At 37.6% G+C, this 72,089-nt stretch overlaps 1 pseudogene; it reads right to left on the bottom strand.

Moving 5' to 3' along the window:
- Positions 1–28,429: 28,429 nt before the first annotated feature.
- On the bottom strand, positions 28,430–50,381 carry LOC148013946 (transcription factor LRL3-like; annotated as a pseudogene).
- Positions 50,382–72,089: the final 21,708 nt, after the last annotated feature.

Below are 72,089 nucleotides of genomic sequence, written 5' to 3'. Positions count from 1 at the left end.
ATTTAGAGGAGTGGACCTCTAAGATGGAGTCCTACTTTGACATATTCCCTAGAACTAATGACATGAAGATTCATTTTGCTTCCTTGTATTTGGAGGGATTTTTCCATACCTGGTGGAGGTATATGAAAAAATAAAATATACTTGTAGAGAATTGGAAAGCTTTGAAGGCACTTATGGCTGAAGTATTTCTCTTCTCTTGAGAAAGAGAAATTAGCACGGAGATGGTATGGTTTGGAAAAAAGGGGCCTAAGTGTAAGAGAGTACACTAACCAGTTCCTCAACCTGACCATGTATATGGAAAGCATCAATGATGAGGCTGAGCTCCATAAGTTTATGTATGGTTTAGAGCCATCTTTATGAGCTGATGTTATGACACAAAATCCTACTTCCCTCTTTAAGGCTATTGAACTTACAGAGCGCTATGAAAGAAATTATAGAAGAGAATCTTCATTTCAGCATGGTTTTGGACAGCTAAGGACTGTTTTTACGCAGGGGCAAGTTGGTAACACTTATGACAGCAATCATGTGCCAAATGGGAGCTTACGGGTACCAACTTATCCTCCATTTAATGCTTCTAGACCTCAAAGTAATTTCAGGACAGCAAACAATCCAAGAGTTGATTTCAAAAAAGGGGACAGCAAGCCTAAATCCATTTTAGCCAATACAAATCCTAAATCTATTCCTGTGGATCTTTATAAACAAAGAAAGGAAAAAGGCTTATGTTTCAAGTGTGGGGAAAAGTATACACCTGATCATGCCTCAAAGTGTGTATACAAAAATGTCAAACCCAAGCTTCAGAGTATATTGGTTTTTAAGGATTTTGAGGATGACATGGATGAAGCTAATGCAATGGTACTTAATGCTGAAAATGAAGGTCTTGAGGAGGAAGTTGGGCAATAGTAATTTTATGATCCAACCAACTCTTTTCCTTTTGATCCAGGTGGAAGTATTCCGTTTGATCCAGGTGGGACTTGTTATGAGCCGCTTGATGCCACTAATTGTTCTATTTCTATGGATGCTTGGACAGGATCTAAGAGTCCTAATACACTCCGTATAAAGGGAAGCATATGTGGAAAGCCAGTGTTCATTCTAATAGACAATGGCAGTACTCATAGTTTTGTGAATAAGTCCATCATGGACAAGCTAAATTGTGTTCCCACGGATTTACAACAGTCCATTAGAGTTCAAGTGGCTAATGGTGAAGAGGAAATCAGTACATAGATATGCCTACAGGTTTTTTTACAGTTGGCTGAAAATTTTGAAGCAAAGATAAACCTGATCACCCTAGAAATGGGGCCTATAGACATTGTACTCGGTTGTGATTGGTTGATGATATTAGGCAGGATCACTATGGATTTCTCACAGTTGTATATGGAGTTTATCTCCAATGGACAGCTTATCCATTTACAGGGAACTCCTAGTAGATCATATTTTCAGCTTATTACCATTCAACAACTCAAAAGAGAGTATAGGAGGTGCTCACAAATATTTGTTTTGCATCTGAATAAAGAAACACAGGATTAACCCAATAATTCAGCAAACCATCTAGCCTTGACAGCTCTCCTTGAGGAGTATAGAGATTTGTTTGAGATACCTACTTCATTGCCTCCTAAGAGAGCAGTAGATCACCCCATTGACTTGGAGCCCAACTCAAATACAATCAATAAGCCACCTTACAGATTATCAAAGTGTGAACGAGAGGAAGTAGCCAAGAAAATCAAGGAACTTCTTGAGATGGGATTCATTGAACCAAGTTCTTCACCTTATCCATCTCCAGTCATGCTAGTAAAAAAGAAAGATGGATCTTTCAAAATGTGCATTGACTATAGGGATCTTAATAAGATCATAGTGAAGAATAGGTATCCGATACCTAGGATTGATGATTTGCTTGATGAGCTTAAGGAGGCTCGATTTTTTACGAAGATTAACTTGAGGTTGGGGTATCATCAGATTCGCATGCGAGAGGGTAATGAAGTCGAGACTGCTTTCTAGACTGATTGTGGGCTCTATCATTTCTTAGTGATGCCATTTGGGCTTACAAATGCTCCAGCGACCTTCCAAAGCTTGATGAATAAGATTTTACAACCTTTTCTCTTTCAGTCTGTCTTGGTGCTATTTGATGACATTCTGATCTACAACAAGACTTTACAGGATCACTTGGCACATATAAGAAGGGTTTTTGATGTATTGAGACATCATAGACTTTTGGCTAAGGAGAAGAAGTGTTCTTTTATGCAGACTGAAGTGGAATACTTGGGACATATTGTTAGTAAAAAAGGAATACAAGCTGATCCCAAGAAGGTGCAATGCATAAAAGATTGGCCAACGCCTACTAGTACTACCTCTCTTAGAGGATTCCTCGGCTTATCTTCATTCTATCGCCCATTTATTAAGCATTATGCGGCCATTGCAGCTCCTTTAACTGATAGTTTGAAGAATGAGACTTTCTTTTGGGATGCTCTTGCAGATAGTAGCTTCAACCAGTTAAAGGAACTCCTTACCTCTGCTCCTATCTTAGTATGCCCGGAATTTTCTGAAGAATTCACTATACAATGTGATGCTAGTGGCCATGGCATTGGGGCTGTTTTGCTTCAGGAGTATGGAGTAATTGCATTTGAGAGCCGTAAGCTTACAAATAAAGAAATGGCCATGAATGTTTATAACCAAGAGATGTTGGCTATCTTGCATGCAATTAAGAAGTGGCACCATTACTTATATGGCAACCAATTCAAAGTACATAGTGATCACAGGGTACTTAAGTATTTCCTTACTCAGTCCAATCTTACTCCAAAGCAACGTCATTGGGTAGCTACATTACAGAATTATGTTTTTGACATCACTCATACAAGGGGAAAAGATAACATAGTGGCTGATTCTCTTTCTCGTATATGGACTTGTAAAGTTTCAGCTATGACAGAATTGCATAATGACTGGATTGAAGAATTACAGGAGGCTTATCTTCTGGATGAAGAATTTAGCCATATTTTTCAAAAACTACAACAAGGTCTTATGGAAGAAAACTCGCATTACCAGCTTAAAAATGGCCTTATTTGGTTGAAAGGCAAGATTGTTATTCCTTCTAATTCTTCTTTTACGCGAAAATTTATGGAGGAGCTACATTCTTCGCCTCTAGCTGGACATTTAGGAGTTTTCAAAACCGATGACAGGATCAATAAAAGTTTCTATTGGAAAGGACTATGGAAAGATTTCAAGGACTTTGTTATGAAGTGTATGCCTTGTCAGCAAAATAAAAACAGGACCCATAAGCCAGGAGCTTTGTTACAGCCATTACCTATTCCTACTGGTAAATGGACTCATATTACAATGGATTTCATTACTGGCTTACCTACTACCAAGAAGGGATGGAATAACATATATGTGGTGGTAGACAGACTGACCAAGGCAACCCATTTTATTCCAACCAAGATTCCGTTTACTGTTTCTCAAGTGGCCAGTCAGTTTATGGAGCAGATTTTTAGACTACATGGATTATCGTAGGTGATTGTCCATGATAGAGACTCAAAGTTTATGATTAACTTTTCGCAGGCGATATTTACATCCATGGGCACTAAATTAGCTCCACCTACGGCTTATCATCCTCAAACTGATGGACAGACAGAAAGAGTTAATAAATGGTTGGAGACTTATCTTCGCCACTTTTGCTATGATGTTCAAACCTCATGGGATTCTGTAATATTTCCGATTCCTAACCGGCATTCTTCATAAGAACCTCCTCTTGGTAGGAGGCAAAAATGATAATTGTTGGAATTATGGTAATTTTTGTTTCAAAATTATCCCCTCTCCCCAGCCGATGGTCATGCTGGAGGAGAGGGAGAGTGGCGTGGATGATTAAGCTCCTCACTAGAGCTCGTGCAAGGGGGATATGCCATGCATTATGGCCGCGTGGCGCCAGGAAGGTCCCCTCCCTTCACCTATAAAAATCCTCGCTATGGGGTGGAGGGGAAGGAGGTGGAAAGGATGACAGTCAGCAGAAAGAAGTACGGGCCGCCATTAACGAGAGAAGCTGAGGAGGTCGTAAGGTTGCGCCGTGAGGAGGAGCTACCATAGATGAGCCGTGCTGCCATCATTTCGCCTTCTGCGGCTAGCTCCATCTAGATCCGCCGCCGCGTGGCCACATTGGCTACCGTCCTTAAAAGCTCATTTTCACGCCACGTGCTACTATAGCCAGAAGCCTTAGAAGCTTCTAAGGCGGGGGGGGGGGGGCTCTCTAAGCCCCCTTTCTCACTACAATTTCCACCCAAGTCCATTTAAGACCCCTTCCCGTGGGGTTCCACCAAAGCCCTATAAAGCTCACCTTACCCTGGGGTTTAAAGCACCCCTTCCCGAGAGATCCTCACTCAACTTCAAATTACTTCCGGGCTTCTTTAAAACCCCTTTTCCATCGGCCCTACGAAGTGTTTTTTTTCGAACTTGGGGTTTAAGCCCCTTTTCCCCCCTTGCATCCCCCATAAAGCTCACACTAGCCGTATTTTTAAGCCCCTTTCCATAGCATTTCCACAAGGCTTTTAACCCTGTAAAGCTTCCCATTGCATTCCTACACAAGCCATATTAGTAGGTTTTAAACCCTCTTTTCCATTGGTTCTCCTTAAGTTCACTCTAACCGCCCAATTCAAATACCATCTTTCCCATTTCATCTCCCACAAGCCATTTTACCTTGGGGTTTTTCTTAATCCCCCTTTCTGTGAAGATCAATTGTATTCCCGAAACTTCTACGAAAAGAAGGGGAGTTCATAAGTTGCCATTTTCAAAGCCCAAATTCCGCAAGAAGGTGCATTGGTCAAGGAAGCCCTATTTCAAAAAGGGAATTGCGCATGCAAGGGAGAGGGGGGCCAAGATTATAAGTCTACGACCAAGGCAAGAAGGTCGAATTCGCAATGGCCCCTAAGAAGGCACAAGGCGCAACTACAGGAGGATCATCTCTTAACATTCATGTGGACATTTCACCGAATCCACAAGTCCAGGTTTTCTTCATTTTTTTGGTTTACGTCATAATATTGCAATTATGCATGGTTAATTCACGGAAGCAAGATGCGCTTTTACGATTGAAAAACATTTGCTATCTTAAGGGAAATAACTCACAACTGAAGAATCAGTCATTTGTATTTCTCAAAGAAACGAACGAAAGAAAAACACAAGACGTCTATACATTCTTAGCAAGTTGTTTTTATGCATTGCAAAGTAACGAATTTAGATCAACTAATGATCATCTTTACAAAGTCAAAATTATTGTTGTACACTTCGATTATGCATGGAAAGATAAAATCGCATCTCTTTCTACGCAATGATTCATTAAAGAAGATTGCTAACAACAGTAGGAATTTGCGAGGCATGGAAATGGTTCTAGGGCTGCATGAAGTAAATTAAACCCTAGTCAATCGGCTTAAATCTCAATCAACTATATAAATAGTTACGAAAGGTTGTGTAATGCTCATTCAACGTAGGAATATCTCATTTAGAAAAGAAGTTGGAAAAAGTTGCATGGTTCACATAAAACCCTTTAGCTTAGTAACATGAATCTTGATTGCATATTATAAAAGGAGTAATAGGAATTATGCCATAACCTAACATACGCTTTGATCTTAAGTAAGAAAAGTAGGGTTTGTAAATCTACTCAAACGTAGACAATGAATCATGTGGTTACGAAAATGGTATCGTAAATATCTTCAAGAATAGACAAGTAAATTGGTTTAACCTAAATACCTAAACCGCGAGGGACTTGTTAGGAATGGTTAAATCGATGCAACATATCCCAAGTGCTAACTGGGATTTAGCATGTTGAGGACATGACCTAATCGCTCTTATTGCCAAAGCTGAAACTCTTATACCCTAAAGACTTGCCCTCATTCACGGAATGTAGGGACAATAGGACGCACTTACAAGAAACGATCTAGGGTTTTTACCCTAAGGATCGCTCGCTAAAAGAATGAAACTCGATTTGGATTTGGACCTTTAGGACCGACAATATCGACCTAGTGCAATCAGGAACGGATTGTTATGAAGATACCCTAATCCTGTTTCCTATCTAATCATGATTTCGTGATTAGACAACGCCATTCGATGGGTAAAATAGTCCCATGATTTTGATATGACACTCGCGCAATAGGTTGCAGAGTCGCATGATCTTGTGATTTGATCAAAAGGGAATGGCCAATTCCTCGGAATGAGATTGGCAAATTCTTACGCAAGTTTATCTTGCAAGAGGAGAAATAATCGTCGTGATATAGTACCTTTCTTGGGTAAAGTAACCAAGATACGAGGATTAGATAATTGCTTGGAAGCAAAAGACCAATTAGTAAATTGGAATAACATATTTACTGCCAATAGAACTTAAGGTATTGGTTAAGTTGGGTTAGTAGGGTACGGCCCTAACCCAAGGATATAGGGTTAACAAACAAACCCTTGGGGATCTTGCCAAGTCGCAATTGATCCTGGATCGAGTGCTGGATGCATTCGGAGAGAAAGATTCACTCCTTAGCAATTGGCCAAATAAACAACCACTGGAATTGATTGTGCTTGTAACAGTTTAGAAAGAACTGTTTGCATGGTTTGCTCAAGGAACTAAAGGATGAAAAGATATCTAATGCTTCAGGTTGAAGGCCTTAAGGAAGAGGCAGCTTCAGTTACCCCCGACTGCCTGCCTGACCCTAACCAAGGGGGTTGTTGACCGCGCCGGGAACGTGGACCGAACCCGTTGCAAGAGGTCTCTTCGTTGAGTTCTACTTGGAGCAGGAGGACGCTTGGGTGCCAGGGGGGCTCTGGCCGTAAATCCCTCACCTTCCGGGTCGTGCACAAGAGGTTAACATGACTCAGGATGGGATCTCGAGGCCCGCATACTAGTTTACGGGCGGAAGCTTGGAATAGTGATCCCTGTGGATTACTTGATAGCCTTCGTGCAGATTATGAACAAGCCTACGGGCGGAACTCCTTGTATTTCAAAGATAACATGATGAAATGTTAATAAAGAACTTGTTTGATATTGTTTTTCTATGTCATGTGATAAGATTACCTGAAGGAACCAGTGCTTAACGGATTAATTAAAGAAGCTGATTGTTATATGTCAAATTAATGTGTTAGATAGTTACATAACTAAAACAAACCGAGGAAAGTGAGGAGGATGGACCATAGGTCCGCCCTGCGGTTGGGTGGTCCCGGTTAGCCGGAAACTTTTCTCAAGGAAAAGCGGGATGATCATCAAAGAAAACGAATAACGAAAGCAATGACCTAGAGTTATGTCTTAACCGATTTACGCTGTTTTAGGGGAATGGAATGGGACTATGCCTTATGGCAGAGAGGTTGAGCTTTGCATCCCTCTCGTTTCCCATTCTCCTTGAACAAAGTGCAGCATGAACCCGCTTCGGACCTGGCGTTTCTGTGTAAAGTAGTTCGCTCGGGTCTGACGCTAGTTGCTGTTAGTTAATGACCAATCATGAAAACCCTAATTTCGGTACATCCTAAGTGGAAACGACCAGGATACTTCCGTTACGTGGCAGACGCGAGAAGACCTAGATCGCAAATCCCGTAACATTCCATGGGAGTGCCGGGCAGAGCTTTCTAGACATCCTTTCCGATGGACTGCTTAGACGTGTCCTAGATGATACTAGTGGACACATTACAGTTGGTATCAGAACGAACCAACAAAGGACTTGTTTTTAAGAAATTTTAATAAGAAGTAAAGCAAATGTTACTATCCCAAACATTTCCTTACTTTCAATGTTGTCTTGCAGAATTATGAAGCATGGAATAGGTTCTGAGCGTTCCGAGTCATGTTTATGACCGCGATGCATTCCACGGATTATCAGAAAAGGGTTGAGATGATGAACATCCTAGACCGCATTTACAATCCATTGCCTGTGTACGTGGAACGGAGATGGATGGGTGTTTGAGGGATCTATTACATAGCTGCCCATCGACCTACGTACCTTCAAATTAACTTGAAGAGAATCAAGTGGATGGAGGATTTGAAGATCGTGAAGTTGTTCGTCTTTGTTAAGGCTCACGCAAACGCGACGCTACAGGTCGGGGGTCGAAGGGTTAACCAGAATAAGTATGTGTATGAGGAAGTGATTCAAAGAATCCCTACCGACCGAATCAAGGTTTTGGGACGTCATGAGAAGAATGGATATCAAAGGAAAAGATACCCTAATCTTCCAATGAACTATTGATTCCTGAAAGTCGATGACCCCAATCCGTACTACTACTCAGTTCCTGTAGCTGAATGCAACATCTTATTCTCCTCAAATTAATGTATCAACTTGTTCCATTGCCCCAAGAAATAATTGTACCTCGAAAGGGCTATGCTGATATGAATGGAATAAAACTTTTTTTAAAATCAACGATTGTCTTGACTGTGAATATTGATAAAGAAGTAAAGTGATTTGGTCACTTGGCTAAAGGAATACGCGGACGTAGTTCCTGAAGAGTTAACAGAACTCCCGCTTCAAAGAGAAGTAGATCATGAGATCAAGCTAGTAATAGGAGCTGCACCAATTGTGAAGAGACCCTATAGAATGTCTATACCGGAAGCAATTGAGCTGAAGGAACAACTCAAGCAACTGCTAGATTAGAACTACATCTGTCCTAGCAGTTCCCCATGGGAAGCACCAGTACGTTCCAGAAAAAGAAAGATGGAACACTTCGACATTGTATTGATTACATAGGGTTGAATCAATCAACAATCAAGAACAAATATCATATTCCTAGAATAGATGAGCTTCTTGATAGTCTTCAGGGTGCCAAGATCTTCTCCAAGATTATCTTAGGTCTGGTTACTATCAAATAAGAATCAAGGAAGAAGATATCACAAAGACGACCTTCAACACTAGATATGGACACTTTGAGTTCTAGTTATGTCATTAGGGCTTACGAATGCGCCTGCCACCTTCAATACGTTAATGCAGGATATCTTTAGACCATATCTTGATAACTTCGTGCTCGTCTTCTTTGATGACACTCTAGTCTATTCCAAACAGGAAGAAGATCATGAACCCCAACTTCGGATTTTCCTTGAGACAAGGAGGTCACACAAGCTGTATGCTAAGATGACGAAATGTGCATTTCTCAAACATTAGATTGGTTATCTGGGATTCATCATATCAACAGAAGGAATCTCAGTAGAGCCGGCCTAAGTTAGAAATGTTCTAAGATGGCAAAATACCAACAATTGTCAAAGAAATATGCAGCTTTCTTGGATTGACAAGATGGTATAGGGCCTTCATCAAAAACTATGCTTTGATTGCAGCACCTTTGACAGACTTACTGAAGAAGCAAACGTCCATTGCATGGTCAACTGCCGAACAAACTAGCTTTGATAGGTTGAAGCAAAGTTTGGTATCAGCACCGATCCTAAAACTTCTAGACCACAGTAAGGAGTTTGAGGTAGTAACTGATACTAGCATGCTTGCCTTAGGATGTGTGCTCATGCAGGAAGGTCATCCTGTAGCATGCTCTTCAAGGAGACTGAAGAGCCATGAGAAGAATTATGCTACCCATGAGCTAGAATTGTTAGTTGTAATCCATGCTCTAAAACTTTGGAGACACTACATGTTGGGTAACAAGTTTACTGTAGTGACTGATCATAAGAGTCTCAAGTGGATCTTTACCTAGAACGAGCTCAACATGAGGCAACGTCGGTGGATTGAAGTGCTGGAGGAGTATGACTTTGAAATCAAATACAAACCGGGAAAGGAGAATGTAGTTGTTGATGCACTCAGTCGCAAGGCATTCCTTAATTCTCTAATATTTCAAAATCCATCAACAGCTAGATCTCTAACCACAAAGGTGTCCATGCCAAACAACCCAATACTTGAGCTAGCTAGAGAAGAAGCATGCCATGATCCAACATATCAAAAGATGCTAAGGGAAATCTCTATCAAGGACCAGGAACAAAAGCTACAGGCTAAGTATCATGAATTCTCTATCAATAGTGGACTTGTCTACTATAGGACGAGAGTATGTATACCAGTAAGCCAGTCTCTTAAGTAGAAGATATTGTGGGAAGCTCATGATTCCCCTTTCTCAGGACATCCTGGCTATGCCAAGACTCTCAATGCAGTTAGGAAGAGCTACCACTGGGAGAGGCTTAATGGTGACATTCTCAAATATGTTACTGAGTGTTTGTCTTGTCAACGTATTAAAGACAAACATGTCAAAATGCCAGGGAAGTTGCAACCACTTGACATTCCCCAAATGAAATGAAAATTCATCAGTATGGACTTTGTTGTTGGCCTATCCCAAGTTCAGGGAGGATACCACTCCATCATGGTTGTGGTTGACATGCTGGCTAAGGTTGCATACCTTATTCTAGTAAAGACAAACTATAAAGCCTCAGACATGGCAAGGTTGTTTATCAGGGAGATATTCAAGCTACATGGGCTACCCAGAAGAATCATTAGTGGTCGTGACTTTCTCTTCACATCACACTTCTGGAGAGCTATCTTCGAAGCCATTGGGACTCAACTCAGTTTTAGCACAGCTTACTATCCCCAAACTAATGGCCAAACAGAGTGAGTCAATCAAATCATTGAGGATAGGCTAAGGGCACACTGCTGTCGTGAGCCAAAAAGGTGGATTCAGTACTTGCCCTTGGTTGAATTTGCCTACAATTCTTTTTTACCAACAAAGCATTCAAATCACCCCTTTTCAAGCATTGTATGGTCATGTCTATCGAAGTTCCCTAAACTTCTCAGATCCAACCTTGAGGGTTGAAGCTTCAAGGGAGATATTGGAGGAGATGGATGACCAAGTAAAGTCAATAAGACAGGACATCGAAGCTGCAAAGGATAGACAGAAGGCATACGCGGATTTGAAGTGTCAAGATAGAATATTTGAGGAAGGAGACATGGTCTTCATTCACGTATGCCCAAAGAAGAGTTCTCTATCCTTAGGAGATTGCAAGAAGCTAAGTCCAAGGTATTGTGGACCATACAAGATCCTCAAGTGCTTAGGACCTAATGCGTATAGACTGCAACTCCCTGAGAACCTAAGGGTTCATAATGTATTCCATATCAGTCTATTGAAGAAGTATATAACTAATCCTAACCATGTACTTGATGACCAACAAGTTGTAATGCCTAGTCAAGGATTCCTTAAACTACGGCATGACAGGATCTTAGATGTTAGGGAGAGACAATTGAGATCCAAAACCTTGAATGAATGCCTCGTCCAGTGGAGAGATTATCTCAAAGAGGATGCCACTTGGGTAGATGAAAGCACTCTCAACCATCAATATCCCCAGTTTATCTCGAGATGAGGACATCTCGATTCCTCCAAGGGGGAGAGAATGTAATATTTTCGATTCCTAACCCGCGTTCTTCATAAGAACCTCCTCTTGGTAGGAGGCCAAAAGGATAATTGTTGGAATTATGGTAATTTTTATTTCAAAATTATCCCCTCTCCCCAGCCGACGGTCATGCTGGAGGAGAGGGAGAGTGGCGTGGATGATTAAGCTCCGCGTTGGAGCTCGTGCAAGGGGGATATGCCATGCACTATGGCCGCGTGGTGCCATGAAGATCCCCTCCCTTCACCTATAAAAACCCTTGCTATGGGGTGGAGGGGAAGGAGGTGGAAAGGCTGACAGTGAACAGAAAGAAGTACGGGCCACCATTGACGAGAGAAGCTGAGGAGGTCGTAAGGTTGCGCTGTGAGGAGGAGCTACCGTAGATGAGCCGTGCTGCCATCATTTCACCTTCTGCCGCTAGCTCCGTCTAGATCCGCCGCCGCATGGCCACATTGGCTACCATCCTCAAAAGCTCATTTTCACGCCACGTGCTACTGTAGCCAGAAGCCTTAAGGGGGGGGCTCTCTAAGCCCCCTTTCTCACTGCAATTTCCACCCAAGTCCATTTAAGACCCCTTCCCGTGGGGTTCCACCAAAGCCCTATAAAGCTCACCTTACCCTAGGGTTTAAAGCACCCCTTCCCGTGGAGATCCTCACTCAAGTTCAAATTACTTCCGGGCTTCTTTAAAACCCCTTTTCCATTGGCCCTACGAAGTGTTTTTTTCAAAACTGGGGTTTAAGCCCCTTTTCCCCCCTTGCATCCCCCATAAAGCTCACACTAGCCATGTTTTTAAGCCCCTTTCCATAGCATTTCCACAAGGCTTTTAACCCCGTTTCCTTTTAAAGCTTCCCATTGCATTCCTACACAAGCCATATTAGTAGGTTTTAAACCCTCTTTTCCATTGGTTCTCCTTAAGTTCACTCTAACCGCCCGATTCAAATACCATATTTCCCATTTCATCTCCCACAAGCCATTTTACCTTGGGGTTTTTCTTAATCCCCCTTTCCGTGAAGATGAATTGTATTCACGAAACTTCTACGAAAAGAAGGGGAGTTCATAAGTTGCCATTTTCAAAGCCCAAATTCCGCAAGAAGGTGCATTGGTCAAGGAAGCCCTATTTCAAAAAGGGAATTGCACGTGCAAGGGAGACGGGCCAAGATCATAAGTCTACGGCCAAGGCAAGAAGGTTGAATTCCCGATGGCCCCTAAGAAGGCACAAGGCGCAACTGCAGGAGGATCATCTCCTAACATTCATGTGGACATTTCACCGAATCCACAAGTCCAGGTTTTCTTTCTTTTTTTGGTTTACGTCGTAATATTGCAATTATGCATGGTTAATTCACGGAAGTAAGATGTGCTTTTACGATTGAAAAACATTTCCTATCTTAAGGGAAATAACTCACAACTGAAGAATCGGTCATTTGTATTTCTCAAAGAAATGAACAAAATAAGAACATAAGACGTCTATACATTCTTAGCAAGTTGTTTTTATGCATTGCAAAGTAACCAATTTAGATCAACTAATGATCATCTTTACAAAGTCGAAATTATTGTTGTACACTTCGATTATGCATGGAAAGATAAAATCGCATCTCTTTCTACGCAATGATTCATTAAAGAAGATTGCTAACAACAGTAGGAATTTGCGAGGCATGGAAATGATTCTAGGGTTGCATGAAGTAAATTAAACCCTAGTCAATTGGCTTAAATCTCAATCAACTATGTAAATAGTTACGAAAGGTTGTGTAATGCTCATTCAGCATACGAATATCTCATTTAGAAAAGAAGTTAGAAAAAGTTGCATGGTTCACATAAAACCCTTTAGCTTAGTTACATGAATCTTGATTGCATATTATAAAAGGAGCAATAGAAATTATGCCATAACCTAACATACGCTTTGATCTTAAGTAAGAAAAGTAGGGTTTGTAAATCTACTCAAATGTAGACAATGGATCATGTGGTTACGAAAATGATATCGTAAATATCTTCAAGAATAGACAAGTAAATTGGTTTAACCTAAACACCTAAACCGCGAGGGACTTGTTAGGAATGGTTAAATCGATGCAACATATCCCAAGTGCTAACTGGGATTTAGCACGTTGAGGACATGACCTAATCGCTCTTATTGACAAAGCTAAAACTCTTATACCCTAAAGACTTGCCCTCATTCACGGAATGTAGGGATAATAGGACACACTTACGAGAAACGATCTAGGGTTTTACCCTAAGGATCGCTCGCTAAAAGAATGAAACTCGATTTGGATTTGGACCTTTAGGACCGATAATATCGACCTAGTGCAATCAGGAACGGATTGTTATGAAGATACCCTAACCCTGTTTCCTATCTAATCATGATTTCGTGATTAGACAACGCCATTCGATGGGTAAAATAGTCCCATGATTTTGATGCAACACTCGCGCAATAGGTTGCAGAGTCGCATGATCTTGTGATTTGATCAAAAGGGAATGGCCAATTCCTCGGAATGAGATTGGCAGATTCTTATGCAAGTTTATCTTGCGAGAGGAGAAATAATCATCGTGATATAGTACCTTTCTTGGGTAAAGTAACCAAGATACGAGGATTAGATAATTGCTTGGAAGCAAAAGACCAATTAGTAAATTGGAATAACATATTTACTGCCAATAGAACTTAAGGTATTGGTTAAGTTGGGTTAGTAGGGTACGGCCCTAACCCAAGGATATAGGGTTAACAAACAAACCCTTGGGAAACTTGCCAAGTCGCAATTGATCCTGGATCGAGTGCTGGATGCATTCGGAGAGAAAGATTCACTCCTTAGCAATTGGCCAAATAAACGACCACTGGAATTGATTGTGCTTGTAACAGTTTAGAAAGCACTGTTTACATTGTTTGCTCAAGGAACTAAAGGATGAAAAGATATCTAATGCTTCAGGTTAAAGGCCTGAAGGGAGAGGCAGCTTCAGTTACCCCCGACTATCTGCCTGACCCTAACCAAGGGGGTTGTTGACCGCGCCGGGAACGTGGACCGAACCCGTTGCAAGAGGTCTCTTCGTTGAGTTCTACTTGGAGCAGGAGGACGCTTGGGTGCCAGGGGGGCTCTGGCCGTAAATCCCTCACCTTTCGGGTCCTGCACAAGAGGTTAACGTGACTCAGGATGGGATCTCGAGGCCCGCATACTAGTTTACGGGCGGAAGCTTGGAATAGTGATCCCTGTGGATTACTTGATAGCCTTCGTGCAGATTATGAACAAGCCTACGGGCGGAACTCCTTGTATTTCAAAGATAACATGATGAAATGTTAATAAAGAACTTGTTTGATATTGTTTTTCTATCTCATGTGATAAGATTACCTAAAGGAACCAGTTCTTAACGGATTAATTAAAGAAGCTGATTGTTATATGTCAATTAATGTGTTAGATAATTACATAACTAAAACAAACCGAGAAAAGTGCGGAGGATGGACCATAGGTCCGTCCTACGGTTGGGTAGTCCCAGCTAGCCGAGAACTTTTCTCAAGGAACAACGGGATGATCGTCAAAGAAAACGAATAACGAAAGCAATGACCTAGAGTTATGTCTTAACGGATTTACGTTGTTTTAGGGAAACGGAATGGAACTATGCCTTATGGCAGAGAGGTTGAGCTTTGCATCCCTCTCGTTTCCCATTCTCCTTGAACCAAGTGCAGCGTGAACCCGCTTCGAACCTGGCGTTTCTGCGTAAAGTAGTTCGCTCGGGTCTGACGCTAGTTGCTGTTAGTTAATGACCAATCATGGAAACCCTAATTCCAATCGATCCTAAGTGGGAATGGCCAGGACACTTCCGCTACGTGGCAGACGCGGAAAGACCTAGATCGTAAATCCCGTAACATTTCATGGGAGTGGCGGGCGGAGCTTTCTAGACATCCTTTCCGATGGACTGCTAAGATGTGTCCTAGATGATACTAGTGGACACGTTACAGATTCTTGGTTACACTAGGCTAAGTTTGCTTATGACAATTCTACTCATGCTAGTATAGGAGTTTCACCCTTTGAGGCTTTGTATAGCTACAAGGTGCCCTTACCCACAATCATCTTTAATGAAAAGATCAATTCTCATGGAAAGGAAGAGTTAGAAAGAATACAAACCCTTCTTCAGCAATGTAAGGTGAATCTGGCATATAGACTAGAGCTTTCCTCTTCCACAAAGCTTCATAATGTCTTCCATGTTAATCAGCTCAAGCCCTTTTATAGTAATCCAGTGGATGTAGTTGATGAGCTGCCACCTATTGATGAAGACGGTCTTATTCAGTACATCCCAAAGGCTGTTATAGGTCAGTGTGAGAAGAAGCTTCGATCTCATTCGATTGTGGAATATTTGATCAAATGGAGAGGTTTACCACCTGAAGAAGCTTCTTGGAGACCTAATTCTATATTGGATGAGCTTCCTTTCTTAAAGGATACATTGGTGGTTGAAGCCTATTGCTTATGAAGCTAGTGATGATACAGACAGGTTTAGGACAGCACGCTGTCTTAGAACAGTTTTTATCGTGCCTAATTTTCAGAATTAAGCTATCTACATGGGCTTAAAGTACTCTTGAAGAGCTTCGTTTTGATATATGGTACGTCTCATTTGGACACTTCTACTAGAAGTTATGGCAAATTTGGTCTAACAAGGTTTGTTTACACATTAAGTTGTCTACTTTGTTTTGAGATTATTTGTTGAAAACTTTATAGCTCCATATAGTTTTGAAGTACTCCAAATCATATATATAGTTGAGGCTTACTTCCATTCTTCAATTTCAATCCATGTAGTTGGTCATACTTCATTCATTCTCCATTTCTAAAGCTATAAAACAGAGTAGTACTCTGTTCTATCCATCTTTTTCTAGTTTTTTCAGGTTTGTTTTTTAGGGCAAAAACTTTTAGGAAGGGATGGATTGTAAGAAGCTGGGAATTAGGATTTAGTGGAAATAATATTGATATTATGCCATGTCACACTGACATTAATACAATTACAATCTTTCTCTCCCATCTTGCTCACAGCTTCTATGGCTTCTCTCTCTTTCCTGTCTTTCTCTCTCTAAATCTAGTCTTTCTCTCTCCTTGTCACTCTTCTTCTCTGTTCCTGTAGTCTTTCTCTCTCTTTTGCAATCTTCTCTCTCCTCTTTCTCTCTCCCTAGTTATCTCTCTAATAAGTTCATTGAATAACTAAAGGGTGACTTAAGATATTAGATTAAGAGATCAAGATCTACTAATTTTCTTGATAGTATTGCAAAGGCAAAGACTTCTAAAAATATGCAAAAATACAACGAAAAAAAAGCAACAACTCTCTAGTCCACGGATTATTTCCACGAGTCATCATCCACAAGGTTTCTATTTTACTACCTTGAAGAAGAAAACAAGCTAGAATTTCAACAATAGAACCCAAAATACTATGCTAAGAGGGCTTATACAAGGTTCTCAAAAAGCACCAGTCAAAAATCACAATATCTTCAATAACAACAATCAAAAGAAGAAATAGCCTCTTTGATGGCAATAAGATCTAGAATTCCTTGATAAATGAGAGAAATAAGACGGTGTTACTCATATGGAGAGCAAGGCCATTGTACTTTCAAATATGCGAATAAGCAACAAACACTTCATAAAAAAGACTAAGATGGACACGACGATCAAAGAAGCAAATTAAGAACATAAGCATCTAAACTCACCTATCATATGCATAATTTTTTCTACTCAACAACTTAAAAGCTTTTGTTATCAAAATTTATGGAGAAATTGATAAACAAAATGCAAATTTTTTTATTGATTCCAAAAGTAAACATTTATTTGTGTCTCTCAAACTTCTTAAAGAATAGAACCTAGAATTTAATAAAACAATAAAGCACCCAATGGAATTGACTAATGAAAGGGAAACACTTTACAAAGGGCTAATTCAAATGGATTGATTAATAACAAAATCCAATCTTGATTGATTGTGAAGGGAGATCTTTGATTTTTCAAGAAAAAGATAACAAATTTTATAAAATTCAAGAAAGAAAAAGAGATTGTAAATCTTTAGTTATTTCAATCATAAAACTTTTAAGGAAAATTAAACAAGGATATGACACCTTTTTAATCATTGCTAGAGAGTTAAAGCCAAAAGAGATGGAGAGAAATCCTAACTATATAGATGGATTGTTAAATAAATAAATATATTGATATTATTCTTGATGATTTGCTAGGTATGGCTCCTCCTAGATCAATTGATCATACTATAGAGTTGTATACAAGAACAAAACGCTACTCTTGGGGGGGGGGGGGGGGGAAGGAATCTTATCGTTTCAATGTAGAAGAGTTCAATGAGCTTAAATTGCAACTTGATGATTTCTTGAAAATGGGATTGATCAAACCCAATGTATCTCTTTGGGGCACTCGTGTATTATTCCAAAAGAAAAAGAATGGGACATATAAAATTTGTATTGATTACATAGGTCTTACTAAGAAAATCATAAAGAATAAATATACCCTTCTACATATTGATGCTTTATTGAGTCAATTGAGTGGTGCATTTTATTTTCAAAAATAGACTTAAAATTGTGCTACCAGTAAATCCATATGAAGTCTGAGCACCATTCCAAAGGTTGCTTTTTGAACTAGATATGGTCATTACGAATTCACAACTCTAGCTTTTGGATTAACTAGTACACTAGCTACATTCACGTGTTTGATAACTAATAGTTTTCATCCACATCTTGATGAATTCATTCTTGCATTCTCGAATGATATATTTATATATTCTAAAGATCATTAGAAACATGAGATACATCTTAGAGAAATTCTTCAATATTTAAGGGAAGTAAACATTATGCTAAATGGATTTAATGTTTCTTTACAAAAGATAATGTATTTTTTCTAAGAAGAGTTGTTTCTAAAGAGGGAGTTCATATAGATCGAGAGAAGACGAAGACTATCATTTGATTGGCATGTACCTAGCTCTGTGAGAAATGTTACAAGATTATTAAAATCAACTCAATATGAGAGAATCCACACTTGAGATTTTTCTAAGCTACCTAGTCCTTTGACTGAATTGACCCCAAAAACTAAACCTTTGTTTGATCACATACATGTCAAGAAAGCCTTTGAAACATTGAAAGAAAAAGCGGCTGAAAATTACACATTAAAATTTCTTGAGATGGAAGAACCTTTTGTATTGTCTTATGATACTAGTGTGAAGCAATTAGGATGTGTGCTGACACAAGCAGGGAGAGTAGTGACTTATGAATCTCGAAAATTAAGGAGACATGAGATAAACTATCTTGTACATGACTTGGCACTTGCGATTGTAGTTCATGCTTCAAAACATTGGAAACATTTGTTGTTACTTAGTGTAAATTTTGAATTGAGAACTCATCATCAAAGTTTAAAATATATTTTTACTTAACCTTTCTTAAATAATCAACAAAAGAGATGGTTAAAACTGCCATGTAAATATGACTTTCATATTAAACACGTATCCAAAAAGGAAAATAAAGTTACCGATGCTATAAGTCATAGACCTATGTGCAATAGTTTATTTACTATACAAACTAACCTAATTGATGATGTGCGACTTTAAGTATACGATAATCCCATTAACTCTAAAATTTTAGAGTTCTTAAATAAAAATTTGAAAGAAATATATGGTGAAAATTTTCATATGCTTAAGGAAAGTATTTATTATTAAAATCATTTGTGTATTTCTATTGCCTCAAAATTCAACAAAAAAATTCTTAAGAAATGCCATAGGTTATCTTTCTCTGCTCACCTTGGATTTTAAAAGGCTTACAACAAAGTCAAGAAATCTTTTGGCCAAGAATAAAGGACATTAAAATATATGTGAAGAATGTTTCAAGTACCAACAAGAAAAAATTTAACAAAAGCACATACTTAGTGAAATGCATCCATTGAATATACTTGATGAAAAGTGAGAATCCATATCTATGGATTTTATATCTAAGCTACATATAGCTAGGGGAGACTATCTTTATTATAGGGGATAGGACCGACATAACTTTGAATATAGCTAATAGTTTGTGAAATAAATCTTTCATTTACATGATATGCCCAAAAGTATTATATTTGATAATGATTTAAGATTTACATATAACTTTTAAAAAGCCCTTTTAAAGCCATTGAAATTGAATAAAGAACGAGTACTACATTTTTTCTATAGACTAATGGAAACAAAGAGAGTGAACCTAGTTTTAAAAGACATACTTAGAATAAATGTAAATAAAAAACGAAGCAACTAGATTGAATATTTGGTCTCAATTGAATTTGCATACAACAATTCATGGCATGCATCCATTAAAATGACTTCATTTAAAGGAATGTATGGTTATAACTATATAACCCCTGCTTCATGTTCCAATGCTTCGAATCGAGTAGAAATTTTGAAACAAGTGCTTGAAACAATGGATGAGGAATCTAAAAATTTTAAAAAATGCATTAAAGAGACAAGTAAGGTAAAATAAATATTATGAGAAGATTGAAAGAAGATCACTAGAATTCAATGAGGATAATATGGTTTTCTTGTGAGTTAAACCTCATCAAACTAACTTATTTATTGGGAAAGTAGAAGGTTTTCTCCATGTTTTATAGGCCTATTAAAAATTCTAAAGAAGATTGGTTAATTTGTACATAAACTCAAATTTTCATCTCATATCAAGGTTCATCCTATTTTTAGATCATTTTAAGTGTTTTGAAAAATTTTGATGTGGTAAAATTTATGTCAAAATTTTTGTAACTTTTAAGCGTAAGACATGTGTTGAAAGTTGCTTTGTGATCAAATCGAGTAGAATTTACTCAAAGTTCTTCTCATAAAGTTCAAAGAGGAGATTGAGAAGAATATTTTGTCATCTCATAGGCTCGGTCTAATTCTTCACCATGTTGGAGATATGAGTCTTCAAAAAAAAAAAATTAAAAAAAAAACTTTTTTTTTGCGATTTCTTTTTGTTTTTGAGTGGTTGCATGATGCAAATGATGGTTTAGAGAATCACATCAATTTTCCCATGCTTTTCTTGGAAAATGCACGATTCTTGAAAAAAAGCCTATTCTAAACACATAAAGCTGATTTGGCAAAAATGTTGAACCAACAGTTATCTTCATCATTCTCTTCTTTTTAAAATCCAAGATTGAGACTACGAATGTAACTACATTTGTGATTGTGATTGAGATTGTGAGTTAGAGTGAGATTGAGAGTAAGCTTGCAATTCTATCATATACATGAAGTTAGCTTGAGGGTGTTCAAGAGATTCCAGCTCCGCATTGGAGTGCAATTTTTTATTGTGCTATTTATCACTCCTCTATGTCCTTCAAAATCTAATGCATATTTCTCTTTGTATCTTCCTACTACCGTCTCTTTATGAGAATTGCGTTGCTATTTTTATCAAATTGTCCCTAGTTATATTGCAATATGGTAGAGTACAAGACTAATAGAAGCTTACAAAAGTATAAATCCAAATTAGTTGCATAATATTTTTCACATGTTGATGGTTTTGATTTTCAAAAATCATTTGTCCCAATTACTAAAATGACAACTATTTGCACAGTACTTGCAATGGCTGCTCATAAGAAGTGACCAATTTACCAAATGGATATTAAATCAACGTTCTTGAATGGTAATCTCAAGGAGGAGATGTTTGTGGCTCGACGATCGAAGTTTGAGGACTCCCATTATAAAAATAAAGTCTATAAGCTACAAAAAGGCATTGTATGGACTGAAACAAGCCCCTAGAGCATGGTACCAATGGATAGACAAACTCCTTTTAGACATGAACTTTAAAAACATGTACCTCCAATGCTAACTTGTATATCTACAAGGATGGTGAAAGTCTACAGTGATTCTCCTATAGACAAAAGTCATTATAGGTGACCATGAAAATATGATCCATTAAACTCCAAAGACTGTAGATTTTGAGTTTTAAATGATAGACTTGGACTTGTTACACTATTGTTTAGGGATTGAAGTGTGCTTGGTAAAATCTTTATTTCTCAAAAGAAATATACATGGAAGATCTTAAAAGCATTTGGCATGACCAAGTGTAAGGAGATAGCTACACCTATTATGGAGGTCAATGCAAAGTTATTCCGATTACGAATATATCAACATTAGGTGATATTGAAATATATAAGAGACTAGTATGTAGCCTCATCTACTTGTGTAACACCAAGCTCTATATCAATTTTATTGTTGGTATTTTGTGCAAGTTCTCCTCAAACAAACCACCAAAAAGGTAGGAGAAAGCTAAGATGTGGTTGCTCTAATACTTAAAGAAACTCTTGACTATGGTATCACATACAATTTGAAAAGTGCACTTGTAGAAAACTTTGACTTTGATTGGGTAGGTGATAGTGATTCCAATGAAAATAGAGGATGAAAATCCAACAGTACTAAGATATGACAATCAAAGTTACACCACCGTTGCAAAAAATCCATTTTTCATGCACATACCAAGCATAATGAGATCCAATATTACTATGTGTGACTTGATTGAGAATGGAATAGTAGAGTTTGTCTATTATCCAACTAAGGAGAATGAAGCAAATATCTTTATCAAAGACGTTACGAGGAATTGGCTTAGAGTTCATATTCAAAGACTCCACTTTGGAAGGAGAATATAGTTCACCCTTCTACAGATGGGCACAACCATCGAGTAACAAAGCAAAGATAAAAGTTTTTTGCAAGAATGGGTACCTTTGGTACTTAAGTGACATCATGAGTTCATGATTGAAAGTGCTGCAAGATAGGGTCATGCTAGTAATGGATATAAATTCGCATTGTTAAGATATTCCATGTAATAGGAGGACCCAAGTAACCATTCTCACTTGGAATGTGCAACCTAGCAAAGTGATCCCTAGTGTGGGCAGTTGTAAGCTAGTGGCTGGGTAAGGACAAAATTTCTTGTAACATATAGAGTCACACCACACATTAAATGCATCTCATGTGTACCATACATGCATCCTATATACTATAAATCAAGGCTTGGGCATGCAAGAAAATTATTTGCATGTGGCCAATCCTAAATAGTCATTGAGCAATTCCAAGTATCACTAACATCTCCTTTGGTTTTTGGAGAATTGGTATTGCTTATGTTCACATGGTACTTCTGCTATGCCACCTTGGTTCATGTCATTCAACCGTCACTATGTCAACATCCAAAGACTTGGTGGATGAGTCCACTTCATGGAGTCACCAAGTGACATGGGCTAAGCAAGCAAGTCAATCGAACATCAAGTTAATTGAGTGGAAACACCGTCGAGTTGAGTAACTATCGAGTAGCTCTTTTTTGCTCAAGGCAAAGCATCAAAGTCAAGCAACCTTCAATCAAATCAAGTCATGTAATGTGATGTGTCAAGTCATTTTGAATGCTAGAGCATAGCCCTTCGATCTATAACTTGTTGTGTTGTTCAATTCTAGGCTCGAGGGCATGTGAAAGCCGACATGGTTGGTGATTGACTTGGATAGGGTCTACTAGATTAGTTAATTGGTCAATTTGTGAGCCCTAAGTTGCCCTTAAGACAATCATGCTAGAAAACTAAGCCAATCATGCTAGCAAACTAAGTTACAAGGGTTGTCAAAATCAAGCGCCCACCTTGAGCTCACGTCTAATTAGTCTTACTTAGTCAAGGGAGTTGATTGTGGGAGAGATTTTAAATTTGAATCTTATTGATACATATGCAAAATCCTACAACATCAAAATGCGATGACAAAAATTTTGATTCCTTCCTCCCTTCTCCTACCTATCCAAAGAAAAAAAGTTATCTTGGTTTCTTCTCCTCTTCTCCCTACTAATCATGCTCCCATCTCCTTATCTTCCACACTACTGTCTCAACTCCTATATGTTTTTCAAGTGTTAACATGTGTTTTATGTTGTTTCTCTAAACATCTCATATTCTTCTTCATGCAACTCATCTATCTTTCAAAAGAGTGTTCTTACACTCTTCTCCTAATCATGTTCTCTTCTCTTTCTCTCTTGACACTTGCTTGTTGATATTCTCCTCTTCCTCTCTATATGTTATAAGATTTGAGATACACGCTCCGCTTTCTTATATACTTAAAATATATATGGTAAATATTATGCTGGCACATAGGAGAATAGATCAGAGAAAAGAAATATGTAAAGAGAGAAAGAGAGGTAGAGAAATTGGCAACACACTAGGGACTAAAAGATGGGCCAATCCCCACCCTTGTGGAGTTATATTATTGACAAGGAGCAAGCTCCTCCGTTACACATAAGCCAGTTCTTACTTGTAGATAAGCCAGTTCTTACTTGTAGATCTCAAAAACAAAATCACGGTTCCTTGCATGGTATACAAGCGGCTAACACTTGCACAACTTGGAAGTTGGCACCTTTTGATCCTTCTTGAGTCTCGTTCTCTCCTACACAATGTGTAGGGCTCTCCTCTTGGCACTTGATTTCAACCGAGCTTCCGCAACACTTGCACCTTCTCTTCTCCTCTTGGAACTTGATTTCAATAGAGCTTCCATAGCACTTGCACCTTCTCTTCTCCTCTTGGAACTTGATTTCAGTAGAGCTTCCGCATCACTTGATTTCAATAGAGCTTCCACAACACTTGCACCTTCTCTTCTCCTCTTGGATGCATGCAAAGTGATGATTCCTTTATGTCCCTCAAACCCAAGGAGAGCCTCCTCTTTTATAGGCTTTTAAGAGCTTCTCTTCTTGGAGAGAGACTTGATTTTATCTTCATGCAAGATGTGGTTGTTCCAAGACCTACTCTGGAGAACTAATTTTGAGATATCTCCCTATGGGTTGTTCAGATGAAAAAACATCCAACATAAAAGTTGTAGATCTCACTGTTTCTAATAACTCTCGCGGCCCATTTTTAGAGATTGTATTTCTATCGCGAGATACTTTAAAAATGGATCTACCATGTCTTTCTTAAAAAGAAAAACTTCTCAAACTGTACTCTTAACTTGTGGTCCATGCAACCACCTTAAGGAGAGTTCATTAAATTGCCTTGGGCCTCAACCTTAAGATTGACTTCCACACAACTGCTTGTGTATTTTTAGACCTTAGAAATAGAAAATCACTTCTCTTCTCACTTCTAGAGGATCATATCTCTTTTCTTACTTAGTGAGAGAATTACCTCTCTTATCTTTCTTAATGAAAGAAAAGACCTTAAACCTTGACTTGTAAGGGATGACACAATATTAGTGAGTTTGGAAATCTCCCAGTTTTCATTTTTTGAATACTAAAAAGGTGGCATATAGATAGCATGCCCATAAGTTTCTCAAAACCATATGATGTGATCTATCATTGGAAAGCTCTTAAAAAATGGAATCTATTAAGCTATAGACCACTCGATTTGGAGTTATAGTGTTTAAGTTATGACAAATCCAAATATTTAACCACGTGTCCCAAATATATGAAAAATTTCCATATTCCCCAATAAGGTGTTGGAAGTAAACATTTCTAGGCATCCTTGGATGCACACATAAATATATATACACAATGCTAATGCACTTCCTCTTCTTAGAACTTAATCCATCTTCATTTATGTGCAACTCCTTGGTTCTTATGTACACTCTTACACTTGGCAAACACTTCTTTTCCCCTTCATAACTTATACTATCTATACCAAATATCCCCATCACATTGCTCTAATCACCTCATTAAGTGATGCACTAGAAATATTGGTCTCTAAATGGTCTCATGGCCATGTTAGATCATCATCAACACTTAAAGAAAAGTGTGTCATTAATTTATTGACATGAATTTATTAAATAGAGAATGTGTAATAAGAAATCAATTTAGTAACACTATATATAACCCTTAGGTTGAAAAAAGCAACAAGGGAAAAAGACTAAACTCTAGGATTTTGGAGAAATTAGAAGAGAGTAGGACCTAGTGCCTTTTAGGGGCCAACTGTAGCATCATTATGTGGAAGCAAGCAATATATGCTTTTTCCATTCTCAATCAAGATCCTCCTCCTTCCTATCACCTTGAGTTATACTCTAGTGCTCCTCCCTCAAAGTGGTAGCTCCATTAACTTCTAGTTGAGTGCCTTCTAAGTGCCAAAGTGTTTAATCCTTGTGTCAAGGATCATAACTCAAGTGAGGGTGGAGACTTAAATATTCTTCAAGTATTATATGCTTGAGCTAATGGATGTCTACTTAGAGTGGGTCGCTTATTCCTTGATCTTGAGTATCTCTCAATGCTCTCCATGTATATATTGACAAGTGTAGCTCAAGTTTTCCCTTTTTATTCCTTGCTCTTGAGTGCCTCTCAAGTGAGAGCCCTCCAAGTATCTATTGACAAGTGCAACTTAAGTGCCCTTTTAGTACGTCTTTGAGATAACACTTTAAGATCCTTCTTTTCGCTATTCAATTACGCTCGCTTTTGAGAGGACCATTAATCAATTTAATTCTCTCATTATTTCTTCTCATTGCGACAACCTATTTAGTGACAAGGTTTTTATTCCCTATCAAGGTTGTCACTCCTCTAAGTACAACTTTAAAACATATATTTAAATTATCCCTTCGCTCTGACAATGGGATTTATACCCTCCAATTTCTTTTCCTTTTGATTTCACTTGAATTCAATTAGTCTCTAATCTTTATTTCCACTCTACCTATACACTTAAAAGCCACTTGTCCTATTTTTGTTCTTTTCTTCATTCTCTCCCTCCGCCCCCCCCCCCCCCCCCCCCCCCCGCGAGCAGAAGTACTCATGCATTGCCCCATATGGTGCTTTAGTTCAATTGCCCATTTTAGCTCCTTCTCTATACACAAACCCATCCAATCCTTTTCCACTACACACAATGATACATAAAGCCTTGATTAACCATGAAGGACATTCTGTTTATTACAATAATACTCAATAAACACCTACATACCCTCTACTACAAAAAACCCATGAATTATAGTGTTTTGTCTTTCTAAGATTTTTCTAATCTTAGAAAGACAACTTCTACCTCATCTTTTTCTAATCTACTCAAAACAACCAACCAATCCCATTTTGTACTCGAATTAACCTTAGGTACACAAGTTTCAAATTATACTCAGTTCAAAATCGAATCAAATTTTCACCTCTTAATTCTAGTTTTAAATGTGTATTCCTCCTATTCTATCACATGAAAAAAATACAAGTATCTTAAAATTATTGAGTTCATTTGTCCCAATGCAAATTCCTATTAGTTCAAGAGCTTTAATTCTCGTCAACACAACCATCTCACATGGGCAATCCCCACTCCACTCTCATTGCCATCTACTCTCTTCCCACTATGCTAAGCAAGAAAAAAAGCAATCAACCAAGAGCTTGTAGTAGGCTCACATTTCTTTCATGCATTGTAATCAAATTTCCTTCAAGGGCCTAATATTGAGTTACTCATGAATATATGTGTGCATCACTTAGGTTCAAACTAAGCTATTTTTAAAATACCATTTTTATACATTTTTTAAAATAGAAGGATATAATATAATTGTATTATTTATAGATTGAATTAAAAAGTGTTATATTTTATTTTTTTAAATCCCATACATAAGGATATTTATAAATAGGCCTTGAACGCACATGATGCAAAGGACATACATATAGTAACTTCTCCAAGGGCCTAACGATAGCATTAAAATTCAAGCTGCCTACTTTGCATTGCTCTTGTTGATCCACCGTTACCCATTCTCACATCAAGCTTCAATAGATGTGGCAACCTCACCTTTAGCTCCATCTCTCACCATCCAAGCTATGGTAAAATAAGTGGAATAAGAGAAAAAGACAAGACAAGAGAGTAGCTTCACTATCTATGTCCCTCATTCATTCCCTCACTCTCACTCTTTGAGTTAATCTAGTGTACAGAAAGATAGGATGAAAGTAAAAAGAAGATAGCTCTCAAATTTTCATGCACAAGAACAAACTTCTTTATTGACTTCTTGGCCTTTTTACATGGGTTTAAGATTTAGAGTCCCCTTTTAAGTTAGAAACAATCCCTACTTTTAAGCTTTTGATAATTGATATTTTTTAATACATTATCTACAATATTTCAACCAAACCATCTTGCTTAAAAGTAAATAGAAGCGAAGTACCCATAATCTCACTCATTATGGATCTTCCTAACTATCTCCAAGACATTTTACACTTTGCACGTGAGTGATTATGTCTCTCCATAATTTTTGCAATAATAAGACAACTCACTACTAAAAATAATACGGATGCAATCTAAAAGCATAATCCCTTTCTCTAAATCTAACTTAATTCAAGCGTGTTGTGATTTTGCGTGTTGACCTGTATTCCCTTTGTCATTATTGTTTAGCATCAAGACTACAAATTGGACACATAATAGTAGCCAAAGGATGTCAATGCTCCTTCTAGGCTTTGAGAAGGCATAACCAAGTCAAATAAGATATTTTTAAGGACACACAACACAATTAGGCTTCTCTTAATAATGGATAGAGAAATACCTATTGAGAAAATGGATTCTTTTACTCGAGAGTCAACTTCTATAAGGGGCTCAAGTTGCTAGTGTGGGGTGAGAAAGCTAGTAGACTGGGAGTATGCAAATAATAGGACCCTATGTTAAGCATGATTATGTGATTCTTCAAAGAAGAAGACCTGCAATGGAGGTGTCTTGCATAACATGAAGTCCCAATATCAACTAGCATAAATGAGTTCTTTTCTAACAAACCTTGATAATAGCATTGACTAGGCATCCACTTGGGATTCAAATAGGTGAGAAAGGGATAAATTGTCATGTGACTTAGCTTCTAAGAAAAATTGTCATCATAGTAGCCTAATAGTTCATATATGGTTTGATTCCATGTGGAAAAATCTCATCTCCTTTTCCTGGAAGCTATAGCTCTAGTGGTGAACTAGGTCTTATATGTGACTACCTAGTATATTCCTTCCTTTTAGTGTTTGTCACCCTCATGTCCTGCATAGTAAGGTCTTTCACTTTATAATTTCACATGGTTTGAAATGAATAGGTCGAGCAATTCCTATGCAAAGATGGCTGGGAAAACTATCATCTCACATTAGAAAAAGCATAACATTATGAATACTTTTTGTAGAACCTTGTAGAGACACCTAAGGAATTGTTGACAAGAGCACGCACCTGGTGTTGGAGAAGTCGTAGAGCTTGCCGGTGTGGGAAAAGATGATGACCGCCGCGCCTACGCTTGCAGAAGGTGACCTGGCGGCTACTAGGGTTGTGGATGGACCGGCACATGTCGGTCATTAGCAGAAATATTACTATATCTCTTTGCTCTTTGATCTGTGCCTGCATTGCTCTCTTCATGATTCAAGATATCATTGAGGTTATAAAGCTCGCGATGGACACCATCATGAGTACTCACATTGTCATTATACTCTTTAATCCTGACGTGATCTGTGAGATCTTGATATTCAGTCGAAAGACCATCAAACCTTAGCTGATGCCGGCTATCCGCCTTCACAGGACCGCGAGCAGGTGTAATAATAGCTGCTGCACAAGATGGCGTGATATAGTCGTTCACTATCCTAATTTTGCGATTCATGTCCAGACCAGTACTATCGTCGTCCAATAATGTCCAAGCAGCAAATCCCGGCTGGCCAGCAGTCTGCTTCTCAATAATACCGCAGAGACGCGGGTGGTTGGAAAATATGATCGGAGATGCAGGAGGAAGCGAGCTCAGGATACATCCAGCTTTCTGTGTGCTCAGACTAAATAAGGTGAATATAAATCGAGTAGATTATGTAGATTATCATTACATGCCATGGTAACGCATGGAGCGAGCTTTACGAGAGAATAAGTATTCATGCGCGGTTTCAATTTAGCGATGAAATTTGAATAACCAAGAAGGTCGTTCGATACGGTTCTGGAACGAGAGAGAGAGTGTGCGTGTATGTGTGAGGTGAGACTGTGCGTGTGAGGCCGTAGGGTTGTGGCCAGTGTACCCTCGTACATCTTCTGGGGTGGTTGCGTCTAATCACTAGACTTCCACATCAATGACGGAATTAGAGCCTTTCCACATCAATCTTCTTAGGGCGGTTGCGTCTAATCACGAATCTTCCCACATCAATGACGGAAGAGTCCATATCGTGCTAGTTAGAGTACCAACAAGCTCTTGCCCATGGAAGCACCCTAGATAAGGTTCTAAACGAACAACATGACTTTGTATGTTCACCGAGAATTGATTCGGAATGGTTGTGATTAGGTTGTTGAAACAATATTTCATGTAAAAAGGGAAATATGGTTGGTGATAAAATACGATTGATTATTTTATGTCATGACATGCATGTTAAGTTGGCTAAATCAAAACCTTCGCTTCGTTTGTACAATATTCGCAAAAAACAATATTATAAGCAAGGTAAGCTATAAGAATAATTGGCGAACCATTCCTTGCCCAACGAACATGACGTATCCCATGACCAAGGTAGCCTATTTCTTATCATCATCAATTCCGTCTAGCTTTCTTTCATCATCCATCGATGTTTATGTGAAGGACCTATCAATTCATATAAGCATCCCATGTATTTTAAGAATAGCACGAGCTTTGAGGTGTTAGGTCATAGTACATTAGATTCCATGGCACTCATGAAAGAGGCATGCCCGTTCAAAGGCAAACATATCAAAGAGAATGTCTAAAAGGCTAGTTTGTGGGTTTGTGGAGAAAGCAAATATTCTCTATAAAAGGTTGTGACTTTTCTTGGGATTTCCTATATGAGCAAAGCATAATTAAAGACCTTCACCTATATATGTAGCTGTGTCACTCCATGGAGATCATATACAAGAGGTACTAAAAGTTTCGACACACACCCACCTTAGAAAAAGTGAGCTAGATCTCTCAATCTCATGGTACAAGTACCAAACAATGTGGTGCAAGGATGAATTGCAGATCACGAAACACTCTATATTGACATGTGTTCAATATTGACAAACAATTGGATACATAGCATTTCAAGTGCGGTCTTCTCAATCTAGAATGTTTATTGCCAAGGTCATTGGGTGATCATGTATGGTTTGAATGTTTGTGATATGCTTGAAACTCATATCTATTTCGAGACATGTCATGCCTTGTTTTATGATTCATTTATTGACATGAAGTTATTTAGTTATACCCAACCACCATTTTTATTGTAATAATGCTTACTTATTGCTTCTCATGATATAGTATTTGGAAAAATCATATTAACATTTTTCCACATAGATGGGTTTAGTCCTCCAAGGCTTCTAAAGAGATCTCAACTTGACTTGGTAATGGTTAGATCATTGAGTTTTGATTCCAACTTGTGAAACTTCTTCCTCTAGGACACATACTTAAGCATTTGGTTCCTCGAGCTTTATTTCAAGGACAAGGGATTGCTTCTTTTCACATTCACAATGAGCTTCCCTTTCATAGAGGCAAATGGTTTTTTAGGACGTCACTTTTCGCAAGTTGTAGTTTTTCAAGGAGCAATAAAAGAAATATAACCTAAATCTTACTGTTGCATTTAAAAGTCATTCATGCCAATGGATCGTGGTGCTTCAAGATCCTATTATCTCATAAGCAAATCTTGGTGGATATGTGGATCCAGTCTCTTTGAACATGAAACCATAACCCCTTTCTTCTTCAGCCAAAGATGATATAATAAGGTCAATCATATAGTAAGATTGATTCCATGAAATCCATGAGATGAGATATAGACAAGTTCTTCAGGAACATGACATTGTAGATTTACAGTATTCTCTTTGTATAGAACCCCTTCCAATCGAATGTTTAAAAGATATTATTGCATGCATGCTATCGTGCCGCTATGCGCACACCATGTAAAAAAATCTAAAGTGTGGCTTCCTTTTAGATTTAGAGAGCCAATGCCATTTTAGACATTAGTGTTAATGTCTATGATTCAAAAATATTAGATTTTAGTCAATTTTTAATATTCTAGATATTATCTCTTGTAAAAAAATCTACTAAACTATAGAAAACTTCTAGATTAGGATGACATGTAAAAGAAAGCATGTAGCTTTCAGCTAATTTGAGAGGATTTTATGTGAAAAGAAAGATAAGCGAAATCGCGCAACGCACGATCGCTGTTTTTAGGTAGTGAATAGCACTTCGAAAGTGGGAGATGAGGAGTGATCTAGCAGGATTCTGGCTAGGTGTCCTGGTATTTAACCCCCCTTTTGGAGCCATTGGAAGGAATAGATTGGCGATCTGAGTAACATAGAGGAATGTATTATGTTGTACACGTTTTTGTCTATTAGAGTTATATTTTCTCATAATGTTGAAAGAAACTAACAGGCTTCATCTATGTTAGTATTCTTCTATATTTTATAATTATTTTTTGAAGTATTCTTCTACATATTCAATCTCTTCGATCCCCTTCTCTTCCATCTACTCCTCTCCTTGAACCTTCACCTTACTGTCACTTATCTTCAAGAACTTGGCTTGAAACCTTCAATCCTTCTCTTATCTCTACCATCTCTGGAGTCTAAGCTCTTGAACCCCCATACATTCTTCTCTTGCCAAACCCCTGTGTGGTGAGCTTCAACCCTATGCATTGCGGCAACGCTATCGTGATGTGGTACATCCATTTGTCAATAACCTTTGAGGAGGGTCACACGGTGTGATTTTAGTAGGTGCTGAGCAACATCACTTTTATGTTTTATTTTTTGTGTGTTTGTATGAGAAACCATATTTTAGATCTTTTCTTCCACGCACAATGTGGATGAAATATTTTTCACCCTTACTTCATTTCCCATTTTAGAGACTATGTTTATACCTACTATATTGATCCAAGTTATCCATTGTATATAAAACCCACTTGCCAATATTGTTATGAATGTGAAACCCCACTTTTTGTGTGCTTTATTTAAAATGTACTAGAAAAATATAAAATCAACACCAATGGATTATTTTGAGAAGTCTAGATATTTGTCAAACCTAGGGAAAGAGAAATTGGAATGAATACAAAAAAACCAGAGCTCATGAAAAAAGGATTTGAACAAAGAAGTGTGATTTAGGCTTTAGAGACTCAAAGTAAACATGTCACAATTGATAAGGTGTGAAAACCATAAGTGAGGAAGAACTAGTTTAGTCTTAGATCTAGTAGGAAAAGGAAACAAGCTTTGAACTTTCCAATCATTCTAACTAATTGAGGGAATAGAAGAAGGGAGAAACTTCTTATGAAAATTTTTGAGTCACATAAATTATAATAATCATAATTTGAGATTTCTACGGAATCCTAAAGGATGTTTTCATCAATGTTGTTTTGATCAAAGGACTTTCTAAGCTACAAAAGCAAGATGTAAACTGGAATGCATTTTAAAATGTTTGAACACGAAGAGCTTAAAGGCTTATGTTGCACAAATCTGATGCAAGACTTACGCATAGCAAATCAAAGAAGCCTTCTCTTACTCTCTTTTGTTATAAAAATTAAAAGCATGACTCGTAAAACTCAAAATAGACTAAAAGAAGAGTAAAGTAAATTTGGATGATACACTATTGGGTGCAAATTTCCCTCACTTTTCCCCCATACATGGAGTATGCATCTCCTCCATGCTGTATTTATAATATTAAAGTGAATCTTTCTTTGCCCAAAGATAGGCCCTTTACAATTGCTCTTTTTGCCAAAGAGTTTGAGTTACAATCAGTTACACAGCCCCCAAGTATATATTTCTAAAATATTTGCTATATATCTTCTAAATTCTAAAATATCAAGAACTATTTACAGTGAGGATATACACATACCTTAATATTTCTAAAATATCTACAATATATCTCCTAAAATCTCGAATATCAATAAATATTTACAAAGTGAATGTATGCATGCCTTAGAATAAACGATGATACATCTTTATTTAAATATTTTAATGAAAAAGTCGTTGAAATAAATTGCGCTGTCGCAAATATCCAATTCATCTTGCTCTACACATCAGCTATAAAAAATTCAAAGAATCATATTATAAAAATAATTAACTAAATAAGTATAGCTAGTCATAATAAACAATTCATCTTTAGAATTCCATTAAATAATCAATTCATGCAAGATGTTAACACTTGAGATATGAATATCATGGCATCACCCACGTAAAGCTTCACTCATGTTCTCATGTACAAGTCTCTTGTTGAGAAAGGATAGGCCTCCCCATCAATCTTCCACCCAAGATTTTCTCTTAGGAATATGTCTCGTGTTAACAAAGAACCATTTAAGGCATTCATCCCATCAACATGCACACACGTGAGAACCATTGAAGTTGCTTGTCCCCTCCTGTAGGTGTCTCTTTGCAACATACTCCCGTGGTGGGATAGCAATTATCCTCAATTGCTATTGATCGGATGTGGAGTCAATAAATGTTGATAATCACGCAAGGCACGAGCAGTCATCCATTGAGCTTCCACAAAGGGATACTATAGAAAATTTACGAGATAGTGAGGATAAGTATTACTAGTGCTGGTGGTCATGTAATCAATATCAATAATAGATTCATGAATTAAAAGCTCGTTATCATCTTCAAGCAATGGCGGAGAATCATATACAAGATGGATAGGTAATGAACCTTTAAATGGATAGAGAAGACTAATATGAAAGGTAGAATAAATTTTCTAATGTGAAGGAAATTCTAACTTAAAAGCATTAGCATTTATACAATGAAGAATTTTAAATGGTACATAGAATCTAGATGCAAGTTTAACATTAGAATTCTTCTCAATACTATGCAATCTTTGTTTCTCAATTCACAACCAAACATAATCATCTTCTTTAAAATACATAGCTTGGCATTTCTTATTAGATTTTCTAACATATGATTGCTGGGCCTTGGCAATAAATTACTTAACTTGTTCAAAAATAGTAGAATGAGTATGAATCCAATCATCAATAGAGCAGAATGAACTTTCTGACTTATAAAATGAAATGTTGGTGTTGGCATTTTGTGACCATAGAAATTTTCAAAAGGTACTTTGTTGGTGGCAGAGTCAAGTGTATTATTATAAGCAAATTGTAAAAGATGCAAATGTTGGTCCCATGTAGTATGTGAAGAAATAGTATAAGCACGAATCAAATCAAGAATCGTCCTATTAATGGCTTCAATTTTGCCATTACTTTCAAGACGAAAGATTGAGCAAAATCAATTTCAGTACAAATGTTAGAAAACAAATTGATCCAAAAGTTATTGCAAAAATGGGAATCACAATTAGATACAATAATGTGTGGCAAACCATGATGTACAAAGATATGCTTAAGAAAAAGATTAACAACTTGTGAAGCAAGTAGAGTTTTCTTGCATGAAATAAAATATGATCGCTTACTTAGTCGATCGATAATATTCCAAAGCATATTATTTCATGAAGAAGTGAGTGGCAAACGAGTAATTTAGTCCATTCATATTTGTTGCCAAGGTGAGCTAGAAATAGATAAAGGCATTAACAAGCCATACTACTTACCGTGATGTCATTTAATTCATTGACAAACAAGATATTCAGAACAAAGGTAGAAACATCTTGATTCATATGAGACTAACAAAAATCTTGTTGATGATACTACGATGTCCCATATAAGGTGGATTGTGAACTTCTTGGAGAACAATATGATGAAAGGGTTGAGTAATGTACAAACATTTTTCATAAAAGAGAAATCCATCATTGATAAAAAAATATTAACAAGAATCCATTGGTTTCGAGACAAATTCAACCAAGGTACATCATGAAAATATGAGTTCTAAAAATATATGGTTTGTTGATTTGTCTTAATCATAAATTCTAAATCCATAAAGTAATGTTTCCATATGGTAACACATGTACTGCAGCTAAAAGTTCATTGTCATATGTATTATACTTAAGTTGAAAATGTTTCAATTTACAACTAAATTATGCCATTGGATGATCATCTTGCATTAAGATAGCTTTAATACGAGAACCACTAGCGTTAGTAACGACTAGGAAGAATGGTCTATTGAAGTGAGGGAGTTGTAAGACAAGTGCATGAGTCAATGCATGCTTTAGTAAATCAAAAGATCATTGTTGATTGTCATCCTAATGAAATACAAGATCTTTCTTTAATAATATACTTAATGGAAAAGAAAATCATGAAAAGTCTCTAACAAGTTTATGATAAAAACAGGCTAAACCTAGACTTCATGCACATTTTTTGTTCTAGGCCATGTATTAATAGCCTTAATTTTGCGTAAATAAACTTGAATTCCTTTAGCAGACACAATATGACCTATGTATTCAACTTCTATTTGAAAGAAAGTTTTGTTTTCTAGGTTAGCAAAAAGATGATTTTGTTTTAGTAAACCAAAAATTAAAGATAAATGATGTTTATGTTTTCTTTTAGTTTTACTAAACACAAGGATATCATTGAAAAAGAAAATAACACAATGTTGAAAATTTAGAAATATTCAATTCATCATTCTACTAAAAGTGATAGCTACGTTAAAATGACCGAAGGACATTACTAGAATTTTGTAATGGCCAAATTGAGTTCTAAAGGCACTTTTATAAATGTAAGGGGTAGCCATGCGTGCTTGATGATAACTGGAGTTAAGGTCAAATTTTCCAAACAGAGTAGTACCTTGCAATTTGTCTCATTGATCATCCACATGAGGAATCCGATATCGGTTTTTAACAATAATTTTATTTAGAGCTCTATAGTTTATGCACATTCGATAGGTTTGATTCTTTTTCTCTACTAAAAGAACGAGAGCTCCAAAAGGTGAACTACTAGGTCTAATAAATTTTCTATTTGATAACTCTTCAACCAGTTTTTGGATTTCTTTTTGCTCTACCTAATTATGGTGATAAAGAGCTTTATATGAAGGTTGACTACCAAGTAGAAGGTCAATTTGATGATCCTCGGGTCGTGATGGAGAAAGTTGAAGAAACAAATCAAAATGAAAATAAACACAAAATTTATTAATAAAATTTTAATGTCTTATGAACAATTTAAAATTGGCAGCTTCGACTTCATTAAGTAAAATGAGAAAAGCTTTTGATTATTTTCGAATGGCATGCTTCGTCTTATTCCTTCAAGAAAAATAAGTTTACATTTATGTTCTATATGTATTGAATGCATATCATAATTAAGAGTAGGACTAAATTGTTACCGCTAAGGTATACCTAAAATTACATCGATAGATTGCAAAGATACTACTATATTTTTTTCCCTCTATAAGTTCTAGTGCAAAATTCTAATCCATTTACTCTTTTAGTTCTATTATATCATTGCCCTAAGAATACAACCTTAATTTCATAAGTAGATGTAATAGTTTTAAGTTGTAAACATTTTACTACCTATTTTGAAACAAAGTCATGCGTACTTTCGCCATCATGCAAAACAATCACTTTATAGTTATGGATTCTACATCTCATTTTCAATAAAGCATGGGTAGAAAATATTTTAGTAGGTTCATTAATGTTGTTAGATTTTTCTCCCATAAGCATGGCTTTATCAAAATTTAGTATTGCTTTGAGGACTTCCATTGCTTCATCAACTCTGAGATAATTTAGATATATAGTGGGCTTTTTCCAATTATGAGTGTTGGCCACAGAACAACAACTCGCAATATGGATAGAATGATTACATTTTTAGCAAATTACATAATTGGAATTGGTATTTCATACAGTTGAATTAACATTTTTAGGTTCAGATTGCTTAGTAATAGGCAGAGGAGAAATCTTGGGATTAGATTGGCTTGCATTATTATAAAGATTTCTCATCCAAGGTTGACGATTGGAACGATTCTTTCCAAATTGAAAATTGGAAGTACAAAAAGAATTAAAACAAGAATTAGTGTTACCCTTATTATATTTTATGGAAGCTATAAATTATTACCAATCTTTAGTTTGTTTCTTCTCGGTGTCATGTGCCAAAGAAACAGACTTGTCCAATGTGTTGCGTTAAAACATGTTGACTTCAGCTTGGAAAAACTGAAGAAGGCGAAACATATACTTGCTTTTAAATGTTGCTTCAACTATAGGCTCGACCATTTGAAGTTGTAGCAAATTATTCTAGAATCTCTCAGTGTACTGAGGAATGGTATCTCATTCTCACTGCATAAAGACATCCCATTTTTGTTGCATGCGAAGCTCAAATAGGGCAAGAATAAAATTTGTAAGAACCTTCTTATGGAATGATTCCCACATAAGAGGACAATTAGTACTCTTGCATGTGACATCCCACCCTAAAGAAGCTTTGTCGATAAAGCACACGTGATTTTTTCATTTTCAACATAACTTTCATTATCAATATGTGAGTCCAATTGACTTAACCAAGAGAGAACTCTACGGCCATCTTTAATACCATCATAAGTATTACATTTAAAGGTATTTTTGCTTATCTTTGCCTCTTTATGATTGGATTGAGCTTCGAGGTGGCATCCATGGTACGGACCAAAGCGTCATTGTTAGAAGAAAATTGAGAGGATGGATGCTTGACAGATCGCAACTCTTAGGCTCGATGTTGATGCTTTTCTTCTAGTTTCATGGCCAATAAATACATGCATTGCTCCATGGTTAACTCAGGAAGTGGTAATGCAAAATCAAAACTTGGGCCTTCATGAGACATAATGATTGTAAATGACTTGATGAAGATATCCAAATAATAAAGACACCTTGAAGAGATGCTTTACCCATAACAATAGAATTTTGATGTGTAAGCACCAAAATAAAGATTAGCTTCTTGGAAAAATAATAAGATTGAATAGAAAATAAAGACAATAAAATTTGATAATATTTTTATGAGGTTCCACAACCCCAAAGTGATCGCATAAGAATCACCTGTTAGAGGTTGAAAATCAAAGATGTTTTAAGGTGATCTGGATGGTGTACATGTGACTTGGAGTAAATAACTTAAAGTTGGTGAAGTTAGAAGGGATTATTTAAGGCTTTTAGTCTTAATTGACTAAAACTTGGCTTTGTAGGACTTGAATATGGCACCATTTTCTTTAGTCGATGGCCAAAAAACAACCCTCCCCCACGAAATTCAAGTTGAAGCTTTTAAGCTTCTTTAAGCTTAATCAAGCTTAATAATAAAACTCCATATTGGGGAATATGGGAATTTCCCACAAGTTTGGGACACATGGTCAAAACTTTGGATTTCCCATAAGTTGAACACCATTTCTCCAAAATGAGTGCTTTATGGCTCTTTAGATCCCATTTTTCAAGCACTTTCCAATGATAGGTCACATGATAGGGTTTTAAGAAACTTACGGACATGTTTTCCATGCCCCTCTTTTTTAATTTTCAAAAATGGAAATTGGGAGATTCTGAAATTCACTAATATGATGTTATAAAGATAATTAAAATTATCTATACCCTCTTGAAATCAAAGAATCTTAGAATAATGGTGCCATGAGAGAGAGGGTTGAAACTTTTAGTCTTGGTCTAAACTGCAAAATTTCTCAATAGAGATAGAGGGATTTCGGGTTTTGAAGCCCTAGGAATCCATTTGTGTAGTCAATTTGAGCAAAGATGGACCATAGAGCCTGATTGCTCTAGAGAGATTGCCTTCGCACAAGAAGATAGGCAATTGGAAGCTCTAGATGTAAGCTAAGCTCTGATACAACTGTTGTGCAAATTAGATGCAAGACTGTGTGTAGCGAATCAAACAAGACTTCTATAAAAATTGAAAGAACGACTCATAAAACTCAAAATAGACTAAAATAAGAGTAAGTAAAATTTGAGCAACACACTATTGGGTGCAATTTTCTCCCACACATGGAGTTGGCTTCTCCTCCATGCCGTATTTATAGTATTAAAGTGAATCTTGCTTTGCCAAAATATAGGCCCTTTACAATATCTCTTTTTGCAAAAGAGTTTGAGTTAACGAAATCAATGGTTACAATCAATTACACAATCCACAATTGCTGAGAGCCATAAAATATTTTAAAGATATCTACAATATATGTCCTAAAGTCTCAAATATCAATAAATATTTACAAAGGTGATGTATGCGTGCCTTAGAATAAATGACAGTGTGTCTTATTTAAATAGTTTAATGAAAAAATCTTTGTAATAAATTGCACTTGTTGTGAATATCCAATTCATCTTGCTCTACACATTAGCAACCAAAAATTCATAAAATCATGTTAGAAAAATAATTAACTGAATAAATAGACGTAGTCATAATAAAAATTTAATCATTAAATTTCCATTAAATATTCAATTAATGTAAACATTAACACTTGAGATATGAATATTGTGGCATCACCCACATACGGCATCACCCACATTCACACATGCAAGTCTCATGCCCAAAAAGGATAAGTGTTCCTCTCAACCTTCCGCCCAAGATTTGCTCTTAGGAGTGTGCCCTGGGTTAATAATGGAGAACCTTTTAAGGCACTCATTCGATCAACATGCACATAAGATACAACCATTGAAGGTGCTAATCCCCTCATGTAGGTGCTGCTTGGCAACAACTTAAGAGCTTTGAGAAAAGCGCTCTCATAAAGAGTTGAATGGAACAAAGACATTGTAATGGAGGGAAATACCTAGTGTCACACTGACCTAGGTATAAAAGGTGTGAAGGACATTGGCATGGGACCAATTTATGAATATACATCTATCCTTTCACCTTCTTCACCTTCTTCCCTATCCTTCCATGCCTGCCAGCCATTTCTCTCTCCTCTTCTGTCTTTCTCTCTCTTCTCTCTCTTTTACAGTCTCTCTCTCTCTTCTTTCTCTCTCTTCTGTCCTCTCTCTTCTGTCCTCTCTCTTACAATGGTATCAGAGCTTAGGCTTCTTGATCCAAGTTTGGTTACATTTCAACTAATTTTTCCTATTTCTTTAATCAAGTCACCTATGGTAGACAAGTACTAGGGTTACAGACTTACATGTAGTAGTGCATTAACCAGTGGACATTCCCAAGGAGAAGACAGGTTGCATTGAAGGAATTCACAGAAGTTGGAGGTAAAATGGAGGCGATCACTAAAATTAACAGTTCGTTTTCATTCACAAGCTATTTTGAAGGGACCAATGTCAAAAGAGGGTGTTACAAGAGTTAGTGAAGGCTTTGGTTGCAGTTACTTTTTGTAAAAGAAGTCTTCTTCTTCTTCTCCTAAGCTTTCCTATGGTTTCCATGGAGTATACTTCCTAGACCTTCATTTCTCCCCTAGATCTTTGCTTCCCTACCTCAAAGGCTTCTTTGACACTGGCCTGTCTTGGGGAAAGGCAAGTTTGCAATAGTTTACAGATCCTTCTTTCCAGATGGCACTCAGCTCGCTGTCAAGGTCTTCAAACACAAAAATCTATTTGCTAGCCTCTTGATATGAACTCCTGGAATTTTCACAAACTGAAGGCATGCTAAGTTCTTGATCTCGGTATCACAATCTGTTGTCTAGGCAAAGGGAGCATTTCAATGGTTTCTTGTCTTAAAAAATGGCAGATTTTGTAAGAAGCTGGGAATAGTTAGAATGCTAATAATATTCCATGTCACATAGACACTGGTATATAAGGAGAGAAGTTGTAATTTTTTACATCTTTTGACATATCAATACATTTACAATCTTTCTCTCCCTTCTTGCTCCAAGCTTCCATGGCTTCTTCATCTTTCCTGTCTTTCTCTCTCCAGTTCTAGTCTTTCTCTCTCCTCGTCACTCTATTTCTCTCTCTTCCTGCAGTCTTTCTCTCTCCTCTGCAGTCTTTCTCTCTCCTCTTTCTCTCTCCCTAGTTCTCTCTCTGACAAGTGGTATCAGAGCTTCAGTCTTTGATCCATTATTTTCTTCCATTTTCACTCCTATTTTCCTATTTCAAAACCAATTTCAGACAAAAATGGTACAAGATAGTGACTAGTGGAGTGTTGCAGGACAACTACAATTAGCAATGACTACATCTGGAGATATTCAAGGTCAAATATGGCGGGTAAAGGCTTAAATGGTTGGACGTCATCAAAATTTATGCAAAAATGGAGGTAACTAGGGTAAAGGATGGTTAACTGGGCTTAGTTTGAGAACAAACTGTGGTTACTTTGAAAAGAGGGGTTTCTCTTTCCCCTTTCCTGGAGTTTCCTGCAGGTTTCATGGAAGATCAGCCCTAAAGATCAGTTCATCTCTCTCAAACCCCTGAGTTTCTTGGCCAACCATTACTTGGAATAGTTCCCTCAGATCAAGATCTTCAGAATGAGCACAAGGTTGCTCAGTTTTGCCTCAACCATGGAGCAGGAAACAGCCCCAAAAATTGCAGCGCAATTTTCGGGCTGATTCTAGCCCTGCCTTCTGCTCAGCTTGCTTCCCCTCAGCCTTGGCATTGTTCCTGGTCCATTTCAATCATAATCCTCAGCAAGATTAAGGCTCTCGGCTCCATTCAAGGATTCTTCAGCTCTTCCTAAAACCCTACATGAACAATCCATGGGCAGCCATGAAAGCTTCAGCCCAAGCTTCCATTGCTTGACAATTTCTTGAAGATTCTTCATCCTTTTGGCCCATGGAATCATTTCAGCAAGGATTCTTCAACAAATTGCAAGGATTAAGTACGAGATGGCTTAAGATTGAAGATCAAGAGCTTCTATGGAGCAAAAATTTGGGGAAAACGGGTTTAATGCTTCAATTTCAAGCATTTGAAGCTTCAAGATTGGTCTCAACCATCAGATAAGCAAGCCTTATGGATTATTTTGCTAACATTGGACAACCGGGAGCCCTATCAAGCATTTGGCAAGTTATTTTCAACCATGTCAAGGTATTTCTCTTCAATTTTTAATCTCTCTCATTAATCCAATTGCTGAGCTTAAGCCATTTGACTGAGAGATTAAAGAATTGAACATTTTCATCAAATTCTCAGCCAACCTTTGCTTGAATTCATCTATTCAAGAATACAATGCTTGACTAATGCATATTAGCTTCAATCAGTGAATGAAAGGCCTCAATCTCAGATTTCAGTATAACATTTGAATCCTATTGACTGAATACATTGATTGATTCCTTTGTTTACTCTAATCCAATTGATTGGTTGATTCTCTTTTGCCTAAATTGGAAAATTGTAAAAGGGTAAGTACTAGCAATCAGTGAGTCACTGAATTGCATAGGTAAAACCCTTCTCCCATCTCAAGTTTTCTTATCAATCAATTGCATCTCATGAAAGGCTGAATGGATATTTTTCAATTGCATATCATGCTGATTGCTTAGCACACTAGCCTCTGCCATGTTGATATTCCCACCGAGGAAAAAGGTGGATGCCGGGGGAGATAGTGGGACAAAAGAGAGGTGACCCTCCCTCACTATCGAAGATCCCGAAGGGGTGCAACCAACCGACCCGGGGGGAACTTTGCCTACCTCCCGGTGATTGGAAGCCCGTGTAGGGAGCCCGTCCTGCCGTTTTATCCCTCACATAGGTACAGCGAGTGGAGAATTGAAGATTGAAGACTTTCCAACGACTCAAGTACCTACTAGATTAAAACAGGGTAAAACAGGGCATTTTCAGGTTACCCACAGGGTATTTACAGGTGGATACAGGAACACCCTTTGATACTGAAGCACAGGTGCAGGTACTACAGGGTACCCACAAGTCCTATATACCCCTTTGCAGGGTTTGGTAGCCATTTGAGGTTACTTTCTTGCATTACAGGGTCAAAACAGGGCACTTACAGGTCTAAACAGGGTGCAGGACTGGACAGTTCAAACTCTGAAATTCAGTTACAAAATTTTCTGTCCTAAACCTGTTATAGCGTGCTATAGCTCATCTCGAAGAGGGCATTGTTAGCTTCGATTCACATAAAAAAGTTTTGCGATCGGAGTTTTCTAGCCAAAGTTATAGCCGTTTTACTGACAGGGGGTATTGCAGGACTGCACTAGTATGGCAGGACATAAAGGCAAAAATAAGGTCCAGGAGGATTATGCACAACAAATCAGGGATTTCATGATGGAAAGCACACTTCAAGAGAACCTTGAAGAGCCTCAACAAGGAGAAATCATTATACTCAATGATACTTTGTGTGCCCATGAACTAAGGCATAGAGAGCGACATGAGGCCATGCTGTCAAGAATGGATCAGGTGGTTCAATCTACTGATCAGACCAAGGCTTCTATTGATAGATTGGTAATGTCCAACGACCTACTCATGGCAAAAATCTCTAAACTTTTACAATTACAAGTGGCATCAAAAGAAGCTAATGAGAAGGCCTGTTCAAATACTGACCCTTCAGTCCCACTTCAGCTATCCAACCAAAATGGTCATGGAGATGTAATCATTGGAAGAAGAGGTATTCCAAATAGTTAGTATGAAGTGGGAGAAGATTCACAAAGGCATGATGACTATTTGGGCAGTTTGAACGGAGCCAATACTCAAGCTTTTGGATTGCATACTCAGCATTCTAGGGGTGCTTTACCAACAGGAAGATTACATGGTAATTCTCAGCCACCTGTTGGAAGATATCAGTCTCAATTTGGAGGTTCTGTACTTGGAAATTCTGATCAGCCAGTTTTGGGACAGCAACCCTTCCATGATAGAGAATTCAAGGACAAAATTGTTTTATCCAAATTCAATGGCTAGTCATCTTCACCATCAGAATTAGAGGAATGGACCTCTAAGATGGAGTCTTATTTTGACATATTTCCTAAAACTGATGTTATGAAGATACACTTTGCCTCCTTGCACTTAGAAGGATTTGCCCACACTTGGTGGAGGTATATCAAGAAAGAGAATGTACTTATTGAGAATTGGGAAGCTTTCAAGGCACTTATGCTGAAGTCTTTGTTTCACCTCTTGAAAAAGAGAAGTTAGAACGAAGATGGTATGGTTTGGAACAAAGGGGCCTAAGTGTAAGAGAATATACAAACCAATTCCTCAACTTGACCATGTATGTGGAAAACATCAGTGATGAGGCCAAGTTACACAAGTTCATGTATGGTTTAGAACCATCCTTGTCAGCTGATGTTATGGCGTAGAATCCTACTTTACTTTTCAAGGCTATTGAGCTTGCAGAGCGCTATGGAAGGAAGTATAAGAAAGAGTCTTCATTTCAGCCAAGTTATGGACAGCCAAGGACTGTTTTAAAGCAAGGGCAAGTTGGTAACAATTATGGCAGCAATCATATGCCTAGTGGGAGCTTACGGATACCAACTTATCCTCCATTTAATGCTTCTAGGCTTCAAAGCAATTTCAGGACAGCAAATAGTCCAAAGGTTGAATTTAAGCAAGGTGACAATAAGCCTAAGTCTACTTCAGCCAATACAAATTCTAGAAATATTCCCATGGATCTTTACAAGGAAAGAAAGGACAAAGGCTTATGCTTCAAGTGTGGAGAAAAGTATACTCCTGACCATGCTTCAAAGTGTGTATACAAAAATGCCAAGCCAAAAATTCAGAGTATGCTAGTTCTTGAGGACTTTGAAAATGACATAGATGAAGTTAATGCAGTCACAATCAATGCTAAAAATAAAGATTTTGAGGATGATGGTGGACAGGAGTACTTCTATGATCCATCTGACTCTTTTCCTTTTGATCCAGGCGGTGATATCCCATTTGATCCTGGTGGATTTTGTAATGAGTTGCCTGCTGCCACTAATTGTTCTATCTCTATGGATGCTTGGACGGGATCTAAGAGCCCCAATACACTTCGTATGAAGGGAAGCATATGTGGAAAGCCAGTGTTCATCTTGATAGATAGTGGTAGTACTCACAGTTTTGTAAATAAATCTATTATGTACAAGTTGAATTGTGTTCCCACTGACTTACAGCAGCCTATTCGAGTACAAATGGCTAATGGTGAAGAGGAAACCAGTACGCAGATTTGCCCACAGGTTTCTTTGCAGATGGCTGAAAATTTTGAAGTCAAAGTAAACCTGATCACTTTGGAAATGGGGCCCATAGATATTGTACTTGGTTGTGATTGGTTGATGACCTTAGGCAGGATTACTATGGATTTCTCACAGTTATATATGGAGTTTTTCTCCAATGGATAGCTCATCCGTTTACAAGGGATCCCTAGTAGATCTGATTTTCAGCTTATCACCATTCAACAACTCAAGAAAGAGTACAAAAAGCATTCACAGATATTTGTATTGCATTTGAACAAAGAAACACAGGATCAGCCCAATAATTCAGCAAACCATCCAGCCTTGACAGCTCTTCTTGAGGAGTATAGAGATTTATTTGAAGTACCTACTTCATTGCCTCCTAAGAGAGTGGTGGATCATCCCATTGATTTGGAACCCAACTCAAAGACAATCAATAAGCCACCTTACAGACTATCAAAATGTGAACGAGAGGAAGTAGCCAAGCAAATCAAAGAGCTTCTTGAAATGGGATTTATTGAACCCAGTTCTTCACCTTATGCATCCCCAGTCCTGTTAGTCAAAAAGAAAGATGGATCTTTCAGAATGTGCATTGGCTACAGGGATCTCAATAAGATAACAATGAAGAACAGGTATCCTATATCCAGGATAGATGATTTTCTTGATGAGCTTGAGGGGGCTCGATTCTTCACGAAGATTGATTTGAGATCAGGGTATCATCAGATTCGCATGAGAGAGGGTGATGAGGTCAAGACTGCTTTTAGGACTGATCGTGGGCTCTACCATTTCTTGGTGATACCATTCGGCCTTACAAACGCTCCAGCTACCTTTCAAAGCCTGATGAATAAGATTCTACAACCTTTCCTATTTCAGTTTGTCTTGGTGTTCTTCGACGACATTTTGATCTACAACAAGACTTTTCAGGATCATTTGTCGCATATGAGGAAGGTTTTTGATGTGTTGAGACATCATAGGCTTTTTGCTAAGGAGAAGAAGTGTTCTTTCATGCAGACTGAAGTGGAATACTTGGGATATATAGTCAGTGAAAAAGGAATACAAGCTGATCCCAAGAAGGTGCAATGCATAAAAGATTGGCCAACTCCTACTACTACTACCTCTCTTAGAGGATTTCTTGGTCTATCTTCATTCTATCGCAGATTTATAAAGCATTATGCGACAATTGCAGCCCCTTTAACTGACAGGTTGAAGAAAGAGGCTTTCTTTTGGGATGCTCTTGCAGATAGCAGCTTCAACCAGTTAAAGGAATTACTTACCTCTACTCCTATTCTTGTATGCCCGGATTTCTCTAAAGAATTTACTATACAGTGTGATGCTAGTGGCCGTGGCATTGGGGCTGTTTTGCTTCAGGAGCATGGAGTAATTGCATTTGAAAGCCGTAAGCTTACTGATAAGGAGATGGCCATGAATGTTTATGACAAGGAAATGTTGGCTATTCTCCATGCAATCAAGAAATGGCACCATTACTTATATGGCAGTTGATTCAGAGTACATAGTGATCATCGCGTACTCAAGTATTTCCTTACTCAGTCAAATCTAACTCCAAAGCAACAACGATGGGTAGCAACATTACAAAATTATGACTTTGACATCACTCATACAAGGGGCAAAGATAACATAGTGGCTGATTCTCTCTCTCGTATGTGGGCCTGCAAAGTATCAGCCATGACAGAATTACATAGTGATTGGATTGAAGAGCTACAAGAGGCATATCTCTTAGATGAGGAATTCAGCCAAATCTTTCAAAAATTACAGCAAGGTCTTATGGAAGAAAACTCACATTACCAGCTTAAATATGGTCTTATTTGGTGGAAGGGCAAGATTGTTATTCCCTCTACTTCTTCTTTCAAGCGAAAAATTATGGAGGAGTTGCATTCTTCGCCTTTAGCTGGAGACTTGGGAGTTTTCAAGACTTATGACAAGATCAGCAAGAGCTTTTATTGGAAAGGACTGTGGAAAGATGTCAAGGACTTCGTTATGAAGTGTATGCCTTGTCAGCAAAATAAGGATAGCACCCATAAGCCAGCAGGTTTATTGCAGCCATTGCCTATTCCTACGGGTAAATGGACTCGTATTACTATGGACTTTATCACTGGCTTACCTACTACTAAGAAGGGGTGGAATAGTATTTATGTAGTGGTTGACAGACTCACCAAAGCAGCTCATTTTATCCCAACAAAAATTCAGTTTACTGCTTCTCAGGTGGCCAACCAGTTTATGGAGCATACTTTCAGATTACATGGATTAGCGCAGGTGATTGTCCATGATAAGGACTCAAAGTTTATGAGTAACTTTTGGCAAGCGGTATTTACATCTATGGGTACTAAGTTGGCTCCATCTACAGCTTATCATCCCCAAACTGATGGACAGAAAGAGAGAGTTAATAAATGGTTGGAGACTTATCTTCACCATTTTTGCTATGATGTCCAAACCTCATGGGATTCTTGGTTACACCTGGCTGAGTTTGCTTATAATAATTCCACTCATGCGAGCATAGGAGTTTCACCCTTTGAGGCTTTGTATGGTTACAAGGTGCCCCTACCCACAGTCATTTTTAACGAAAAGATCAACCCTCATGGGAAGGAAGAGTTGGAAAGAATGCAGACCCTTCTTCAGCAATGCAAGGTGAATCTAAGAAAGGCTCAAGATCAGATGAAGATGTATGCTGATGAGAAGAGGAGGCCTTTAGAGTTCCAGGAAGGAGAGCTGGTTTTGTTGAAGGTGCCCAAATCCAAGTACTCTACATTGAAAGATGGATCCAGTAATAAGCTTGCCCACAGATTCTATGGCCCTTACAGGATCCTTAAGCGGATTGGAGATTTGACATACAGACTAGAGCTTCCCTCTTCTACAAAGATTCATAACGTCTTCCATGTTAGTCAGCTCAAGCCCTATTATGGTGATCCAGTGGATTTAGTTGATGAGCTGCCACCTATTGATGAAGATGGTATTGTTCAGTACATCCTAGAGGCTGTTATAGGTCTGCGTGAAAAGAAGCTTCGATCACGTTCTATTGTGGAATATTTGATTAAATGGAGAGGTTTACCCTCTGAAGAGGCTTCTTGGAGACCTGATTCAATATTGGATGAGTATCCATACTTGAAGGATACATTGGTGGCTGAAGCCTATTGCTTATGGAGCTAGTATTGGTACAGACTGGTTCACGACAGCACGCTGTTCTAGAACAGTTTTTGTCGTACCTCATTTTCAGAATTGAGCTATCTACATGAGCTTAAAGTACTCTTCAAGAGCTTCGTTTTGATATGTGGTACGTCTCATTTGGACACTTCTATCAAAAGTTATGGCAGATTTGGTTCAGTAGGGACTGTTATTTCAGCAAGCTGTCTACTTTCTTCTGAAATTATTTGTTGAAGATTCTATGGCTCCAATGGCTTCTAAAGTTCTTCAAATCATGTATATAGCGGGGTCCTCCTTCCGTTCTTCAAATTCAGCCCTTGTAATGATAATTCTTCACTCATCTCCCATTTGTAAGCTGTAAAACAGAGTAGTACTCTGTTCTATCCATCTCTCCTTTAGTTCTTTCTAGGTTTGTTTTTGAGGACAAAAACTTTTGGGAAGGGATGGATTGTAAGAACCTGGGAATAGTTAGAATGTTAATAATATGCCATGTAACATAGACACTGGTATATAAGGAGAGAAGTTGTAATTTTTCACATCTTTTGACATATCAATACATTTACAATCTTTCTCTCCCTTCTTGCTCCAAGCTTCCATGGCTTCTTCATCTTTCCTGTCTTTCTCTCTCCAATTCTAGTCTTTCTCTCTCCTCATCACTCTATTTCTCTCTCTTCCTGCAGTCTTTCTCTCTCCTCTTTCTCTCTCCCTAGTTCTCTCTCTGACAAATTTGTAGGAGCATTTCTGTGGTTTCTTGTCTTCAAAATGGCACATATGTAGCAAAATGGCAGATCTATAGGAGCATTTTTGTGGTTTCTTGTCTTCAAAATGGTAGATTTGTAGCAGGCTCTTTAGACAGCACAGATATAAGGGCCCTCTAACTTGAAAAAGGAGAGGCCATTTCTACCTGTAGTTGAAGTGCTAACACTGTTAAAATTTATGCATTAGTGAGGAATGCAATGCTTCTTCTTCGTTAGATTCACTTTCCCCAGAGGTTTCATCTTGTGCAGGAATTAGACTAATTGATGTTTATCTTCCACAACTTCACAACTTGGAATGAGTAACGTAAGGCTTTCCCACTGCCTGAGGTGTCACAAAATCTCAGCCACAAAGTAAATTCCTAAACCTCATTCCGTCATGTCTCTAGGATGTTTCTTGGTTAGTGTTTCTTGGTCGATGAGTTTTTTTGTGTGGAGAAGTCTAGATATTCAATGGCTCTACTTCAGAATCCATGGTAGCATCAGCTACCCAGTTGTTGCTGGTGGGCTTTTTTGTAGCAGCCACTAAGTGATTTTGAAGGACAGAGGCAATGAATAGCAAGAACTGGCACAGTTGAGAGAGGCCCGCTTAAACGCCATGCAGTCTAGGTGAAGAAGGGAAGTCTCTGTCAAAAATCCCATTCCAATGATGGGGTTGTAGATGGTCTCTAGCCCCTTCATCTAGTCATCAGAATCCTCGGAACGAGCTAGCTGGTTGTGATCCAACCATTGGATCGTCTGTTCTTAGTAGTAAACAAGCACTTTACAGCTCTGGTGTGCTTCTTCTTGAGCTTCTCACAGTGTTGCCATGGAACATCCCCATTTTGGGTATCATGGCCACAGGCACATTTGAGGCATTAATTCCATATGCCGATGTAGTAGGTGGCACAGCCAAGCTTGCATCCACATTGTTGTTGTGTGCAAGGAATGAGGATAACATTCCCATTTGTAACTATTCACTACTGCCAAGTCCTTGCTCTTCCTGTGACTGTTTGATGTTTGGCTTGAATTGGTAGTTGAAATTGCCGTGGCCAATGATATGGGCACGAGACACAAGCCCTTGCTTTGAAGGTATTGCATGGCCCTGCCCATATCTTCTTCCATGAGACTTGCAACTTCATGTTCAGGTGCTGCCATGGCATCTTGAGAAGGCCTTGAGTTTTGGCCCAATGCTGCTGCTACCAATGTGTTCTTTCCCTCAATAGGTAGATATGCAACAAGTGGTGCAATTCTTGCAGCACCTCCAAGCCTGCTCATACTAAGGACCTTCACTTGTACTTGCAGAAACTTGACATACTCCATAATTTCATCAAGCATTGATGCCTTGTCAGTCTCATTAGAATTCGGAACCAACTCTTGAGGCGCCTTCATTCGTTCTACTATCCTTTCCCACTGGAGCCGCTCAGCAATATTGTGGGGATTAATTGCTTGACCTCTTCGAGATCTTATGTGTGGCTTTAGTGCCCCAGCAACACCACCAACTACACCTTGATACTGTGCCATACCTGTATGGCTGTCATATTGTGGCATTGAAATACCTTGAATTGTCTGCATCTTTCAAAAGTCACTAATAACAAGTAGACTTCTTGATCCAACACTAGGTGGTCTCCCGTGCACCGATGATGTTGACAGCTTCCTGAGCCTTCTTTCCTTGAAGACAATGGACTAGTAGAGGAGCTTTTGCGACATGAACTTCATAACATGGTGTAAGAATAATTAAGCAAATGACTAACAGTAATGCAGTTCTAGGGCAGGGTGTGTGAAGACCCTTTCATGACAGTTGGTGGTGTTGGGCATGCTGGTCAGAGATGTAGTGTGATACACAAGCAATGATACTCCTGTGTGAACTATTGATACACAGGGTTGAACAACACCCAACTTTTTTGTTGTTGTGGCTACATTACTGTCAACAAGAATAGGTCGACCTTGAGTAGGACCAACACCAAGATCCTCTCCACCATCAAGAGGAATGTCATATATAGGTAGCAATATGCTGCCACATGGATTGGGAATGCATGTAGGGTATCTAGACCGTTATGGCTATTACAATGCTCCAAGAGCACCTTGTTACAGCAATATGGTTATGTTAGGTGTGAATGACAACCATGCATCACCTATTGCTGGTAATTTTAGATTGTATGGAATGTATGTAGAGAGCATAGGGCCCCCATATGGGCTTCAATCCATGCATGAATAGCAGCCATCATCTAGTTTTGGGCAGCACCATGCCTATATGTATGATGTTCACGCTTACTCCCATGGGCAGCAGTGTGCATATGGAAAGGTCATCAAAAGTACCATAGAGAAAATTATGTTCAGCAAGCTTTATGCTGGAATGGTTGATATGATGGTTGCATTCGCACATGCGCTCATGATATTTGATGATACAATGATGGCTGCAGAAATAGTAGATGTTGTTCTGGTTGAGCGGGTACTTGTACAACAATTAACACTTAATACCACTCAGTTGGTACAACAATGTATTGTGGAGGCTCTTGTAAACCTCTATGGAAATATTGTTTTGCGAGAAGGCCTAGATCACATACAACACAAGAACATGCTGATTGATCTAATTGCTAGGACTGATGCAGAAGCTCAAGGGGACTTTATGCAATCATTGATCCAATTGTGCATGAGTGAGTGTGGATAGCCACCCTATTACGAGCAGTGTGGTGCATATGATCACAAGTAGCATGTAGATGATGAGCACTCTATGCATGATGTTGATGTCTATGAATAGTTTTCTTGTGATCAATGTGTTGGGGAGCAGCATGATGTTACTCGAGGAAAGATTCTCACCCATGCTGATATAAGATGACTGCATGCTCAAGGGCTATGCTACCGATGTGTTGAGCCTATGTCCTCCAATCACAAGGATACATGTAGGAAAAGGAATGCTAAACTAGCAATTGTTTTAGAGTTTTTGGATGATGAGAACAATGAAGAGGAAGACAAACAAGTAGATGACATAGTGGATCATGAAGATCATGAGCAGATCGCTGATCAAGTGGACATTCCACTGTAGCCCCATGAGGAGACCCTTCAATCCAAGAATGTTGTGTTTGTATGCCCGCTAATTGCCAAGAATGCTGGGATCATGGACATGCAACACATCACGAATGATGCAAGAAAATTTTCAAAGTATGCAGCACTGTATATTTCCAACAACATCCATGCACATGCCAAGTTTAATCATATGATTCTCATCAGAGACTTGATGCAAAATTCAACAGTCATGATCATTCCAGCTTCACTCATGAATGATAATCCACTACATGGAAGGGATCACCACTTTCCTTTTGATCCCGGTGGTAGTACTGAGACCCACGTTTGTATGGATGACCTCCATGCTAGTGATGCTTACCATGTAGGTTATCCATTTGATCCCGAGGGTTGAAAGAAATCTCTATCTACATCGGCATTCTCTGGTGTAGTCCCCTCACCTTGAGGCGGCAACCTTGGCTGAAGACGACTCGATTTGGGCCTGTTTTGCAGTAGATAGCCATCTACTTTCGAACAATTTTGGGCCTGCATTAAGTGCACCCTTGCATGACCTACCTGGGCTGAAGGCACCCTCAACAAGCTTCGTTTTGACATGTCACACGCCTCAATCCGAGATGCCCATAGGAAGTTATGACCAGTTTTCTCCAGTAGGCCTGTTTTAGACAACATGTTGTCCACTGTTTGTCAGCCCCTAATTGTCAGGAATTGGAGGCCAAACTCATATGCTATCAACTTGCATATGTCATGTACATCATATCCAAAATTCTATGCCCCAATTCCACATGAGATTGTACTCCACCATACCCATATTCTCCTTTATAATGCTGAGTAGAGTAGTACTCTGCAACCCCCCCCCCCCCCCCCCCCCCCCCCCCCCCAACTATCTTTTCCCACTTGTAATGCTGTGCAGAGTAGTACTCTGTAGCCCACTACTTGGCCATACCAATAAGTCCAATCTTTGTTTTTCAAGACAAGAACTTTATTTTGAGTGGGGATGGATTGTAATGGAGGGAAATACCTAGTGTCACACTGACCTAGGTATAATAGGTGTGAAGGACATTGGCATGGGACCAATTTATGAATATACATCTGTCCTTTCACCTTCTTCACCTTCTTCCCTGTCCACTACCAGCCATTTCTCTCTCCTCTTGTTGCCTTTCTCTCTCTTCTCTCTCTTCTGTAGTCTCTCTCTCTCTCTTCTTTCTCTCTCTCATGTCCTCTCTCTTACATACATATTTGAAATTAGATACTTTTGAAGGATAGAAAATAACTCTCTGATCAGCCTTTCAGATCTAAGAACTCAAGTTCTTGAGAAGAGAAAATCAAATGAAAAGCAATAAATCTTATGTTTTACTCATTGAGGAAGCACGGTAGATTTGTTACATGGATCCTAATGGCTATAAATAGTCCAAATATAAATGAGAATGGCCTGAGAAATTTCTAAGTTGAAGTAGCTAGTGTGTTTAGCATTAATGACGTAGTAAACAAGAGCCTCAACCCAGAAGGCTACTCAAAAGATGAGTTTAACTTCTAATAACAGGGAATTTTGAGGATTCTCATCTCAGTGTATCAGTTTTTGTTATAAAAAATAGAAATGTCTTTTGGTGTCTTTTATCATTCTCAACTCTCATCTCATTGACGCTATTGGTGAACCTCTCTCGACAAATTTGGTGAACTTGTTGTGAAATCCACATTGTCATCAAGATGGAAGAATCACCCTGTTCAACACATACATGAGAGTCAAGTGATGAAGTAAAGTAGCTTCTCCGCCCCTTCAATACATACATGCAACAACAACAAAAACACCATCCTCATCTGCTGCTGCAATAGATGCAACTTCAAGCCAACACATAATATGAAGTTGTAGCTATGAAGGTTATGGAGGCAATAGAAAGTTAGAAGAAGCACTTTGATGGTGACAATATTTCAAGCTATTTAATGCTTTATGAGTTGAAGATGGAGTTTTTTGATGTGGTTATGTACATGATGAGCCAATGCTTTGTGTAGCTGGTTACTTCATCCATAAAGCCATGCATTAATGAGCTCTATGTTGTGAGTACCTTCAAGAAAGCCTTGAAGGAAGAATACTACTTAGAAGACATTGGGATGGATACAAGGTTTAGCTTTCGTGAGTGGATATAGAAGTCCAATAAGGGCTTGGTGGCAACTAAGTTTCTTCAAGAGTTTGAATCTAGATTTAATGCATTGGATGCTAGGTCAAGTGGCCTTAGAGCCTAAGAAGGTGGAGTTATTTCTACAAGTTATTAATCTCACGGAATTCACTATCTCTATATCCTTCATATCACATGCGTGCAAGGCCTACTTATGAATATCCTTATGTGTAAATTTTCTCTTAATAAAACATAACCTTTTTCTATTCAATATGTAATTAGCCCTTTTGTATTAAAAAATGTGTAAAAATGGTATTTTAAAAATCCCTTAGGTTGAACCCACATGATGCATACATATATTTATGATTGACCTCCCTAGGCTACCAATCCAATGCTCCAAGTGCAACTAGAAGAGCTTTTGCATGACACATTGTAGCTTGTGGGTTTGAAGAACGACTTGCAAGATGCAAAGGACATAGTCACTACCTTGGTGAAGCGATAAATGTGAAAATCCAAACTATATAATGGTATGATCTCTTTTATGATTCCTCCTACTTCCGTACCTTCTACTATTTTGACTATGGTTCCAATTGCAAGCTATAGCTGGTATGCCTACCCCAAATCCTATGCCTACATGTGTTTTTATGCCAATATCTGTACCTATGGTTCTGCCACTAGTAGTTACAATTCTGAAACCCACCCAAGAATGATTAGATACGAACAAGCGTGAGAGAACTTAGACTTGATGTTGCTAAGATTGCATTGCAAACTATTGCAGTAGAAACGACAAGTCCTTCACAAACTCTACCTAAGAAGGAATATATCAAGAGATTTATCTAGTGTGATAGTTCTCAAGCATCAATGCAAGGATTGTGAGTTCTTTAAGGATTCCAAAAGAAGGAACTTATTGTCATGGAGTCGGAAGGGTACAATTTGTTTAATCGAGATGGTAATGCCAGTGATTCCAAACTTTGGCAAAGGAGAAATGAATTAGACTCTTGAGGACATGGCAACATGAACTTCTTATGTAGCTAGAAATGATACTTCCATCTCTGGAGTAAAATTTGAGAAGAAACCATAGAATAAATCAAAATGTTGAAATTTTTCTTTGGATATAATTCTTAAAGGAAAATTGCAACTATTAGAACTATCTAGTATAGGAAAAAATATAAGAAAATATATACTTGTTGAAGAGAAAAGAAGACAAAATGATGAAGCTCCAAGCACTCCTAAGAAGACTAGAGGGGGTGGCTTAGTTGCTCCAACCCTTCAACCAGTACTTGAACATGTCATGGAGGATGAACAAAGTAAAGAAATGAAATAAGATGTACGTCTTAAGAAGCAACTTGGCTATAATATTATTTTAGATATTGATGATACTATTGATCTAAAGAAGGTATTTGAAGAATGGATTTTGGATAGTAGACTAAAATTTACTCTTGGAAAAATATCAAAAATTGCTAAGAAAAATTTCATGATGCAATCATATATATCGTTAAAAGGAAAAGGCTGAGAATGAATATTGAAAAAGGACAACATATCATAATTGAGAAACTCATTTGTAAAGCATTCAATAAAGAAAAAGAAGGTGAGAGATATATAGTAAGTGATAGAATATGCCTAAAAGCCTTAAGAATATTTAGCCAGTGTGTTATGAAGAGGATGATGCTCCAATTATGGTTCCTAGCTGTCACTTTTCTAGACCATGTTGTTGGACACTAGCCCCTACTACTGAAATAAAGATTAAGACAAGTGAAATGGCTACTCCATGTATTGCTTTGATAGATCATGGATCTGAGATCAATGTCATCATACACAAAGTCTATGAGAGTGAGAAATGGCCAATGGATATTGACATGGATGGTGAACGAGAGCCGCTAATAACACTTAGGAGATCTATATGTTACATGCATAAATATCAAGGTATTTGGAGGTAATGTACATAAATATTTCCATTTATTGTTGTAGAGCTCCTATTCTTATGATATTATTTTGGGTCAAGCATTTATCATGAAACCAAAAATGGAAACAATGGTGATGGATGATGGGTTTGCATATGCACAAGTACATAATCGATATGGAAAAAGATATGTACAGTTTAATAATGACCATATTTGTGAGTTATCCTAGTAGCAGAGCCCTCTTCTCACCAAAGACTTGAACTTTTTCTAAGCACCACTATCCTATAGGATGATGGTGATACAAGGAGGAAAAAGCTCTTGCCTCTTGGCAGTAGTGATTTTTCTTGAAGCTTTGTTGATTTATCAGTAGATAGTTCTATTTATTTTTAGATAATTATAGAGTTGCCTAGAGCTGCCATGTAGTCCATATGTAGAAAGGAGGATTACTTGAGGATTCAGGTGTTTTGCACCATGATGAGCATATATATGGGCTGTATGATGGCTTGACTTTAGTAGACATAGCATTAGAAATACAACAAAAATTTGTATTCTGTGTGAATGATGTCATCATTTATTGGCACATGTGTGTCCTATGGCAAGAGACCCTCGGTTGTGAAGGTGGATGCTATTTGAAAGATTCTAGAATATTTCTCAACTATATGAAAGGTGAAGAGATTTATTCGTGCTTGTGTGTTTTATATGATTTGCGGATAACATGCCCATTAGTTTCTCAAAACTATATGATGTGATGTATCATTGGAAAGTTCTTGAAAATTTGAATCTATTGAGCTATAGATTGCTCGATTTGGATTTATAGTGTTCAAGTTATGAAAAATCAAAAGATTTGACCACATGGCCCAAACTTATGAAAATTTCCATATCCCCCAATATGGTATTTTCTTGAGCTGACCTTTTAAGGCATCCAACTCATCACGAGTACTCTCAATAATGATTATATTATCCATGTAGAGTATCAAAATCATAAGGATACTATCATGAGCCTTGTTTATATATAAATATGGATCCATATCACGATGAAAATATCCTTGCGATTGTATAAAAGCATTGAACTTGTGGTACCATTTGATATAGGACTATAAATGTTCTTTCTTAATCTACACACTAGGTGTTTCCTGCCAAGGCTTGCAAGGCCCTTAGGCTACTCCATGTAGATCTCATCATGCAAGTCTCCAGATGAAGAAAAGTCATCTTGATACCCATCTGATAAAGATCCAATTCAAGTTGAGCAACCAAAGTCATTACCAAGTGTAGGGTAGTCATCTTCAGAATAGGAGAAAAGACTTTATCAAAGCTCACAACATGCTTGCTATTGAAATTCTTAGTAACCAACTTAGCCTTGCATACCAACTTGGGCATCCAAGGGTATGCTTGAGCTTATACACCCACTTGCATAGGAAATGACGCTTTTCATTAGGCAAGGAAATTCAATCCCATGTATGATTTTTTGCAATGAGTCATAATCTAACTATATGGCCCTCTCCCAAGAGTGAGTATCACCTCTGTGCATAGTGCATCATGAGTAAGAGGATTACCGGAATCTATTCATAACATAATCTATAGAGGGTGTGCAATGCTAAGTTGTCATCTATCTCAAGTAGACCACCTCAGAGCATGCTATGGGACTTGTACATCCTTTAGAGCATCACGATCTTGGGCCACTGGAGTATGACCCACTGTCTTGCAGGCTATCTAGCTGACTCTACAATAGTAGTGTTGAGAAACCTGCAATCACATCCACTATAGCCTCTTTGTAAGGAACAACAAGGAAAAGAAACACATTGCAAATAAAGCCTTAGACTAGGTCATGTATGCGTGATTTATTAAAGTCATGGTTGGTGAAAACAAAGGTCACTTTCCACCTTTTTCCACCTATCAATACCACCTACTCTAAGCTTATAAAAGGCACTCATCCCCACACTCATTTGATCAGTTATAGTATCATTCAGTTATACTTGCATTTATACTTGGATAATATCAGTTGTTCTCGTTTGTCGTTACTTATGCCTCATTATGTTTGTCTATTTGCTCATTAGTGATCCTCCTTAGCATGCATTCTCAATATTCTAACATGGTATCAAAGATGGTTTCAAGCAAATGAGTCATTAGGCCATTGATTGGGCCATTCTAGTTTGAATTTGTGGCTCTCTCCACTTTCCCATGAATCTCTCACTTACCTCCATAACCACCCACCTTCAGTGGAGGGCTTGAATATCTCAAACCACGCCTTTCAACTCATACTTTCCTCAAGGGAAATCTTCCTTTGCTCCCGGAGCTCCTCTCCATCACCTCAAAGCTTGACATTATTGCCTCTCTGCTCTAGCATTGCTCCTCCATTAGCTGGCTAACCCAAAATGCGCTTGCAACTAGTCGTATTGCTGATGCTACACCTACAGTCCATGATCTTGAAGACTACCATAGGGCTTTGAAATCCCATGAGATAGGCTTCCTATCCATGTAAAATTTTTTGGAAATGTTCAAGTCTACGTGCTGCAGGAACTGAGAATACAGTCACCTGCTGTAACCCTAATAGAGAAGCCATAGCTCTTTTAACTTTAAGCTTCTATTTCACTTCATTTTTCTCTTCTGCCACTCAAGCCACAGTGTTACCACTCAAATATCATTGGATTTGGCATACATTCTCACAACAAATTATTGAGGAAGGGAGATCTTGCTGGTTTTTTTGGCAAGATTATTAAAGCATAGTCCAAGCAAAGTGTCTCTTAGCACTGGTCTAGTGACTCCTGTCACTATGCCATCTGACACAATCAGCCTTGCCTCTGATCAAATTTGAGTTTTTTGTGCTACTCCAGCATCAAATCAGGGAGGGGAAGACTTGGACCTGCAAGATCTTGAAGGCCTCAAATATCTTTGAAGATTTCAAGTTCAAAGGGCATACGAGTCATCTAGTATCTCTTGATACTAATCACCTAGAACACCATATTGGGGAATATGAGAATTTCCCATAAGTTTAGGACACGTGGTCAAATCTTTGGATTTTTCATAACTTTAATACTATAACTCCAAATCGAGTGCTCTATAGCTCAATAGATTCCATTTTTCAAGCACTTTCCAATGATAGGTCACATCATATGATTTTGAGAAAATTATGGGCATGTTATCCGTGGGCCACCTTTTTTGTATTAAAAAAATGGGAATTGGGAGATTCCCAAACTCACTAATATTGTGTTCTAGTGCTTCTTCGCACTTGTGCTCAACTCTTCTGCTACTAAAATATGAAACTTTTGGAGTTGATTTTCAATTGATCTTGCAACCTCAACATGGGCAAGGACTCACCGACAGCTCGATTCAACGGTATTGGATTCCATACATGGCAATTAGGATCAAATTGATCTTGATGAAGAAAGGCTTGTGGTCAATCACAAGTGGTCAAGAGAAGAAACCAAGGGAAGCTACACTTTCAGTCATATGGGATAAAAATGATGATAAGGCTTAAGCTATTATCAAGCTCAAACTTGATGATAGCTACATTCATCATGTTGATGATTGGGAAACCTCTCAAGCAACATGGGATCGATTAGAAACCCTATTTGGAGCTCACTCAAAATTCTCCAAATGTGGCTTACTAATTGAATTTTTAAGGCTTGACATCAATAGTAGCACTTCACTTGCAACACAATATTAGTGAATTGACTATTTTGGACAACATCTAATGGACGTCAACGATTATCTCATACGAATCACAACTAGGAAATTATTACCTAAATACATTATGCGATGTTCTTTTCCGCGAGGCAATCTAGGATGCATTTAGACAAATCCATATTTTTAACCTATGCAATATGCGTTCAGGATTGGAACTTGGAAGTGCAAGCATTTTCAAATGCACGACATGCACTAACTTCGTAAACGAATGAATAAATTCGTTTAAATTTTCCTAAAAACCATCATGCTTAACGCATCTCTTTCATGCAAGAATACAATTGAAACCTGGGCATGAGGACTCGGGGCGTCCACGCATGAACTCGGGTTGGAAGCTCCCATGTGTGTGCCTCTCGCCATTTTCTTGGGGGCCATTGGCGAATTAAATCTCAGTTCAGCAACTTCCTCTTGGGTCTCTTATGCGTTACGAATCCTCTCCGACCGAGTTCTTCTCCTCTACGCAGGACACGACCCTTGCAGATGCAGTTTTAAGAAAACGGGGAGAAGTACGTGAGAACAAGGCTTATGGAAGCCTTTAATGGAAGCTTCCAAAAAGAAGCTTCTAAGCTTCTGTGGCAGAGAAGTGACGTGGAGAGAGAGTGTTGATGAGGGAGATGATGAGGATGACGAGGAAGGAGATGAAGAGGATGATGAATATGATGATGACGATGATGATGGTGGAGGCGGCGTGGTAGCAGTGGCCTGGCGGTAGCAGCCTGTGGCGAAAATATGGCGGGCAGCACGATGGCACGCAATCAGTCCCTCCACTCCCCTTCTCAAGCTAGAGGGAGGGGGTTTTCATATAGTGTGGAAGGGGGGAGATACCCACACATGTGGCTAGTTTGCATGCCTCCTCCTTCCATGCTCCTCCTCTACTTAACCCAAGCTCTTCTCACACTCCCTCTCCCCCGCCATGCATCAATTGAGGGGGAGGGGTTTATAATAAAAAAGTTTGCACTAAATTATCCATTATACTTTTTCTTTTCCAGTGAAGGGTGTTCTCGTGTGGGCTTGCGGTTTCAAGCCACGGTCTTCCATACACGACACGGAGCTGGAGTTTATTAATGTGCACGGAGGGAGCACTTAGCCACCAACATTTAACGTTGCAGGAGATTACTTTAAGTTGCATTTAGCGCGGATTGTGCGGGGTTTAGGGTCGATTCATATTTCATTGTGGTAATATTACAAAGAAATGATTTTTATTTCTTCAAGGTGTTTGGATTTTGAAAAGGCTACTAGAATATCACATACTACCATTTAGAAACACAATGCTCGACTCTTGAGATAGTGGGTGACAAGTATTATGAAAGCTTGGTATGGATTTTTATAGCATTCATACATATGCCAATAATTGTGTGCTTTTTCAAGGAGAATACAAGTCCATGGAATGTCCAAAGTGTGGTACTCATAGGTATTGATAAGGCTTTCAGGAAAAGACATTCACTTAGAAGGTTCTTAGACACTTTTGACTTATATTGTGCATCTATCATATGTTTCACACATTGTCAAGTACTTTTTCGTAAATTGAAAACCCTTAGAAAAACATTAGATAGGTAGGACGTTTATAGCTTAGCCGTTTGTGTGATAGTTTGCATTGAATCTGAATACCAAGACATGAGTGTATGTCTCCAAGATCCACCATGTCAAATAGAAGATAAAACCTTTTTTACACGTTGAAGGAAGTTGAGATTGTTAGAAACAAGTATAATATCATCCACATATAGAGCAAGAATAACAAACCTATCATTGAAGTGCTTGATATATAAGTTAGGATCTAAAGAACAAGAGATAAAACCTTATTTTGTACGAAGAAATCAATCTTTTGATACCAAGTTTGTGAAAATTGTTTGAGACCATAGAGTGACCAATGAAGTCTATAAGAAAGATTTTCCTTACGTTTGACTACAAAACCCTTAGGTTGCTCCATGTATATATCTTCCTTTAATTATCCATTAAGAAAATCAGTTCTCACATCCATTTGGTGAGCTTCCAAATCAAACTCAACAGTAAAAACTAACAAGACTTGAATACTAGTAATACAAACAACATGTGAGAGAGTTTCTTGATAATCAACTCTTGCAATTTGTGAGAAACCTTTGGCAACAACTAGCCTTGCTTTGAAATTTTCAAATGTTTCATTTACTTTTTTTTTAGTTTTATAAACCTACTTGTGTTTAAGAGGAGTGCCTCCAGAGTGATAACTTAGCTAGAACCCATGTACCTTTAGAGAGAAGAGATTCATACTCGGTTTTTAATCACCTCTTGACATTGTTCCTTTTGTGGATGACATGGCATGACTATAAGAGCCAGGGTCTTCACCAATATTGAGAGCATTCTCAAGAATATAAGCATCATAAACATGAAAGGTACCCTGCTCATTATCAATTGGAATATCAATATAAAAATCCATGACAATGTCATTATCAACAATAATAGGTACTTGTTGTGAATCTTGATTTCAATAGTCAATATTATCTCCTGAAGGAGATTCATCATCATATAGAAAAGGAAAAGTAGTGAGTAATGACTTTGTATCATCAATGTCCTCTAGTGACCACGTCCTCCCAGCATCCTCTTGAGACCATGTGTTTTCCATAAGTTTCTCATTGAAAATAACATCATAACTCATGACTACCTTCTTAGAGGATGGATAACAAAACTTGTATCTCTTAGAAAAATCTAAATATCCAATGAAAATAAATTTCAAACCAGGAGAATCAAGTTTTCTGTGAGTCTCTTTGGATACATGATTATAAGCAATATATCCAAAGGTTCGGAAATATGAAACATGAGTTTTACTTGTCCAAGTAGTAATCAGTATTTTCGAGAAGGAGCAATCGTAGGAAGATGATTTTGCATAAATTATATTGATGTTAAGATTGCTTCAGCCCCCCAAAAACATTGAGATAAGCCACAATGAATAAGCATACATCACATGTCATTGAGAATTGTCTTATTTTTATGTTCAGCCAATGGCATTTTGTTGAAGAGATTAGGAAATCGTATATTCATGATGAATACCATGATTATTACAATAATCATCAGAATCATTTGAAATATATTCTCCACCATTATCAGTGTGAATTTTCTTGATGCCATGACCAGTATGAAACTTGATAGCTTTTTTATATTACTTAAAAGATAATAAAGATTCTGATTTGTGTCGCAAGAAAAAAACAATGGTGTATCTTGAGAAGTCATCAATAAAAGTCATGAAATATCGATATTGAGATTTTGATGGAGGAAAAGGTCCACAAATATCAATGTGAATAAGATCAAGTAAATCTTTGGAATGAGTTGTGGAGGAAATTGAAAAGGGTTTACAAAAATGCTTTCCAAGTTCACAATATTCACAAAAACCCATGTGAGGACGAGCTTTAAAATCCATACCTTAAACAAGGTCATGTCCATAAAGATTAACAAGCTTATGAAATTAAAAATGAACAAAGCGATGATGCCATATTTTATTGTTAGGATAACAAGAGTTATAAAAACATTTGCAACATCTTCATTTAAAGATAACTCAAAAATATTATTGTTTCCAGGAGTGATAGCTATGGTTTGGCTATCTCTCTCAATGTGACACTTGGTATGGTCAAAACCAATAGAGACCATAATCAACAAGTCTTACAACAAATGAAAGAAGATTCCTTTGTATGTCTTGGACATGTAAAACTCCATGCAGAATTCTTGTTGAATACTATAGAGATATAAATCACCTATATCTTTGACTTGAGAGATTGTGACATCAGTAAGATAAACCAATATCTTAATGGGAACAGAATGATAATTATGTAACCATTGGGACTGATGTCATGTTTCCCATAGCACCAGAAATCAATAATAAAAAGAGATCCATCACAAACATGAAGTATCCTTTTTGGAGAGAGAGAATAAATCACACAATTTGCTTCTTTAGTATTGTTGCCATGTGTAGTAGCATATGCTTTATTACAAGCTCAATCAAAATGCCTCTTGTAGATGAATTGGATGATCACTCTTTTTGTAGTAGTCACAAGGAGAATAATCTTTGGATAAACATGGTTGTTTATTTGAAATATCATGTTTTTCATCATATTGTTTTGCCTAGAAATCATGTATCGTGCGACTATTTCTATTGTAAGAAGAACAATGTAATGTCTATTAGGAAACTTGAGATGAGAGGTGTTACCACCACGATGACTCCTATATGTGTAAAGTGCAGAAAGGAACACCTTTGAGTAAGTAAAGTTTGGTCGATTTGTTTTTACTGTATGTCCTCTTGTGAGATCATAGTTATCCCTTGATTTGTGTATCGTTGTTCATGTCATGAATATTCAATCAAATATATACAATCTTGATCAAATTTGATCCCATATTTGTAAGATAATATTGTAATAATATTATCATAAGCATGATCCTTTACAATTTCAAGAAGCCGTGTTACCAACTGCTTTTGTGGAATGGCACCACCAGTAGAGTAGCAAGTTACTTGATAATGTTATTAAATGAGTTGATATGTATTGTTATAGACGTTTCGATATTGTATTGTAATTTAGTGAGCTGACTATGAAGATCAAGTATCTTTGTCATAGATTTCTTCTCAAAGTTTGCTATCAAATACGCTGGTATAGCTTGTGAGGTTGAAAGACTAGATACATCAAGCATAAGATATTCTTGAAGACCAAAAAGAATATATTGATGGGCTACTTTGTTGTGTCTAACTTGGTCAGTATAAATAGTTTGCCATTCTTCAAAGATAGGTCCTTCAATTACAAGGGTATTATCATGATCCTAATCAATTGCTTGAGGCGAACATGCATAATTACTAAGAACCATATCATGCAAGTCATCACCTTCAAGGATTAGCAGCATCTTTAATTTCCATCCAAGGAATTCTTGTCCTTGAAAGTGGAACAAAATGTTGTCTAGAAGGAAATCCGTTGATGATTATAGAATTTGACATATTTGGCTCAGAGAATACATATAATGTGAGATCATAGAATCTGCACACCATAGAGGAAATGATGTCGAAAGTATAGTATAACAAGTTGTGCACAAAAGCTATGCTATAAAGAAATATGTCTAGTTCAAAAGACATACTTCAAAAGAAAGAGATCCAAGATAGATGAAACATGGGCAAGAATAAAGCAACCTAAAATAGACAAAATGTGTGCAAGAAAAAATCGGCCTAACATAGATGAGAAAACATTATTGCTTTACTTTTTAGCCAAGAATAGATGATGATTTGGCTAATTTTGGCGAAAATGCAAGATTGAGTAATCGTGACGAAACTTGTGTTGTAGAAGTTTGCACGAAGAGTTGTTATCATATTTGTTTTCCTCTTTCAAGTCTACTTTACTTGAATTGACATAACTTTTGACACAAAGCTCCAAATTTAGCATGGATTTGCTAGGAAGAAGGCTTGTGAGTCTTAGCACATTTAAAAAATTAATTTTCTTAAGAAATGTATTGGAGCTATATATAGCTCGTCCTATCTAGACTAGCAGCTCTCACCTATATATATGTAGATTATGATCGATATGAAATAGTCTTTGGGAATGTACATGATGTTCTCGTGTGTCTCTATATATATTCTTACTTTACATCTCAACATGGTATCAAAGCTATCAAGAAAAATGGGTTTCATATGGAAATATATATATATATATGCCACAAATTTATAAAAAATTATGAATGTGATAATGAGTGTATGTTGGAGTTAGGGCATGAGTTTTACCTCAATTTATCTCAATTCTTTAGGTTAAAGTGCATACTTATTATTTTTTAATACCGACAACACATGAAAAATACTCTTGACTATTACCAACGAATGCAAAACCATAAACGATAGGGGAAAGGGTTGTGAGGAGTTAAGAATCCATTGAAGTATGATTTTATGCATAGCTTGACATATAGATATTAGAAAAAAAAATCTTGGATGCATTATACTTGATTATTACAATCATGGACCTACATTGAGAGCCTAAGTTGTCCCATATTGTAGGATAGTATGTTCATTCCTTTTGAGGCCTTATTTGATAAGGATTTAATTATATCTTGAAACGAATATAAAGAGGGGACTTTGTTTCGCATGTGCTTTATGTTGAAACGGTGCATCCTGGGGCAAATCCTTAGGGTGTAGGAGAGTCATAGTGGGGTCACAATAATTAGCTAGGAGGTGCTCCCTCAGTATGTGATATGAGGTGCTAGTCACCAATGTGTTTGGGAACTCCAATTGCTTGGATTTTGGAAGTGACTCATTGGACTATGAATAGTATCAATGTGTGTCTAAGTTAGATTAGCGTGTTTAGCCTTCAAATGCTCCTGGCCTTGAGGCCATGGGGTGTTCTGGTTGAGCGTAGAGGCCTGTTGGCTAGAGCCTTATAGCTAGTGTTGGGCCCATTTTTTGGTCCCAACAAGTGGTGCATTTTCCAAGAGCTGCTAATAAGGGGACGTTTCTGAATCTTGTTGAATAGGGACCGGTTATTTAGTATATGCCAAAGGACATTGAAATTGATCCATTATTTTCTGATAGACACCGTCAAGTTGCAATTCAAAAGCAAGGAAAAGCCAAAAGGTCTAGATAGTGGGTTGAAATCCTTAGGAGGTATTCCCCTCAATAGAGCAGCCCGATATACAAGAGAGGGGTCTTAGAGACCCTTGTGCTACAAGCAGTTCTTTAGGAGAAAAAAGCTCTAGTACATCCCCTCTCCTAGTAGGTCAACCCACTTTGAGTGGGTTTGAAGTTCCACCACTTTAGATCCTCATAGCAAATTTGGTTATCATCATGGTGCAACCTTTTGCAATTCCTGCAGGGGATGCTAGATCTGCGAGCCTTAGGATTTTCTCTATCCATTTTTAATGGATTAGTGGAGAAAAATGCAGAGCTCCACATTAGTGAGTTTCAAGGTTAATATTCAATTGCCGAATTCAAGATGAGGGACATTTAATGATTTCTTTAATATGAGTGAAAGGAAGAGCCATAGTATGGTATCACAACCTAGAAGCCGATACCATAACTACAATCAATCTATTTTTTGTGGCCTTTCGAAGAGAGAGTTTTCCTTGAGAGAGGCACTCAAAATATTGGTTACAAGTTCTCAATGTAACACATCAAGAACCTCATGAGAATGTTCGAGTGTATGCCAATAAATTAAAAGAAGTGTTTCACAGACTACAAACCTATATTCCCAATCTAGCTATTGCTCAACTGTAGTTCTTTTCACATGGGTTGGACTTTAATATCCAAGTGCAATTGAGTAGTATTGCTCTTGTTGACATTGATATTGCTATTGCACGAGCAAAGGAGGTAGAATGACTACAACCAATTTCTTAAAGAAGACAATCAGGAAGTATACCTACATAGTATCTCTTCAATTCTTGATTCATGTTATTTTTATGCTTAAATTTGATGTATTGTGTATGCTATGCGCATCTTATGTTATGAGTTTTAAGCATGGAAGAAGTTCATTTGATCATCATCGATCATTATTTAGATTGTAGATATATTGAATTGTAGATATGCCTTGCTTGGATACCCTAAAAATTTCTATTTGGGAAACTCTTAAGGAAATCTCTTTCTCAAGACAACTAGTTTTTGTGATGTGCTAGGACTCATAAGCTTTCTTCCCTCCTTTCTTCCTAGTGAGTTCATGCTTGATTTGGAGTTTTGAGTCAAAAGTTATGTATGTTTAGGAAAACTAGACTTGAAATAGGAAAATGAAGAGGACAATAGCTTTTCATGCAAACTTCTATGACACAAGTTTCGTCACAATTACTCACTCTCGAGTTTTTTCCAAAATTAGCGAGATCATCGTCTATTCTTGGAAAAAAAGTAAAGCGATAGAATTTTAATCGTTGTTCATATTTTTCATCTATGTGTGGCTGATTTATTCTCACATACATTTCATTTATTTTGAGTCAATTTATTCTTGTCCATGTTTCATCTATCTTGTCGATCACATTAGCTCTTCTCTAACTAGAATGTCACATCACACAAGAGTTTTTTCTCCCCATAGATATTATCAACTCGACTTTGAGACGAAACTTAGCCTACCTAGTTGCATTTTTCAAAATTGAGAGCCAAAAGGGTTGGCCTTTATTGGCCAAACCTTTATTGGCCTATTGAAGCTAGGCTTATGTTCAAGCCAACAAGTGTGCTAAGAGCTTGGAAACTTGAAGTCATGGCAACTTCTTGTCGTAAATTCCCATGCCATTGCTTATCGTTTTCTAAAACAATTCAAACATCATGTGGAGAAATTGTGAGTGTATGTCTGATCAATATACTCTTTCCTTACTAGAACTCAAGTTCGTGCCATAGAGTTTCCTTCGTATGTCAATCCACCTCCTCCCTTCACAAACATTGACGAATCCAGCTTCAAGATCACTGTTGAGCCCTTTAGTAAGTGTCTTTGCTTTTTCTCCACATGGTTTTCATCATTAGGGCCTCTCCAAGAAACGAAAAAAGAAGGGATTGCCTTTTGGTGGTGTAGCTAGGATTCTCATCGAACCTCTAGTGAGTTTCCCCCCATGAATCGTAATGCATTGCTGTACTAGACATGCCTCATAATGTGTGCCCTCAAAGGTACAAATTACAACAAATTCATGCCGATTCTTACCAAAATTTACTTATTTTTTGGCTTAATTTACCTATAACAAAAATTAAAATATCAAAACCCATATCCTATTTGAATATCTAAAAGCCTCAATATTGAACTCCAATGCTAATCAATACTTGATGCACGTTATAAATAGGCTGCTGTCTACAACACTAATAATCTCAATTATGCTTATAACTTTTTTCCCATGTGTTGAACCTTTCTTTTGCAAAGTTGAAGTTAGAGAGTTGCCCTAAATCTATGTAGAAGAAGTCTCTTTCAAATTTCAAGAGCAGATATCCAAATTTTAGCTCTATTCAGACTCTTGTTTAGAATTCATGCATGCTCTCTACTATACATATTAACCTTCTAGTGTTCATATATCTCTCATGCTTGGTCATGAAACTTGATATGACACCCACTTAGGTATCATTATAAAAACTCAACAAACATTAAACACCAGTAAAAAATCATAGATAAAACCACAAATACCAACAGTTCAAATTAACATCACTAGTAAAAGGACAACACTCCTCCATCATCAAGGTGATCTCATGCCTTTGTTGATGCTTCGGGCTATGTATTGGGAAGACTGATCAGTTCATTTTGTATTTAGCATTCCATTCCAATCCAATTTATATTTCTCTTTCTATTATTTGCATGACGGCCATTTGGTTTATTTATCAAGATATCTCTTGGTATGAAGCATGGGGAACTATTGTCCTACATGTAGGTGTGGATTCTAGCTATTTCTAGGCTTTGAAACTTGCATAAATATACTGACTCCTTTTGAGTCAAAGTTGACACATTGACGCGTAATATAATGCAAAGTCCTCCAGAAGCATAGAATTTATGAGGTGGGATCCAATAGGTATATCTAGGTAGAGGTTATTTGAATCAAGACACCCTATATTTACTATATTAGTGCTATCCTCTGAGTGATTGTTTCCCTTAGATGGGAGATTTTTCTTTGTTTGTGGTATTAAGCTCTAGGTTTTTAGAGACATATTGAGAAGTGGAATGGGATGTTACAACTAAGGCTCTATCACAATTTTTCAACGATTGCTCTTTTCCATTTGGTGCAGTGGGAAGGGAAAGCTCCCTTATTTGCACCATATTGCCTGAAGATGCCCCTAGCCAATCTAAGAGTGCAAAGTCATCTAAGGATTGGGGACTAGTTTAGAGGACGTTGATGCTACAAAGTCATTATTAACTTCTTTTCCTTTTCTATATGATGATGAACCTCCTTCACGGGATAATATTGACTCTTTAAGTCCGGATACACAACCTGCACCTATTATTGCTGATGATGACCTTGGCATTAATATTTTTGTTGATCTTCCAATTGTTAATGAGCATGGTACCTGTCATGTTTATGATATTGATATTCTTGAGAATGCTCTCAATATTTCTGAACACCCTTTCTCTTATAGTGATGCCATCTCATCCCCACATAAGGAACAATGGTCCGGGGTCACGGAAGCTGAGTATGAATCTCTTCTCTCTAAAGATACATGGGTTCTAACTAAGCTACCACATGGACATACTGCTATTAAGTGCAAGTGGATTTATAAAACTAAAATAAAAGTAGATGGAACATTTGAAAAATTCAAAGCTAGGCTAGTTACCAAAGGTTTGCCACAAATTGCAAGAGTTGATTATCAAGAAACTTTCTCACATGTTGTTCATATTACCAATAATCGGGTCTTGTTAGTTTTTGCTATTGAGTTTGATTTTGAGGTTCACCAAATGGATGTGAGAACTACTTTTCTTAACGGCAATTTAAAGAAAGAGATATACATGGAGAAACCAATGGGATTTGTAGTCAAACCTAAGGAAAATGTTTCTTGCAAACTTCATTGGGCACTCTATGGTCTCAAAAAATCTTCATAATCTTGGTATCAAAAGATTGATTTCTTCCTTACAAAACAAGGTTTTATCTCTCATTCATATCATAACTTATATGTCAAGTGCTGCAATGATAGTTTTGTCATTCTTGCTCTATATGTGGATGATACCATACTTGTTTCTAATAATCTCAACTTCCTTCAACAAGTAAAGAAGGTTTTATCTTTTGCTTTTCACATGGTGGATCTTGGAGACATACACTCATGTCTTGGTATTAAGATTCAATGCTATCGAGAAAAGAGTGTTTTATTACTACCTCAAACAAAGTTTACTAAAGATATTATTCAGAAGTTTGGTTTGGGTTTTGGACATCTTGCTAGTACTCCTTGTCTTGTGAGCTCTACCAAAAACTCTCACTTTCTACAAAATGATGGACAATTAGCATTGCATCAACCTTATGCTAATCTTGTTGGATGTCTTCAATTTGTTGGCTTAATATCTTTCCCTGACATTCTTTTTGCTGCAAATTTTCTTGGATAACATCTTAGTTCTCCATGTCTTAAAAACATTGGACTGTAGCTAAACGAGTTTTGAAGTATTTGAAAGGCATAAAGATTTTGGGTTGGTTTATCAGTGCCACAAAACTCTGATTCTCTACATTCACTTCAAATTTTGGGTTGTACAAATGCGGATTGGGCAAGCTCTCACTTATCTATGCATTCTACAAGTGGAAATTGTTTCTTTATCAATGGTTAACTTTTTTCTTAGACTAGCAAGAAACAATGTTGTGTTGCTGTTTCCACTATAAAGGTTCAATATGTAGTTGCATCTTTAGTGACTTGAGAGTTAGTATGGCTTCCACAAGTTATATTTCTCTCCAGTACACCACTTCAATGCAAAAACCAAAGTGTTGTTAGTCTTGCCAAAGACTATGTCCAATATAACAAGTATAAACATATTGCAATGCATTATCATTGTGTTTGATATGCAGTAAAGAAAGGCACAATCATGATTGAACATTGTCCAAGTGATTAGATGAATGCAGATATATTCGCCAACAAACTCAATGAAGCACGCTTCGCTATGCTACACTCAAAACTTGGAGTTTTCTCAACTTCAATCTTTGGGAATTAATGTGCTATGACATTATAGTACCACTATATATACTTTTTGAAGGCACAATACACTTCACACATACACATACACCTCAAATCTCTCGGTCATCTTTGTACATATATATTCAGTTTCACTTCACATGCACAGATTTACTTTACATGCACACAATAATCCTTCTTGGTCATGTTTTTATATTTTTATATAGGAGTTAGGGTTTTTCCCTTGTACTCCCCAAGGATTTTTTCATCCACAGTTAGAGATCTTTGTTTGAGTGGGGGTGTTGGAGCTATATATAGCTCACCCTATCTCGACTAGGTCTCTCCTATATATATGTAGATTGTGATCAATATGAAATAGTCTCTGGGAGTATACATGGTGTGTATCTTCTGTCTCTCATGTGTCTCTACATATCTTCTCACTCTATATCTCAACAAAAGGCATTTCCTTAAGAGTTTCCCAAATAGACACTTTCAGGGTGTCCAAGCAAGGCATATCTATAGTTCAATATACATGCAATCTAAATGATGATGGATGATGATGGAGTGACCTTCTTCTATGCTTAAAATTCATAACATAAGATGCTCATAACATACATAATATATCAAATTCAAGTATGAAAAATACATGAATCAAGAATTGAAGAGATATTACATAGATATACTTACTGATTGTCTTCTCTTCAAGGAATTGGTTGTAGTCGATCATGATAGCTCTGATACCATGTTAAGATGTAGAGAGACAAGATATTTAGTGATGCGAGAAGAAGAGAAGAGAGACACCATGTACACTCCTAAAGACTATTTCATATTGATCATAATCTACATATATATAGGTAAGACCATGTCTAGATAAGCAATTCAAGATTACATTGTTGGCTTGTATGTTGGGTGTGTTGGTTTTTTTGTCAAAATTTATTATTAAGAGTAGTATTCAAACACAGTTAATTCGTTTACTGACACTCCTTGTCGTCTCATTTTCGGATTGTGTGAGACACTTATCTATAAACACCGCTCATCAAACATC

This window comes from Lygodium microphyllum, chromosome 25 (genome assembly GCF_053477565.2).
Source record: "Lygodium microphyllum isolate KBCC chromosome 25, Lygodium_microphyllum_v1.1.10, whole genome shotgun sequence".
Classification (NCBI taxonomy): domain Eukaryota; kingdom Viridiplantae; phylum Streptophyta; class Polypodiopsida; order Schizaeales; family Lygodiaceae; genus Lygodium; species Lygodium microphyllum.
This window is presented reverse-complemented; position numbering and strand designations above follow the sequence as displayed.